This window comes from Carettochelys insculpta, chromosome 9 (genome assembly GCF_033958435.1).
Source record: "Carettochelys insculpta isolate YL-2023 chromosome 9, ASM3395843v1, whole genome shotgun sequence".
Classification (NCBI taxonomy): domain Eukaryota; kingdom Metazoa; phylum Chordata; order Testudines; family Carettochelyidae; genus Carettochelys; species Carettochelys insculpta.
In genome coordinates, this window is record NC_134145.1 from 20,311,952 (window position 1) to 20,377,413 (window position 65,462).

Genomic DNA, 65,462 nt, shown 5'->3' on the forward strand with positions numbered 1-65,462 from the left:
ACAGCCCAATGTGTCCGTGACTGGGCGGCTGACTTACAGGTAACCTGGACGTTTCACATACCATATACCCCCACCGCGAGTGGCTTAATTGAGCGGATGAACGAACTCCTGAAAGAGCAAATACGCAAACTGACACCCACGAACACTCTAAAAGGGTGGGGGGAGGTGGTGCACCGTGCTGTTTTCCTTCTTAACAACCAGGCTGTTGGACCCACTACTCCCTATGAGCACCTGCACCTTGCTCCTGAGCAAGGAGTTGTATTATGTGTCAGGCAGGCCCCACTCCCGGGCCAGGTGCAAGTGGAAGGACACCAGTTGGTGCTCCTTGCTGGAAGTCCAGAAACTGTAGCACCCCTACCCACTGCCAACCCCTGGGCGGGAGCGGACGTACTTAAGTGTACCCCCGAGATCCTCTTCGCTGTTTGTACCCGAGTTGAGTTGGGTCCCAACGTAGTGGTCAGTCCCTGGCCCACCACTGGCTGACCTACAGTGCTACAACCACGCTGACCAGCTGCTTGTCTGGGAAGTGGGGCAACCCCTAGTCGAGCTGGTCCCTGTGATGCCCACGACGGCACACATAGAATGTGCCCCCGTGCCAGTGACCAGTGCGCCTTTGATTAGCGCCTGGCACTGTGGTGCACCCTCAGGGGCAATACAAGCAGTTACTATCCTAGCAGAAGGCTCGGGCATGGCTGTGGTCCTCCCTGAAGGAGAGGACTATCCTTAATGTGTTTCTTCCTGCAGACTGATGCTTCGGACACTGTAACCATGGCCTGGCTGTGGCGCTGGTACCTCTGGACTGCTGTAGCAACGGCCCCAAAGAGGGGCCCCCGTATCAGTGACAACTCCAACGTATGGGTAACGTTGGCACAAACAGCCATCAACGCATCTGCCTTTTGTCTGCCCCACGGTATGGCCGTGGGACTGCTCACGAACACATGCTTTATAGGTGTCGTGCTACTCCTCCTCTCTTGCAAAACTATACCCTTTTGCGAAACTGTGCTTTCACTGCTCTCATATGCTGTTGTCAAGTCTGTTCCACAGGTGCATGCTGCGTTGCCAGAAGAGCATCAACCACCTCACTTGACTCCTACTAGCCTCGGAATTCACAAAGGGGTCGCGGGGAGGAGGGTAGGGTGTGAGAAGACATTGTAACGGTTGAGAGTGCAGTCCGATCCCTCTGTGAATCCTCAGGAGAATTCCAAACAGGCCAGTCTGTGCAAGGTGAAAAGCTGCAAAACAAAGCGTGCTTTCCAATACTTCAAGGCTACGCTGGCAGTAGGCCACAAGAGATAGTGAGAGTAATTGCATAGGCGATTTTAAGCAATCTTATGTAAATGAGTTTAAGCTTATTAGTTAGTGTTAGGAGGCCTGTTACAGCGCCTCTCCCCCGAGTGAAGCTCCAACGCATCGGGTTTTCCCCCACTGGTAACTGCGGGGTTTCCGGGGCTCTCATTGCGGGTGTCACGCTTTCAATAAACCAAATATAGCACTCGCCTTCTGGGTGCAGCCTCGTTTCTGGGGAACCTGAGCCTGGTTAGTTACACCATCCACGCCTGGTTGTCTTTTGGAACAGTAAATTAATAACAAATGTTTAGTAAGAGAATATAAACATTCCCTTAAACCAGCAGTTCCCAACCTTTTCCAGATGGGGACCCATTTTTACAATTCAGGAAGACTGGCTGACCCAAGGCAATTCAAAAACAGGAGCGAGAGTGGGGAGACCAGAGCCATAACTAACTAATTTTGCACCCGAGGCAAGAATATAAAATTGTCCCCCTCATGTTCATATATGCATAATAGTTATTTCATAGAAAAGGGGAAATATATTAATAAAACAATAACACTACCTTTACTATAGTTAAGCAGAGTTGTGGTGGTAGAAAGACACTCATCCCCAAACTGCTCCCCCCACAGCTTAAACACCACAATCAGAGGCTTGGGGAGTCATGCAGGGGCTGGAGGGGGTTAGGAAAGTCACACTCAGGCTGGAGGGGGCTAGGGGAGTTACATTCTGGGGCTAGGAATGTAGTCACACTCCAGGGCAGAAGGGGGCTAGAGGAAACACACTCGGGCTAGGAGAGTCATACTCAGGGGCTGCAGGGGGCTAGGGGAGTCACACTTGGGGGCTAAGGGAGTCACTCACAGGCTGAAGGGAGTTAAGGGAGGCATAGGGACTCTTGTGGCTAGAAGCCAGCTGGGGCACAGAGCCCTGGCCAGCAGCACCAGCTTTGTAGACCCCATTTCCTGCAGAGGCTGGAAGCCAGACAACTGATCAGCTCTACCCTCCTTCCCACCCAACCTCAGACTAAGGTCCCCACCTTACCTGAGCCGAGCTGGCACTGTTCCTCAGGTACACAGTTTTCTGCCCTGCACCTGAAATGGTTCTCAATGTAATTGATTGGCTTAACTGTCTGACAGCTGCTAATCCAATTAAGAAGTTGAGAACACTTCAGGAGTACGAATGGCTTCTTAATAGCTGCCTGTGGAGCTGCCCAGCCCAGCCAGCAACCCTTTTGACATGTAATTGCAACCCATGTTTGGGTCCAACCCATAGGTTGGGAAACCCTGCTTTAAACACTTCCTCTTTAGGGCTTTATCTTTCAAAATATAGTTATTTATCCTTTGGCTTTAATACATTGTGCTCAATTTTTAGCATGGTAACCAACCTAACATTAATTTAAGCATGTGGAAAAGTAATTAGAGCATTGGCCTTGTAAATCTAAGGTTGAATAGTCTGTTCTGGTAAGGCTATGATCTGAAGAAGTCATCACCTAGTAAATTATTTTGTTAGTCTTTAAAGTGATACTTGACTACTTTTTTGTTTTAAATCTAAGTTTCTGAGTTCAATTCTTCAGGGGGGGCCTATCAAGGTTCTGGGGCGGGTTAGAATAAAAAAATGTGGCAGGGATAGTGACAAGTCCTACTGTGAAGGCAGAAGATTGGACTGGATGACCTCACAAGGTCCCTTCCAGCTCTATGAGGTAAGTATGCATATAATCAATAATAATGGACTGTGTTCTCATTATGAATACGTACAAATACATGACAATACTAAAAAGTATAATACCCCAAAACTAAATCTCAGTAACCTCTACTCTCACACAGAACAATACATCAGTGAACACAAATGAAACATTAGAATTTTATGGATCGTGATAGCATGTCTTCCAGAAAGGAAGCCTGAGGCTTAAGTGTGTAGGATAAAAAATGATTTTTGCATGTGAACTATGATGCCATAGTCAGTACAGGCAACAGCAAAAATATATCAGGAACAACTGTAGCCTTACAGAACTTAAATCTATAGGGAATGTCTGTTGGCTAAGATTTTTTAAAAAGGGAACCTCATGTTTGGCTCCTAACTACTGTACAGTAAACCCCTGATATGCACGATTTTGACTTGCGCTTAACTTGCATTAACATGAGTTAAGCACACATCGAAATCCTGGGGTTCCCAGAGGATGGCAGGGGTGCAGCCCCTCCTCCAGCTCCCCCCTCTCCGCAGGGGGAAGCCAGGGAAAAGCCACTGTGCCACAGCTGTGTGCCTGCTCGGCTCACCTAGCTGGGGGAAGCTGGGTGGATAGACAGCTGCACTGCTGCGTCTGGGGAAGCCAAGTGGGCAGCTGTGGCAGCATGGCTTCTCCCAGCTGGTGGAACCGGCAGACAGCCAGCCCCAGCTGAAAGAAGCTGGGGAGAAGCGCCTAGCTTCCCATCGCTGATGGGAGCCTGGAAACTAACCAGCTCTGGTGCACTAGTCAGTTTGCCAGCTCCTGCAAGCCCAGGGGAGCTGGGAACCAGGCAGTGGCCTGGCTCCTGGCTCCCCTGGGCTTGCAGGAGCTGGGAAACTGACCAATGCACTAGTGCTGGTCACTATCCTCACTTCTGCCAGCAGACTTGCGAAAAACTTGAGTTACATGAGGGTGCACAGGAGCACAACCCTCATGTGACTCGGGGTCTGCTTTGCATATTCAGGTAACTAAATCAGAGGCCTCATTTTCAAAAGTGCTGAGCATCCAGGAACTACCACTGACTTCAAGGCAGTTTTGTATTTTAGCTTATTCAAATACATTTTGCCTAGTTACATTGAATTTTTGTCACTGCTCCTTCCCATCCATTATCTGTACAGTTTCACTGTGCAGAGAGCTAGGAGAGGTCAGACCAGGGGTTACGGAACGAGTTGTGTGGACAATGGAGTTGACTGCTATAGCAGTGTACTCTAATGTAAACTTAGAGATTTATGCCACAAGCTTTTCTTCTTCATCTCTTGGAGCAGCGTGCTGGTGACAGAAGCAAGATTTTACACTCTGTGTGGGCCAGCCAGTAGAGGGAGATACAGTCACATTTATTTAGATGAGGAATATAACTGGATCCTTCACATTGCCACCAGGAGAGAAAGATGATGTCTGTCTGGATCTCAGCAAGCTTTTTAATATCGTTGATGGTTAAAAACAGATTACACAAGAGATTTGTGAATTGGAATTCATATTCAAATTTGACACACTAAAACACGGTATGAACAGGGACATCAATTACCTCACACATTACAGGGACTGCTTTTCTTCCTTTGATGCTTGTAATTATCTCAGGCAGGACACTTAACATCCCTGCCTCTGCTTATCCCCCTCCTTCAGTCCTATGTGATTTGTCAGTTTTTATTGCAATTTTTTTGGTCCTCTTTACTTATAAATTTCAGTCTGTATTGGAAATGAAATTGATCTGCTGAACTGCGTCTGTCCCATGAAAGCTCATCACCGAATAAATCATTCTGTTAGTCTTTAAAGTACTACATTTCTGCTTTTTTGTTTTGTTGAAGTACAGACTAACACAGCTACCTCTCTGTTACTATTCAACATGCAAGGCACTACATTTAGCCGTTTGGAATGGAGATCCATCAACTATATGAAAAATCTCAAATGGATTGCCACCAGGGTGATTTCAAAAAGTTCAAGCAGTTATTCTCTTACATAATTAAAAACAATAGCAGAGACTACTGTATGCATTTCTAACGTAAAATAGAGTTTATAAAGCTATAATAATTTAAAATAAGAAATTTAAAAAATTGTTATTGCTAATAATTTTTAATAATATATAAATATTCTTTTACTCTACAATTTTTTCCTCTACCTATTCTGGGAATGTTATGTTCAGCAATGTATATTAGTCATTGCTTAATTATCCTTAAGAAGTCTCATTAATATGTATGTCTGAAGAGCTATCTGGCATGAAAGCATTTTAATGATGTCGCTGCAAGGCAACAAGCTGTAATTTCTAGATGAGTGTTATGTCATGACTAAACAATAGCAAACTCATTAAAGCAGACCAGAAATAGTGTGGTGAGTGAAAGTAAAAATTAAAATCCATTTCAATATTTTAATTACAAACTTAATTAGAAAATGTTTAGACATCTTGCCTGCATATTAGAGCATCAAATGATTTAGAAATACCCTTGCTGCTAAAAGTATTTAAAATGTCATCTACAGCTTCCAGTCCCATTATCTGCAGCCTATGCAAAACTCAAATATGAAAGGAACAGTTGGAAACTAAACATTTTGTAGCCCACTCATTAGTCTTCATCATACTTAGAATTCTTAAGTAATTAAAATATGAAGGCTACAATCATCCCAGAAAATAACTAGAGGCTCCAGTGCATAGGTTGTAATATTCCATAATAGCAGTCTATACTTTACAATCAAGGACATGATATATAGCAATGGTTTTCAACCTTTTTTCATTTATGAACCCCTAAAATTTTTTGAATGAAGATGTGCACCTCTTTGGAAATCTCATAGTTTGCAGACTCCCAGGCACCTGCACAGCATAAGGTTGAGAAGCACTAACAGGTCATGTAACTGCATCTGTTTTCTCAGGCACCAATGTGGGTGCTCTATCTTTCATGTATTTCTGTAATGGATACTGGCTTCTTTCTGCTAGGGTAAATCATAACAAAACCCTATCCAGTGCTTTCTGAACAACCCCATATTAAATCTAAGTGTCAACATGCCTAGAAACGCAAATAAGACAGGGCAAGAAGAAAACAGAACAGCAACAGAGCTAATGAAGGGGGAAAAGGTTGTGGGGAGAGAATGTGAAGGAAAGCAGAGACTGGAAAAAAGGAATAGCAAACCAGGAGAGCAGAAAGCAAGATCCTGGGATTCAGAGAGAGTATTTAAACTGTTAAGTTGTGACACTATGAATAGTGGAGGATATCACAGAAGCATGGATGAGAATTCAAGTGTATCGCTGAAACACTTCATGTCAGAGGAGGATGCATTAAGAACTGCCTTGGATTTGAATATAAAATGATGAGTTAACCTCCAAATAATTGCATCTTGGCTAATCTATATGTGCATTGGAAAGACGTGAAATGCAAACAGCAGAGAAGGGCAGAGAGTCAGAATTAAAGAGGGACAGGAGGGAAGAAGGAATTGATGTTGAGGGAACAGCGAGAAATCAGACCAGGATTTGAGAGGGGGGAGGGTTAGGGAATAGATCAGTGGTGTCCAACAGGCTTCCCCTTCGCCACATGTGAAGTGGACACAGAGACATAGCAAAATGAAGTGCACTCTACCCACCCCAATTGGTGGGACAAGTGTGTGGCAGCAGTGGCAGTGGTGGCTCCAGCCGTGGCCCAGAGTGGCTAGCACCACTCCAGCCACAGCACCAGCCACAGCACCTGGTGCATCTCCAGCCGCAGTGCGGCTCCAGAGTGGTGGCGGTGGCTCTGGCGAATCGCTGGCATTTGGGGTGGGGGGTGCCTGGCTGTGGGGGGGCGGGAGCTGTGGCAAGCCTGAAATTTCTGTTGGGCACCACTGGACTAGAGGACAAAATGCAACAGCCACAGGAAGACCAAAGGTGTGAGGAGAAGAAGAAAGGGGCTGTCACAGCTGCTGTGCGCTTTGCCGCGGTTTGTATGGAGCCGGGGCGGGGGGAGGGGTCACAGGTTAAGGCTGGGAAGCGGGACTGGGCACCTGCTCTTACGGATGGCGTCGGGCTGCCCCTCCCAGGCGCCCTGGCAGAGGCGCGAGCTCAGCTCCGGGCACAGGCCGCCGCAGCCAGTGCACAGCCTATGCTATCCCGCCGCGGGCAGGCACACGGGCGGGACCCGGACCGGGGGAGAGCTCGGCGGCGCAGTCGCTCTCTGGGCCGGCTGAGGTGGGAGGTCCGCGCGCGAGCTCCCGTAGGTGGCGGGGGAGGCGCGTCCCAGGCCAGTGAGGCCTCGCGCGCGAGGATCTGAGCGCCGTTGAGCGGCCGCGCGGGGAGGGGGCGGGGCGTTGCGCTGCGCTGCGCTGCGACTGTAGCTTTGAGCGAAGCTTTGCTGGGGGCGGGGGGGTTCGGGGTTGAAGGGCGCGGGGTGAAACTGGGCACGGGCGAGCCCTGTCCCGCCGCGGGGAAGGGGTGGAGCTGCTGCCTGGCTCCGTCCGGCCGGCTCCGTCACGCCTCAGAGCCCGGCTCCGAGCTCGCAGGACCGGGGGGCCCGTCGGCGGGTCTGCAAGCCGGCCGCGGTGCGCTTCTGGGCTGCCTTGGCACCGCGCCGCGGCGCCCTTCCCGGCTCCGAGTCCCTTCCCCCGGGGAAGGTTCCGTGCTGCTGGGGGAGGGTAGAGTAGGAGCCGCGGGGGCGGGGCCCGGCAGACCGGGAAAGGTGCCTCCCCGTTTTCTGAATTCAGCAGGCCCGGCTGCAAGTGCGGCCGATTTCCGGGTGCTGGGCACCCGGCTGAGCAGCTCGGGTGCGGGCGGGAGAAGGGGAGGTGAAGGCTGGCTCAGTTCCCTATATTGCTCAGACTTCCTGGGGAGGGGGGCAGCTCGGAGCTATACAATGGGCTGAGCCACTGCTCGCCTTCCTGGTAGGCTTATGAAGAGCTCAGCTGTATGCGGGTGGGAACAGGGGAGCTATATTTGTATGTCTGTCTGAAGTCAGACCAAAGGCCTACCTAACCCTTGCCATATCTTTTGTAGGGGCCACTGTCCGGTTCTCCAGAGGGAAGGAGAAGAATAGGCAAAAAGTATGTAGACAAGTTACAGAGGGCACCTGTGTTAGTCTGTATCTGTAAAAACAACAAGGAGTCCTGTGGCACCTTATCGACTAATATATTTATTGGAGCATAAGTTTTTGTGGGCAAAGACCCTCTTCGTCATATGCATGTCTGTATGAAGTACGTAGAGACCCCCAGAAAAGCAGGTCCCTCCTGTAGAATTAGACTAGCCAGCATCCAGGAGTCACTAGTGTATAAATAACATATCTCTTACTACACTTGACCTACAATGTTTCCTTTAACCTTTTCTGCCCATGAGTGGATTTTTTTAATCTATGTGTGGAATAAGTTTTTCTGGGTGCACCTAGGTATGCATAGATGTGCACCAGCAGTAGGAACAAAAACCTAGATATGCGTGCTCTGCTAATCAGCTGCATTTGAACTTCTCCTGAGCGTCTGTCCGCATAAGCACTCAGCTTTCAGGGAATACTGCTGACCTATCCTCTTCTTAACTGAATGCTTCTTGATAAATGGGATAAATGTTTGTTGTAACTTGGGGGGTTGCATGCTAACTCTGCCACTGATCATTAGCATAGGTCTTGGAGCCTGATTTTCAAAGACGTTCAATGATTACATTCCAACCTAGTCTTAGGGAGCTAGAGAGGCTCTGTAACTCTAAAAATAGTCTCTACTATTTAGTTTAGTCTACTGATAAGAAATATTAAATTGATGAAAGAATAACTTAAATTTAGGGTTTTAAAGGGTGAGCATGTGACACGTGTCATATAACGTGAAGATATGTGAATTTGTATTCGGGAAATAAAAAGCTATTTCTCCTTTTAATTCTTAGGGCCACCTTGGAAGAATATCGTGTCATGCTCACTGTGGAGACTCTCGTAACTTTGTATCTTCAGAAATCCAAATCTAAACTCTTGTAAGAGATTATCATAAAGACTTCTGCAAGAATATGCAGACAATGTGGACACTACAAAATAGTCTCTGTCAAATTATGAAAAAGACTGTCCACACACTTAAATGCAAAAAAGCAAGATATGGACAGTATACAAAAACCTACCCAGTTTTAGATGGAAGTATCCCTTCTGTATGTGAACATGTGTTTGAAGAAAACTTGAGGAATAGTGAGGCTTGTATTAAAAGGTAATTGACCATTATTGTAATCCTTTTGCAGTACAGGTTACACCTTCCTAGTCTGGTGCACTTGGAACATGATCAGTCCCAAACAAGGGAGTTTGTCAGACCAGGGGAGGTCAGTTTTCACCCACTGCTAATGTACTCTGGGCTCTCCTGGAGTCTGTCAGTGGATCAGGTTGGTTCTCCTCTGGGATCTTCATTCATGGCCCAGCCCTGCTTTAGGACCGGGCCATCAGCTAGGCTCTGCTGTCAGTCCCAGTCAGCTGCCCTGGTGGCTGGGCTCCTTGCCCTGACACTCTCTGCCCCCAGCTGAGCTCTGCTGCTGATACAGGTGTGGCCTTTGGGCCCTGCTGCCAGCCACCATGTCCCAGCTCCCAGGTTCTGCACCCCCAGCCACTAGCTCCTCCCGGTTGCTAACACCTTAGAGCTCTCTGGTCCAGGGTGTACACTAGTCCAGCAACATCCCTGTTCCTGCTGACCCATGGATGTTGCCGGACCAGAGCAGTTCAGGTGGCTTTAATTCAGTCTGTTAATTTGAGATATCTAGAAATTAAGGTTTTTAGCAGGTTTCTGCCATTTAAAAGATTGAAATGGTTCCCTTGCTGGTGCTTACCTGGACACAGCCTGTCCGGAAGATATTTGTTGATCTTTTTTCAATGTCAACTCACTTATGTAGGTGTCTGACTATCAACTGAAATGCCCAGTGTGGGGGACCCCAGTTTAAAACATTTAGCCATGGTTAGTAACATTTGTGAAACAATACGCAAGTAACTTCTTTAGAACTTCATAAACTTTACCCAGTGTTTAATTTTGAAAGCAAAGATGGTGTTGACTCATTTGTTTTAAAAACTCTGGTGAAATAGTTGATGACAGTTACCTCTATTAGTCATGATTCACTGATAAAAGGAGGAAAATGATTAATTGCTTTTCTGTATTTGTCCTTAAGGATCGTATGACAACAACTCAAAGGTCCTATATAGCAAAAAACAAAGCTGTGGAAAAGATATCGTGCCCCCCATGTGGTGATATTTATTTCTCATGAGGCATTTCAACTTTATATACTTACCATTCAGGAAGCCAGGGTAGGAATACTGACTAATGTACAGAATTGTTCATACATTATTTTATCAAACAGTGCTTATAGTTAAAAGTGACAGTTGAAAAAATATATTTAAAAATAAAGTTTTACTTAACTTTTAAACAGATAATTTCAATAAGCAAATTTAGTGTTTACCATTTCTGTTTCTTATTTGGACTGTACTGCTCAGACAATAAAATTAAGCTGATCATTTTTACTTTTGTGAAAATGCAGTGCTGTAGTGTTCACTAGCTTTAAAACATTCTTTCTGAAATGGAGTTGAACATTAGTTTTGTCTGTGCCAATGGTAAGCTGTTTTCAGCACACGAGGAGATCCAGGGAAGAAGCCAGTGAACAAGGTCCTTTTTCTAGAGTAGCTGAATCCTAAAAATAAGGCATGCCAGAATTGAATTAAGACTGGTAAACTTTGATGATCAATATTTGCTCTGCAGTGATAATTCTGATCACGTACTCAACAGCTCAGGATCTGATGTTTTAATTGTCACAATCAGTAACTGTTTAGTCACTCAGTACTCCAGAGATTGAGCTGTCAGTACAGATGGTAATTTGATTTTAGGTAGTTTAAACATTTAACATTGGATATTTTATGGGCAATATAAGGAAAAGAGTCTAGACCTAATGAGTTCCAGTAACTATGAAAAGCTGTAAACAGAATTTATTTTGACTGTTTTCTACACTGTCTTATTAGGCTTTAAATCTAACTTGCGAAGAATCAAACTGAAATGTCTCATTCTTATAAAATATCTGCTTTTCTTGTCTTACTTTTTTATTTTGATTACTGCGAACTAAACTACTATATTATAGTCAACTGAAAATTAACTTCTTTCCAGAAACATAACCCAAAAAATGATAGTTTAACCGTATTATCAAACATTGGTGTGACAACTGGGTAGTTTATTTAAGTACTATATTAACTTATTAAAAAGGCTATTTGGTGATAAGGTGTTTTTTCAGTAAATTAAGCTTGGTTTTCAAAATCAGATATTCAGAGTTGCTTTGCAAGGTCAGGAAAGGCGGTGGAGAGAATGCAATCTTGCGTCATACCCAAAGGAACAAAAAGTTGCTTGTTCGTGAACGCCTAAGGATGCTCCTTGATGATGAATCTTTTCTTGAGCTTTCCCCTTTTGCGGGTTTTGATTTGCCATATGGTGATGTCCCTGCTGCTGGATGCCTCACTGGTAAGATTTGTGGCCTCTACAGTTGATGTAATGGGTAAAATAATGAATGTATGCATAATAAATGATTTTGCTTTTTTGTTTGTTCATAACTCTAAATATAATTAGTATGGATTTTGGAACTGAATATATTCATTGCTCTCGAGTTCCTTTTTAGTAATCATAAAGACTGATTGAGGATTCTGTGCTTGTGTGAGGCATAACCCGGGGAAGAAGGGAATGGATGGTTTTAAAGCACCAAGATTCTGGATTGGTTTGAGGGCAATATGGCCCCTGGCATAAATGGGTGTAGTGTGGAGAGTGCTGCTGGACTGCTTAGAATCTCTGGAATGGAATGCGCTATGGAGATGCTCCATCTTTCCTACAGCTAGCACTCGCTTGGATGGGGCAGCATATGGCTGATTAAATCAGTCCTACAAAGTTTCTTTGTTAGCTTAGTTCTCCCTTAGTTACTTGTAGCAGCTTTACAATCTCTGGGCACTGCTACAGAAGCATATACAGTCCAGGTGACAGAATCTGTAAAGCCCTGAAATCTACAGATACCTGCTTTGTATCTGTGGCTCATTTTTGTGGATATCTAGAACCTGCAGGTTTGCAGATATACGTGAGTATTGTGCATTCAGATGACCATGGCTCATTTTTGCAGATGCAGATACCAGTTTTGTACCCATTCAGGGCTCTGAGAATCTGATCCTTTGTTTTTCTTAACTATCTCTGTTGCTTCTATTAGCATTAATTGAAGCGCCAGTATATTTTTAATGCATTCCCTCTGCCCCAATTGCCTGTCCTAGAAATTCATCTGGAGAGAAGAGTTCTTTGCTTATGTAAAGTCAGCAGCAAAGATGCTTCAGGTCACATTCCACTCTTGTTTTTTGTCTGTACAGTGCCACTAGCCTTCACTTTCCATTTTCAAACTGAGACCACATTGTAAGGCTAGAGTAGGATATGTCTCCTACAAACATATTTGTAATTTCACTGGCATAGGGGTAGATGCTACAGAAAACCGTACTGACATGCTACTGCTGAAAAGAATAACATGCACTTTGGCTTTCTTGTTTAGTGTATGGGACTACTGCAGAATGTCTGCATTTGGGTTGATAAATGTCTGTGGGTTCTGTTTCAGGAATTGGAAAGATCTGTGGAGTCTGGTGTGTCTTTGTGGCAAATGATGCAACAGTTAAAGGTGGGACCATTTATCCCATTTCAGTGAAGAAACAGCTAAGAGCTCAACAAATAGCAATTCAAAACAGACTTTTATTGGTATATCTAGTTGACAGCGGGGGAGCATTCCTACCACTACAGGTAATATTGGAAAGGGCACATTGTATGAAAATAGCCATTTTTTTATTTGTATCAGATTAATAGTTAGAAGCAAATCTTGTAGTTCTGTTTGTTTGGCTGGCTGACTTTAATTTTTGTCCAACTTACACTCTACTTGAACTCTGCACTCAAATCAGAGTATAGTGGATGTTGCTAGTATCCAGGAGAGTGAAAGTCCTTCTGACTGATCTTGCATGTAAGTGAAGCCAATCTTAACAGCTTTTAGAAACTTGAGTTTTCACATGAGAACAGATTGTGGACTTGGTAAACTCTAGGAGCTCAAGAGATGATCCCCTCTGTCTTCAGTGTTTTGTAGTATGAATATGCAAATACAGTAAACTCTTTCATATCCTGCAGCCCTGGGACAGGGAGGTTCCAGATATTAAAATATTCTGGGTAATAGAGAGGTAAGATGCCTCGCAATGCTAAAGAACACTAAAGAAAACCAAGAGTAGATATTAATAAGCAAACAAAAATGTATGCAGAGTATTGTACACTGTAAACGTATGCTATATTTATTTGTATTTACTTTCATTATATTGTACTTCTGGAAAACATAACTAAAACTTAACTTAATTATGGTGAAAATATTGATTATTGGAGAATTCTGGACGATAGAATGCTGGGTAAGACAGAGTTTACTGTACAAAGCATTTTAGTATAAAGTTTGTATTAATGCAGAGAAAATTGGTAATATATAAGCTCCTTAAAAATAAAGTGGAAACTTTCTCCTTGCTATAATACGAGGGTTAGGAGAGGTAATTTTCAAGTTTCTGCGAAGAATATGTGTATTCTCAGTTCACATGACTTCTAAAAAGCCATAGCTGCGCCATCTCAAGTAGAAACCAAAGCTTTGTAGGCAGTAACCATCATTGAGTGTGTTACTGAGTTAGCAGGAGCTCTGAATGATTAAAACAACTCCTAGTTTAATTCTGAATCCAGAAATTGCCTTGAAAACAAAGGACAAAAAAGAAACTGTGTTGAATTCATTTAAGAAATACAGAATGAATATGAGCTCTCCTATTCTCTGGTTTTCAGTCAGTGCCCATGTATTTAATGAGAAATGGCTTCTGTGCTCTAGCTGACCTTGACTTTAAAGAGATTGCCCTTTTACCGAGCCAAGATCTGTGACTTCTGTCTGCGTTTGTGCTGCACAGAAGGCCTTGGTTATTTTTGTTGAATTGAGCTTCAGGTGGGCAGTACGTATAATAGAGAATAAAACAGTACCTGAAAGTTGTACATTATGATTCCTAACCATGGCTCTCTGTGAATCAAATATGGTGTAGAACTTACTTGCTTTTGTGTTTGGCAAAACTAAAGGCAAAGTGTTAACTTTTTAAAATAACATTGAAACTCTTGGTAAAAACTGCTTTTTCTCTGCCTTGTCAGGCAGAGCTCTTTCCTGACCAGTCCCATGGTGGCCGAATATTCTACAATGAGGCAATAATGTCTGCTATGAAAATCCCTCAGGTACAATGTCATTTTGGAGCAATATAAAGATAGCATATGTGGTTAATGGATTTATGGAAGATATTTTTTTTTTAGTAATACAGCTTCTAGAACCAAATGGTATTCAAAAATACTAATGTTTAGGTCTGTGTGTGTTGAAGGGAAAAATCAAACAGAAAATCATATATTATAAATATCACATTTGAAGAATCCCAAAAGTGCTTTCTAAACTTTGCATAGCAACACTGAAATGCAGTTCTCTTTTGGAACGGGCAAAGGGGAATTTTGTCCAAGGATACCAGAGCAAATCCCTGCTCTTAGGAAAAATACCATTTGTTCCTTAACATACATTCAGAAAAGAAACGGAATGACCCACAGAGTGAACAGCATTGCAGTCAGTTATCTGTATTGGGAGATTGAGCTGCCAGTGGCTGACAATTATTAGATTTGTATCTCTAGTTCGAAAGAATCTAGTTGTTTTTAAGCTGAGAGTACACTATGAAGTTCTTGGGGGAAGTATTCATTAGTGGGGAAGGTCTAAGGTTGAAGGAGACCTAGGTCAACCAAAATGTGAGATCTCAAACCTGGGTGCTGACAGAAAGTTGAGTGTTGGGATTCTAACCACTGGGGCTACGTCTACAGTACAGCAATCTGTCAACAGAAGTTGCTGCCAGCAGAGATCTTCTAGCAAAACTTTTGTCAACAGATCATGTCCACAAACAAAAGGGCATCAAAAGAGCAACCCGCTCTTTTGACAGAGTGGCCAGATGGCTCAGCCACCCTCTCGACAGACCAGCCAACTGGAAGTTCAGCAAACATGGCTGCCCCGTGAACTGGAAGCCCAGTCTGTCAACAGAGGGCCCCCAGAGCGTCTACATGGCCTTTTTGTTGACAGGAAACTGTCGACAAAGGCATTCTTCCTCATTGCAGAGAGGCAGAAGGCTGTCAGCAGAATTGCCAAGTTTTGTTGACAGACTGTTGACAAACTGCATTTTGTTCGTAGACTCTCCATGGGATTTGTCGACAAAAGCCCAGTTTTGTCAATGAAATCCTCATGTAGATGTAGCCTAGGAGTATGTGAGATGAGCGTGCTTGTGGGGTGTGTGAAGAGTGGAGTGCTGGGAGGATTTGGCAGCCAGTAGGAAGCAGTAATGTCATTTCTGAACCAAGAATCCAGTTGGTGCCATGTTCTTAAAGGCAAGGTTCGAACGTTTTTCCAGTTAACTGTATGTGGAAGCATCAGACTCACAGTTTATTTTTAGGTGCCAGAAGACTTTAAAGAATGGTTGCCTGAAACTTAATTTTATTGTGGTACTAATAATATTTCTATAGCCTTTTCTGTCTGGAAGTTTTAAAGTACTGTGTAAACAATAAATTGCAATATGGTATTATCTGCATTTTATAGATGGAGAAACAGAGGAAAGAGAGGTTAAATCATAGTCACACAGAAGCTGGTAGAGTTAGCCCTTTCATAGTATGAATGAGTAAGAGAGTAACATGCTCAGAAACATAGGGGTTTCATTTTCATAAAGAGCTGAGATTGGCCATAATCCATCACTGTAGACCATGAAAATAATTTCCCAGGTAGTTTGTCATGATAACGATGCTAACACTCTTACAGAGCAGCTTAATAAAATCTTATTATTTTGTTGATTTTTATTTATCAAATGAAACTGATTAATGTTAATATGTTAGCATTAAATTGAAGAACATTATGATTTTGTTTGAACTATTAACTTCTTATTACTAATGCCTGTTGAAAGTTGCCAATACCAAATAGGAAAGTGACGAAGAAGAAAAAGACCATCCAAGATTCAGTATAATTTTAAATAGTTATGGAATGTATTTTACTTTGAGTCAATCTTTAGTTAATGCTTGTAAGGTTAGCAGAATTTGATTTCTATTTTGTCTAATCTTGATTATTAGTATTTTTATTTTCAAGGTATTTTCCTTGATTTTTTTAAACTAGTTTTATTTTAACAGTTGGTGGAAATCAAGGGGGATAGGTCGGGAGCAGGGTTAAGGCAGGGCTAGCAGAGGGGCTCTGGTGTTCACAGTGAGGTGATTGAGGGGTCCAAGGCACAAGGTGCGAAGGAGGCTGCAGACCAGGACTCGGAGAAGGAGGATGATCCTCCAGTTGTCGGGTGCTGCTGAACAGCTCCTGCCTAGACATGGCTTCCATGCTTTTTGGGGAGGAGTGAGTGAGGGGGCACCATGAGAATGGGGTTGTAGAAGTCTCCCTGCACAGCTGAAAGGTGGGTGGTGCCTGACCCCACAGGCAAGCTTAGTAGAGTTTGAGAGGTGTAGGAAAGGCTGCTTTCCTGATGGGACAGAACAGATCCCTCCAGTCAGGGCTGCGAAGAGAACAAGTTCTCAGCCCCAGGGAAGGTCACCCTGTTTACTAGCTCCTGTGCAGGGTGAGCTGTCCAGCAGCCTGGGACAGAGGTTTCTGCTCTGTCTTCCCATGTCAGCAGCATGCCTCACAGCTTAACCCTGCATGGGTTGGGTGTTACTGGCCCTGTGGCAGCACAGGGAACCCCCTGGAGCATGCTGTCATGGGCATGAAGGAGCAGGTCTGTAACAAGGAGGTTGTAGAGGTCTTCTCACAGAGCCACAGGCCAGTGATGCCTGATACCTGCAGGTGCAAGTGTGGGTGGGAAGGCTTTGTTGGAGATGAATAGTTTTTGCCTTAGTTTCATTGTGGCAATTGAAATAGAGGTTTGTTGACATTTGTCAGTTTAACTGACTCCTGATAAACCTACACGTAATATATCACTGTTTCTAAAACTGGACACCTATGGACTCCTGGGGGGTCGGTGAATGAATTCCAGGAGGTCCACAGGCCCCCACCGATCAACTCCTGTCTCTTCCTACCTCCCTCCTTCATTCCTCTCTCCTTCCTTCCTACAGCCTTCTGGTGCCTCTTGCTCAAGGCTAAGGCAGGCTCCCTACCTGTCCTGGGTCTGTGTGGCTGTCACAAGTGGCTGCTAAATTCCTGCAGCCCCTAGGGCAGCCAGGGAGGCAAAACATGCTGCTCCCACCTGAGTGCCAGCTGTGTAACTCACGCTAATGTGGGCAGAGTTTGGAGCTTCCTTGTCTGCCACTGCACCTAGGGGCCATAGGGTCTTGATAGCTGCTTCCAGGAACCACAGTAAGCTCTGCTGGGACCCCACATCCCAAACCTCTTCCTACACCACAACCCCTTGTCCCTGCCCGGAGTCTTTCTTGCACCCTCTCAGAACCTGCACCCCTATGCCTCAATCCACTCTTCTAGCCCCGAGCCCCCTTCTGCATGCCAATTCCCTCATTCCAAGCCACACCCAAGAGCCTGTACCCCCTGACTGACCCTCCCCTCCCAAAACCAAACTCCTTTGTGGAGCCTGCACCCTGAACACCCCATCAGCCTCCCCCAGCCTGAAGACCCCTCTTACATCCCAAATCTCTCATCCCTAACTCAACTCCAGAGCCCTCATGTTCCGCTAAAACCCTCATACCCCAAACCCCTGTACCAGCCCAGAGTCTTCTCCCACATCCCAAACACGTCATCCTTGGCCCTGTCCTAAAGCCTATACCCCCAGTTGAAGCCCTGACCTCTTTCCTGCACCCCAACCCCTTGCTTCAGCCCAGTGGAAATGAATGAAGGTGGGAGAGAAAAGGAAGGATAGAGTGAGTGGGGGGAGGGCATTGGAGAAGAATCAGGGTGGGGGTCCCAAAAGAATTTTAAATGAAAATGGGGGTTCTCTGGTTTCTAAAGTCTGAGAACCACTGATCTGTAAGATTCAGCAACATTACTACTGCAGAGCGTACAGTGTTAGACTCATTAGAACCTGTGTACGTTCTTCACCTGTTTCGCAGTGCACACACCTCACCTTCTACAGCTAAAAACAAGTCTACCACTGTGGAATACTGAATTAACATGTTCAGAATAAAAGATATACAAATTATTGGTGACTCGGGGCCTTGGATCAAGATACAGCTTCCTGAAGTTACTTGAGAAAAAGCTTTTGTGATTACTGATCAAATAATAACAAAGTTCTCCCTTTTAATAGTTATTTCCTTGTATTAACTGGCTGCTAATTTCTAATGTAATATAATTTTAAAATAAAAGACTTGTTTAAGAAGTTTTGGAGGCTTAGGTGCATAAGTATTATAAATCTCAAAAGTGCCTAAAATTGTTTACTACTGGAATTAAAATACTATTGCCCGAATATTCTCCTTACTCAGATATCTTGTTTGTCCCTTAGGTGGCGGTGGTGTGTGGTTCTTGTACAGCTGGGGGTGCCTACGTTCCTACCATGGCAGAGGAAACTGTAATTGTAGACAAAATTGGTTCTCTCTTTCTGGCTGGGCCCCCTTTGGTTAAAGCTGCCACAGGAGAAGATATCTCTCCTGAGGACCTAGGAGGAGCCAGGATGCACTCTAAGTAGGTACACGATATATGAAAAATAGGACTCAAATAAATATCAACAAAAGATATGCCTGATATCTATAGGGTCAGGATGCCACGTGGTCTTACAGCTAGGAAGTATGCCTTAAAAACATTAGAAATTATAAGTGAATGACTTCAGAGAGCCTTTTGGCTCATGGATGGGAGTGGCATAGTGCTAGAGAGACATTAATTTTAAAAAGGATTTACCAAACATACTATGTAATGTAAATGTATAAGAGCTACATGTGGTAATAATTCTTTTAATTTATTGTTTTTCTATTTGTACTTAAACAGTTGCTCCATTTCAAGGCCTGCTCCTCAGACCTTACGCTGGTATGGGGAACCCCCATAGCTTGCCTGGATCCAGCCCCTGAGGCTCAGGGCTCCCTTCTCCAGCATCTGGCCCATGGCGGGATGGGTGGGTGTGGAGCCTTGATCCTCTCAGGGTAGAATCAGGCAAGTTGGAGCCAGATGTGGCACATGGGCACTTCCTGGCAGGGGCAGAAAGCAGCTCTGGGCTTTGCGTGCTGCTGATGCTCCCTCCCTCCCGGGGGCGAGGGAATGGCAGTGCAGTGCTGCCTGGAAGAATGTTCTCCACTGTTCTGAATGGCCAGAATTCAGCCAGTCAGAGCAGCGGAATGTAGAGTCTTGGGGAACAGAACCATGTGCATCCCTAGGGTGCTGCACAGGTAGGTAAGTACCCCCTCATTGCCTAGACACTGTACCTCAAGCTGGTTCCTGAACCTTTTCCCACCTAGACCCCCTCACTACCACCCTGCCTCCTTCCTCCTGCCCAGACCCCCTCACCTCCACCGTGCCACTGCCCCTACCTCTCTCCCAGACCCCCTCACCATCTTCCTGCTCCTTAACTCTCCTTCCTGCATAGGACCCTCCACCCCAAACCCTCCTGCATTTTCCTCCCACCCAAACACCTCACCCCCCAGCCTACTCCTGCATCTCTTCCCAATCAGATCCCCCCACTGCTGTTCTGCACCCCCACTTCCAGTCAGAGTCTCATCCCCAGCCTGCTCTTGCACCCCCTTGCCCCTTTCTCTCTCTCAAATCCCCACCTGCAGCCCACTCCTTCACCCCACTCCAGCCCAGGCTCCCCACCCACCGCCTACTCCTGCACCCCATTCCTGCCCAGATCACCCACCGCAGCCCGCTGCTGCACCTTATCACCCTCCCAGCCCCCGCAGTCCCCAGCCGACTGCTGTATCCTCCCTCCTGCCCAACCCTACCACCCCAAGCCCACTTCCTGGCAACCCCCTCTCACACTGAACCCCTCATTTTTGGGACCACAAATGTACTAGCCCGTGTCTCTCTAGGCTCTGGGACTGGTGTGTGAGGGGAATGAGGAAAGTGTCGTCCTTTTTTTGTTTTTCAGTAGTGGGCTAGGTCAATGAGGGGTTTTCCTGACCCAGTGAAGGTTCCCCAACCCTGTCTTACATAGTTGACTTCATCAGGTGTTCAGTAGGGAATCCAGGATCAGGATTACACAGTATCTGAGGAGGAAGAAAGGTCTTTATGTACATCACCTAAGAGGAAGGATGGTCCAATGGGTATGGTGCTAAACTAGGACTAGGGAAACCAGAGTTCACTTGTCTGCTCTGCCACAGACTTCTTGAGCGATCTTATGCACATCAATTAATCTGTGACTCAGTTCTCCATCTTGCAGCAGTGTTGTGAGCATTTAAAATTTGCGAGGCTCTGAGAGGGCCAGATAAATACCAAATTTGAAGGTGCTAAAATATTTTATTGCAAGACAGAAGCTGGATGCTTGTTAAAACAGCTGGAAACTAGGAGCCAACTTTTGTGTGTCTACTAGTAATCTTTTCTGCCTGAGGGGACATGTGACCTTATCTTAAAAGGGACTAGCGCATCTAGCAGGCCAGTTTCAAGTATCAAAACACTGCCTTATTATTTTGCCATGCAAGAAATTGCTGTAGTAGCCAAAATAATGTTTTGCAGTTCCATACAGGAGGGCAGGTGGGTTCTTTCTTCACAGCGCTTTACCCTTCAGACATCTTCATTGCTTGCTGGGCTTAGCAGACTCAGAACTTCATTTCAGAGAGTGCTGAATTGGATGCTATTGCTGAGCAAAGGGTAATCTGATGGTTTTGGATATCCCAGTGCCATTCAGATAAATGGGACAGTGACGAATATGGAAAGTTGGTTCCTTTATTTCTAGTCTTGAAATAATGCTAGAGTAAAGAGGTTCCAAAAATTGTTTTTGTTTTCCTCATACAACATTTGAAATGATTAAATATATTGAAGATGACTACTATGAAAGTTTATTCCTTTTGATATAGCTGACCACCAAAGGAATAAAGGGAAGAATCCTCTCCTCTAGATTGTGTATCTTTTGTTGTTTAGACTGCAGTTGTTCTGAGGACAGAACTTCCTTTGACTTGCATAAAAGAGCTGTACCCGATGCAAAAGCAAAAATGCACGAAGTCCTCAATGCGTCTAGGAGATCCACAGTGCAGATAGAAGTGATTTTTTTCCCCTTTAAATGTGGGATTAGCATCAATCCTTAATTTTTCATTAATGAAGTTTGGTATCCTGAACTTTCATTTTATTGTGTATTTCTGTCTTTGTATTCCAGAGTCAGTGGCTGTGTTGACCATTTTGCATCTTCAGAAAAGGCAGCCTATGAATGTGTTAGAAATATTATCTTGACACTAAATTATGAACTTCCACCAGAGAAAACTTTGGAATATGATGATCCTCTGTACAGTGCTGAAGAGCTCCTGGGGCTTGCCCCACAAGGCTATAGATATACTCTTAATATAAAACTGGTAAGGTGGAGGAGTGCTCCAGAAGTTCACAATTTTGAGGTTTCTGTTTAATCCAGTCTCTGCATATTAAAAGAAAACATGCTCGCTTACTTTGGAGGCTTCATTTGGGAATCCTGCATTGTATGAAATATTCAATGTTTCGTGACTACTTCTTCAGCTACTCTTTCTGTCTTGAATATATTTGTAATGGCAAAGCTTCCTTTTGGCTGTGTTTAAAACAAAAAGAAGTTAAACACTTTGTAGAGAGGAGGGTAACTGTGCCAAATGATATTACAAGTATTACTGCTCCCACATGCCTGTGCTTGTGGAGGGCTTCTGGCTCAGTGTGCTTTGCACCTCTGTGGCTAATTTAAAGAACTGCAAATTTATAGAAAATGGTTTTGGAGCTGATTATCCATTTCCTAATAGACAAAGCTGCACATCACAGAAACTACTCCTAGACTACGTCCACACTAGCCAAAAACTTCAAAATGGCCATGCAATGGCCATTTTGAAGTTTACTAATGAAGCGCTGAAATACATATTCAGCGCCACATTAGAATGCGGGTGGCTACGGCACTTCGAAATTGATGTGGCTCGCCACCACGTGGCTCATCCAGACAGGGCTCCTTTTCGAAAGGACCCCGACTACTTCGAAGTCCCCTTATTCCAATCCCAGCTACTTTGAAGTCCCCTTATTCCTATGAGCACACAAACAGATAATTGCAAATGTGCATTTTTGTTCACATGAATGTGTATTTACTCAGACTTTTTAGAGGCCAAGTTAAAGTTTGTTTTCACAATCATTGCATATTTTTAGATTTAATAGATTTTTAAAGCTTGAAGTGCTATTATGATCTACTCAGCGCTTGTGAATAGCATAGACCATAATTTCTGGTTGGACAGACCATACATAAGTTTAGAAAGACATCCCAGTCTTGATTTGCATTTTTGTTGAAAACAAGTAATTTCCTTGTAGATTTTGAGCCGTTTGGTAGATGGAAGCAGATTCCAGGAATTCAAAGCTGAATATGGAACAACGTTAGTAACAGGATTTGCCCATGTGGAAGGGTAAGTTCAAGTGTTTGATAGTAAAATAGTTCTAGTTGTTGGCCTAATGTTTTATTTCTCTCTGGGTTCTGAATTCAGATTTGTCCAGGTCAGCAGTGACTGATAGGCCACAAAATACCCATCATCTTGTAATAGCTCTGCGAAATGAGTCAGAGATTCAGTCCATTGTGTAAGTGGATAGGTGTCCACATCCCAGATGGTACTTTGCTGGCAGTCTCAGTGGATTCACTAGGTAGTGACAATGCTTGGAAACCACCTCTCAAAGAGCTCCCTGTAGAGGTAGGCTGGGTCATGCAGTGTAAGTGAGCATTGCCTGTTCCTGTACTATGCCACATCAGTGGATAAGAAATTTTTTCATCCACTGTGGCTATTATTCTGGCATATTTTACCAGCACTGTATTCATTCTCAATCTTTAAACTTACAAAGTAAGTATTTTAGGTCCAGTTTGTGAGCGAGAGTAACCTGTAATGTCCTAACCTTTATTAAGGAGAAAGAGACTGTAAGTTCATCACTATATAGTTCTGGATGGTAAATCATTTTGCTAGAATTAATAAAGCATATCGCTTATCTTAACATCAGGTTAATTGATTCTCCCCTGAGACAAGATAATTTTTTGAAACATGCTTTCAATTATACTGAAAATACAAATTGTACAGCTGAGTATATTGGGCAGGCCTCTTTTGCTTGTTGCCATTAGCAGTTTGAGAGTTTGTCAAGCTGAGATAATACATAAGCAACCATCTTTAGAGTTACTAGTAGTTACTGGCCTTGTGTGTTCTTTTGAGTTTCTTATTCAGACTTCCTACTGTAAACAAACAGCTGTGATAAACTTCATCTTCATAATAAGCTAGACACATAGTTTAAGCTTAGACAACAGCTGCTGAGTGTGAAGCCTAGTATAGACTGTGCATTAGTACTACAGAAGGTACAGAGTGCATTAAAATGTGTTTGTTTTGATTTTTAGCTACACAGTTTATCCTTTGGAATCTAAATAGGATTTGCTCATGAATAACCTGGAAAGAAATAAGAATCACAGCCTGATCTTTTTCTCTGGCAACAGGCATTGAAACTTTGCCATTCAAACTGCCTTTCTTACCGTGTAGAGCCCCAGAGTCTTAACCCCATTAAGCAGCATTTTTGGACTAGCATTTGGGACATTTAACGAAGCAAGTCTTTGTTAAGTGAACAATATAAATTTGATGTGGGGAAGGAGAAAATGGAAGTAAAGGAATTTTCAAACTATTTTCAAGCGTTTTCAAGAGTGGCTTCTCTTTTATTTTAAACTCTTTGTGGTCTGTTGCTTAAATGGCCGGCATGTACTAAAACAGATCATGTTAAGTTATTGGACATATTCAGTGCATACTTAACTTGTGATTTTGTTTATGTGGCTGCACAAAATAAAATGGCAGTCCTCTGTAAAGTTAAACTGGGCATTAGAAATGTTGATTAAGATGTATCGTTTTAATGACATTTTATAGAAAAATATTTGACACACATTCTTTGTCAAACCTGACTTTGGTTTTATTAAATACACTGTTCAGAAATTAAAAAGCTTTTTAATTTTTTTGTTTCAAATGGAAATAGTGAACACTGAATGTTAACTGAGACTAAGTCTACACCAGGGAAATAAGTCAATTTCATATACGCAGTTCTAGCTGTGGCATCTGGTAGCTAGAATTGACATATCAGAATCAACTTATTTCCCTAGTATAGACCTAGCCCCTCTACTCTCCCTTACTCCACGCACTAGCTGACCCCAGAGAGATCGATTTTGTGCCTAGACCAGATGCGCAAAGTCAAACTCTGGATGATCAACCCTGAGATTGGATTGATCTTCTCAGAAATATAGACATACCCACAGTATGACATATGATGTGTCTCTAGTTATGAGGAAAGGACTTCTGGGCTACATTTATATTCACCCTCTAGCTCACTGTGAGCTTGAGCAAGTCACTTAGGCCATGTCTACACTATCCCAAAATTTTGAAATGGCCGTGCAAATGGCCATTTCGAAGTTTACTAATGAAGCGCTGAAATACATATTCAGTGCCTTATTGGAATGCCGGTGGCTGTGGCACTTCAAAATTGCCGCAGCTCGCCTCCGCGTGGCTCACCCAGACGGTGCTCCTTTTCGAAAGGACCCCAGTAAGTTCAAAATCCCCTTATGATAGGAATAAAGGGATCTTGAACTTGCTGGGGTCCTTTCGAAAAGGAGTCCTGTCTGGGCGAGCCACGGCAATTTTGAAATGCTGGGACTGCCAGCACTCTAATGAGGTGCTGAATATGTATTTCAGTGCTTCATTAGTAAACTTTGAAATGGCCATTTCGAAGTTTTGGGATAGGGTAGACGTAGCCTTAATGTTTTTGTACTTCCTCTGAGTGTATTTTTCTATTGAGAGTATGACACTACCCTACTCCACTGGGATGTTGTGAACCGCTGTATTAATAAAGCTCTGTGAATGAAATGCAGTGTACATGTGCAATATATATATTATTTTGAGTTTCTCTATATGACTAAAGGACCATATATATTAATAATATATAGCACATATGGACATTAGTTGATTTTTTTTTTTTGTTAGTTCACTACAAACAACATTTTTACCAAGCTCAAGTTATAAAAATGAAAGTGTTCCTCTGTGTTTTGTTAGACACCTAGTTGGGATAGTGGCTAACAATGGTGAGCTGACTCATGACGCTTCTCTAAAGGGCAGCCACTTCGTACAGCTGTGTAGTCAGCGAAGCATTCCCATCCTGTTTCTTCAGAATACTGCTCCACATGCAGCAGAGCCAACAAGTCTCTCTCAGGTATGGCACTGTAATTCAAGAATGAGAAGGTAGTTCTAGTTCTTGTCCCAACTCATTTTTCATACTGACTCAGTGTCACTGTTCATTTGTTTAAGAATTATAGTCTTTGTTTCAAACATTCATTTTGATGATTAGATTAAATAGTTTTTTTGATATTTTACTCTTAAATATACATTCTAGGGTCACCATTTTCCCTCTAGTGCTGTGCTTATACACGTTCTGCTGCTTTAGCAATACTGTCCATAACCTGGCATGGTAGGGTGTCCAGCCTTCAATGGTCATAGTTTAAACCTAGCATTCAGTGGTTTTCTTCTCAAAATATTAACTAGTCAGTTTTCACAATATACTTAGCAGGGTGGTGGCTAAGTATTTCCTCTGTTGTATGCATGGAGAAACTGACAGAGTTAAGTTACTTGCTGAAGGCAATGGAGGGCATAGGGGTAGGCTTAGCACTAGGTTTTGTGAGCAGAAAACTCCTCTCTCAATGCAGACATTTCTTCATTCACCCTATTTTATGTGTCCCTAGTATTTGAGTTCTGGCCTAGCACAGCAGCAATGCATCTGAGTGTTACTAGCCTAGAAAAAGCCAAAATTTCTCCAGGATCCCCAACTTATATAGCTCCACTGCCTACACAGGCAATAATTATTTCACTGATTGATAGTATTTGGCATATGCTATAATACACACATTTTTCTGCACTCTTCTAGAGTTATTTTTTCTGGAAGCAATCACTTACGTACAAAGAAATCCGCAGATGCTTTATAAGTTTGTTTGGGGTAAAGGGAATCTAGACAAAATATTTAAGAACTCCAATGACTTTGTATTTTAATTTCAGGCAGAGGCTCACACCAACAGATTAAAGGCACAGGCTTCCATGATGGTTGCAGTTGCTTGTGCAGCTGTGCCCAAGATAACCCTTATAATTGGTGGCTGTTATGGGAATGAAAGTTATGCCATGGTATGGTTAATATGTTGAGTAATATTTGACTTGTCACCAGTCTCCATCTGGTTCAGTTGTTATGCTTAAAAGGAGCACATGGGCTCTTTTTCATAATAGGCCATATATTATACATATATAAAAATAATATAAAATGATTGTCTTTTTATATGTGAATAGAAATAGATGTTTTAAAAATGCAATAGAAAAATTAAGCAAATAGAACATGCTAAAACTTGTCATTTTGGTTCATGCTTTTAAAGTCACATTGCTGCAGGGTGTGTGACTGAGTTTAATAAGTTGAAGTATTTTAAATGATTCTTGTAAAGATCATCTGTCACAGCAGAATATACATGCCTTAAAATTTAAATTTTGTTCTTCAGAGACCTGATAACATAATCCTTTGTGGATGGCTCTTTTTATCCTTAAAGTCCTTGAGATTAAATGGCATCTCTCTCCACTTTTTTTTTTTAAAGTGTGGGAGGTCATTTGATCCTAACTTCCTATTCCTGTGGCCAAATGCAAGAGTTGCCCTTATGGATGCAAGACATATGTCCATGTTCCAACATGCTGGGAATGATGACTGCACAGAGTTAAATCATTTAAAAGAAAAGTAAGTATTAAACATAATCTCAGTTTATGGTTATAAATATTATTTTCCACTTTTTAAAGTTCTTATCTTCTAGACCAATACATCTACAAAATATTTCACCAGCTAAAGCAGATCTACCAACAAAAAACCTGAAACAAAACAGTGCATTGCTTCATATATTTAGGAAAATCTATCTTAAATATCAATGTTTGTTATAAAACAGCTTATATTAAGTAGAAGCCTTGCATATTTCCTTTGCAGGTGGAATTACTGTCTTTTTCTGCAGGATGGCTGAAATGCAGATAATTTAGGGGTCAAATTCTGTCCTTCGATATGTCCTGAACGCCCACTGATTTCTATGGTAACTTCACAAAAGCATCCCAATGTAGAGTTTGTGTCTTAACTTATGCTTCTGTTTCTCTGCTTTGATTTGTCCCATGAATTTCATATTCTGAAGTTTTTAAGCTATTCTCTTATCTAGGTTAGATCAAGAAAGCAGTGCATTTTACTCCTCCGCTCGACTCTGGGATGATGGTATAATACTGCCACAGAACTCTAGGAAGGTAGGTTTTTTCCTTATAATTTTTTAACCTTTTCTGTCTGTCAGTCACAATGGTATTCTTACTGTACTCTTCCATTCTTGTGGCTTTTACCATGGACCTCCTTCTTTATTTCCTTAATTGGCCTCAATCTCCTTCAAGGCTCCTTTGAAGCTTCATATAATGTAAGCCTGGCCTACACCTCCACTTTTTGAAAAAAAAAATATTCATTTCTTAAATTCTTTCCAATCTTTTCTCCTTGTTGTGGGCTAATTGGCCTTTGTGTAGCAATATGCTCTATTATTGATGGGGTGTTCACCACTGAAGCAAGACCAAAACCCTTAATTTCAATAAATGAGAAAAATATGCAAATAACTATGGGAAAGAAGTCTTTCTATATCATGTCAAACATAACCTGAGTCCATGTAAATCAGTATATTTAGGAAAAAAAATTATTATAGAAATCATAACTCCCTTACTTGAAAATTTAACATATAAAAATATTTTACTTTTCAAGACAAAAACTGGAGACAGAGTCTTGATTGCATTGCCTTGGGATACCAAAAAGCATTTTCTAGAAGATTACGTCTTGAGAAAAGCAACAGGAAATCAGAGTTCTTGTGTGTGCAACTGGGGATACTAGTGATGCAGAGTTACAACATTTTGAATTGAATGATAAATCAGTCAATCCAGAGAAATGTATGTTACTCTAACAAAGAGGTGGGGCAAGATAGGTTAATCATTAGTTACAGCAATCCCTCCCCAACCAGGAGTTCCTCAAAATGTGAGTACACACAAGTCTCATTCAGCATACCTGCTCTACAAACATGAGGCCAATTGCCTTTATTATATACACGAGTCACCGTGAACCATCACAGTCCAAACATTTGTGCAGTTAGCTGCTACTGCCATGTTGTCTTGCAGATTCTCGTGAGAATGGTTGATGTGCCTGCATGTGAGAAGCTGCTTCTCTCTCTCTCCTTCACTTGGCTGCCCCAGCATTCAATTGTAGAAACTTATACTTCATCTTTGTGCATATTTTGTGTTTCATTCATGCCAATTGGTTATAATTAAGTGAATAATGAATGCAGTAATAAGTTGAATATTGAATTGAGTAAATTAAAAATTACCCAAAGCACCTGAGTGGGTGTGTGAGCAGTGAAAGTGCTTCCCATAGTGCCAAGAGGGCAAGCAGTGTGATGTCTTTGGAAAAGCTTGCCCAAGGTGAAAGTAATTATGCTGTTGTATGTTTCTTTGGTGTTAATGAATCTACAATTCATACAATAAAAGAAAGGTGAGGATGCTGTTAGGGCCAATTCTGTGAGTTGTACGGCAACTTTAAAAGTGTCTTGCATGTCACATGATCCACTTGTAGAAAAAGTGGAAAAGGTACTGAACATTTGGATGGAAGATCAGAACCTGAAAAAAATGCCTCTTAGTACACATGTCATTTGTAATAAAGCCAAATGAATTTGCAAGCCTCTTGTTGAAGGTACAAGGGAGGGAGATGTGGAAAAGTTTCAGGCCAGTAAGGGCTGGCTTATAAGTTTAAAAAGCATTATAACCTGCATAATGTGAAGTGGGTGGGGGAAGTGGCATCAGCTGATCATGAAGCAGTGGCTGAGTTTCCCAACTACATCAAGAAACTGATTGAGGAGAAGGGCTATTTGCCAGAACAAGTTTTCAACACAGATGAGACCGGCCTGTTTTGAAAGTATATGCCTGAATGCATATTTCATTCAACGGAAAAGGTATCAGCTGCAGGTTTAAAGGCAGCAAAGGACAGGCTAACGCTTGTTTTGTGCAGTGCTTCAGATGACTGCATAATGAAACCCATGCTGCTTTACTGAGCCCTTAATCCACATACTCTTAAGGGCAAATATAAAAACCATCTTCCTGTTTTCTGGTGAGCTAATAGCCTGGGTAATTGCTGCACTACTTTTAGACTGGTTTCACATTGGCTTTGGTCATGAAGTTGAAAAATTTTGCATTTAGAGTTGCTGATTTCTAGATAACGCACCTAGTTTACCAGATTCATTACTGTTAGCTCACCCTAATGTTGAGGTCATCTTCCAACACCACCTCACTCCTTCAACCCACGGATCAGGGTGCAATAAAAACATTTAAGAGGTATTATACCTGATGCGTGTTTGACCACATCGAAGAGATCATTGAAAAAAATCCAGTGCTTATGGTGAAAGATGAAAGAAAAGGGTACACCATTGCAGCTGCAAATTACCATAATAAAAGAATCCCTGGATAACACAAACAGTCTACCTTTAATGCAGTGTGGCAGAAACTCTGGAAGGAGGCAATGAACAATTTCACTGGTGTTCTTGCAGTTAAGGACAAAATTTAGAAAATTGTAACAACTGCAAAATGTTTGAGTGGTGAAGGCTTTGATGACATGGAGTCTCATGAAGCTGTCGACTTGCTTGACTCCCACTCTCAGGAGTTAACAGAGAAAGACCTTCAAGAACTCATAGTGACATCTAGTGATGACAACAGCGAAGAGCCAAGAGGATTTGGGATCAGAACTGCCGCTGACTAGCTAATCTTAATGATTTTTTTCTCCAAGCTACAAACCTGAGTGATCGCTTGTTGGAAATCAGTCCCTTCATGGAATGAAGCCTGACTGTCAGACGAGGCTTGAATGAATTGCTATGACCATACCAAGAGCTACAAAAGACCTTCATAAGAAGACAAGTCAGCCTAAGCTTCATGCTTTTGTCAACAAGGTAGAGAAAGGCACTCCACAAGAGCTCTACCCTCAACTGTCATGCAGTGGCCTTCAGAAAGTATCTCAAGTGGCTGCTAAATCAGCTCAAGCTTTGCCTAACAATGGCATGCATAATTTATGAAGGATGTCATCTCAGGATCAAAGGTACCTGTACAATATATAAAATTTGATTTTATTACTGTTCTTAGTATTTAAGATGTGTACAATGTCATTTACATTCACTTTTAGTGTGCTTTCCTCCTTGTTTGATTTTAGAGCATGTAAACATTTAAGGGCTTTCATCCATTCCCTCCTAATTATGGTTCCCGTAATGCTGTTTTTCCCATAGGGTTTTAAGTTCTCCAGTGCAAATTCCCTTACCAGAGGTATTTTGAAAAATGTAATGCTCGCTACTGGGGAGGGATTGGTGTACTTCATATTAATTTTGTTTCTTCACAGTTGTTTAGAGTGGAGTGACATCTGTTTGCTCCACAGTTTCTTGATGTCCTAAGGGCATTTCTTCCTCTTCTCTCTCCTTGTGTAATACTGCTCTGTTTCTTTTGCTTTGTGTATATTTTGACCATTCATTTTTTACCATCAGTTTACAAAAAAATTAAAAAGCATTGATGTTTCTAAAAATAATGAAAATTCTAGTATTCAGTTTCTGAAATTACTTTTGTTGTCTTTTTCATCAGGTGCTTGGACAGTGCTTATCAATTATGAAACAGCAGAAGTACCAGATTGTATCTCTGCAACACTACCCTGTTATCCGACTGTAATCAAACTGCCATTTGCAAATAATTGGGATTTTAAGAATGTCAATACACAGTTTTTTTAAATTGAAGTGATTTTCTAATATTTGGATGCTGTTAGTGGAACTTGAATTGGTTCTAAAAACTGTCAGTCTACAAAAAAGAAGCTCAGATTTCATGCTTATTTCGCTTAGGATTATTTTAATGCCTGTTTCACTAACACATTTGAAAACCATACTGTATGTAAGACAAAGGAAAATGCATTTAATGAACTTTGGGTCTTGACACTTGATCTGTGTAATCAGAAACTCTGTGTAAAAATGATTCTTGGCTTAATATTCACACTTTGTATACAAAATGTTAGAGCAAAGTGTAGTTTCTTGGTCTACCATAGAAAAACAATGAAAAGTAATAAGCACAGTGGAAGATGTTACTAAAAAAAAAAAAAAAACACCTTTACTCTTCTCTGGGATATTTTCTTTAAAATCTGTTACTATACCGTCAAACTTCTTTCAGCATTCAGTAATGTGAATAGGCCCTAGAAGGGATCTTTCTTACTTTTGAACTGTTTGTAGAATTGTCTTTAACCCCACACTATAAAGCTGCATGATGGTGCATCTCATCTAGTGCCCACTAGATGTAACAGGGATACTGAGAGGTAAAATGACTTGTCATGTAGAAAGGATTGTTGGAAACAGAACCAAGGATCCTGGCTCCCAGGCCAATACTGTATTCACTGGGAGTTTATGAGCAGTGTTCCCTGTAATCTGAGCAATTGGGCAGCCTACCGATTACATCCAGCAGCATGTTTCTTCTGGTGATGCACATCCACATATACCTTCTTGCACATAAAATTTATTCTGCCCATGGATGGAAGAAATTAGAGGGAACCCTGTTTATTGGATTCTAAAGGACACACGAGGTGAGTCAATTTACTGACTTCTGTTGTGCCCTTTAATTAACGGAACACCTACCACTGCCTAAATGTTACCCCTCGATATGCAGAGATTAGATCTTAGTAAAAGTCAGAGGAAAAACTTAAGTTTCCTCATCTGTATAGTCATGATAATTATGTACTCCTTTGTAAAGTGCCTTGAGATCTCTGGGTGTAAAAGTATTATATGGTATGACCTAAGTTGGGGTGAGCAAATTTTTTATGTTGAACCCCACTTTTCATCCCTACAGTTAGCGGGGCCCTCCCAACCTGTCTAATGTAATCCAAACTGACACTTTTTGGTTGCGTTCATATGAAAAAAAAATCCCTTTGGACTCATGTAAGAAAATAAGTATGTAGAATGTAAAAACTTCATTAATCAGTATATAAATGTGAACACACACATATAAATAAAGGGTGCCCATCTTTAAAAGAGGAAATAAAGACAATCCCGGAGACTATAGCCTGGTCAGCCTTACCTCAGTCCTGGGAAAAATCATGGAGGGCATCCCAAGGAATCCATTTGGAAGCACTTGGAAGAGGGGAAAGTGATCAAGAGTAGTCAGCCTGGATTCCCCAAGGGCAAGTCATGCCTGACCAAGCTGATTAATTTTCTGTGATGAGGCAGCTAGCTCTGTTCGCATGGAGAAGTAATGGATGTGATATAGCTAGACTTTAGCAAAGCTTTTGATACAGTCTTCCACAGTATGCTTGCCCATAAGTTAATGAAGTATGGATTGGGTAAATGGACTGTAAGGTGGATAGAAAGCTGGCTGGACAGTTGGTTCCAATGGGCAGTGATCAATGGCTCAGTGTCTGGTTGGTGGGTGGTTTCAAGTGGAATGCAACAAGGATGAGTTCTAGGGCCCATATTGTTCAACATCTTTATTAATGACCTGGATGACAGTGTAAATTGCACACGCAACAAGTTTGTGGATGTCACTAAACTAGGGGGATAGATAGATACATTGGAGGTTAGGGATAGGGTCCAGAGTGACCTAGATAAACTGGAGGATTGGGCCAAAAGTAATCTGATGAGGGTCAACAAAGACAAGTGCAGAGTCCTGCACTTGGCAGAGAAGAATCCCAAGCATTGTTACAGGCTCCAGACCAACTGGCTAAGTAGCAGTGCAACAGAAAAGGACCCAGGGATTATAGTGGATGAAAGGCTGGATATGAGTAAACAGTGTGCCCTTGTAGCCAAGAAGGCAAATTAAATATTGGGGTGCATTAGGAAGATCATTTCCAGGAGATCTAGAGAAGTTTTTATTCCCCTCTATTCAGCCCTGGTCAGGCCACATCTGGAATATTGCATCCAGTTTTGGGTTCCCCCCTGCAGAAAGGATGTAGATGTGTTGGAGTGGGTCCAGCAGAAGGCAGTGAAAATGAGCACATGACCTATGAAGAGAGGCTGAGGGATGTAGGCTTATTTAGTTTGCAGAAGAGAAGAGTGAGGGGCAATTTGATAGTCTTCAACTTTCTCAAGAAGAGCTCTAAAGATGGTGGAGAGATACTGTTCTCAGTAGTGACAGATGGCAGAACAAAGAGCAATGTTCACAAGTTTCAGAGGGGGCAGTGTAGGTTGGATATTAGGAATGACTATGTTACCAGGAGAGTGGTGGAGCACTGGAATGCATTACCTAGCAAGGTGGTGCAATCTCCATCCTTAGAAGTTAATAAGTCCCAGCTTGAAAAAGTCCTGGCTGGGATGATTTAGTTAGGGTTGATCCTGCTTTGGGCAGGGGGCTGGACTCAATGACCTCCTGAGGTCTCTTCCAGCCCTAGGAGTCTATGAAAAACAGTAACATTTCAACATTTTTAATGAGATGGATGAACTTGATCATTCTGTGCCCCCACCGCCCCAAAAGAAATTTCACACTCCCTGAGGGGTTCTGCCCCCACCCCACTTTGCACATCCCTGACATAAGTAATGTTATCAAATCTTCCTCCAGCCCAGGTTGCTGACAGCAAGTTGTTACAATCTGAATGCTGTTTGTTTCATGTGAAATGAATAAGAGAGACCTCAGAGAAACTAGTCCTGCAATTGGCAGTTTGTCTCCATTCAGTAAATGTCAAGGATCCCTTTGGCAGGTTATTTGAAAAGTCAAGATGCAGTCTACCCTCCAGCGATGTGAGGTATTTTAGCAGGGCAATATGGAGCAACTTAACTGCACGCTCTTCCCCTACCCTCCTGGCCTCCTAAGAATTGAATACTGGTGGTGTGACTTAAAATGTTATGCTAGTGGCTGTGTCTTGCAAGATTTTTGTAGCGTGTGTTATCAATAGAGAAAATGCTGTTTCTCTAAAACCACGGACTTGCAGCCTCATAAATGGATCCTGATTCCCAAAAGCAGCCAGATGAACAACAGTAGTTCATTTGGATGGATTTATGGTAGCCCCATCCAACCACACTGGGTTTTAGAAAGTGAATACAGTCAACTGGAACTTAGTCAAAGGAATATATTTGTATACAGGATAAAATAGCTTCCTCATAATACAGTCATTAGAAGACACTCTTGAGCTTATTCCACTGATGTTTATTGAAGGTAGAACATGCTGAATTTCATATAGTACTGGTTCACGTGTACATCTGCCCCAAATTTTAGCTCTGTAAAGAACCATTCTTTTAAGTTTTAAAATGCTCAGTGCTGTTCATTTTAAAAAGTCTTCTCAATAATTTGTAAGGCTGAAAAATCTGATGAGATAACACTTAATTGACCAGAAATGTGAGAAATGAGGTGGACTAGGTCCCATAAAAGAAACTACCTAGTCTACCTTGTCTCTGTCATGTCCTGGAACCAACACAGTCACAAACAATATTGCAAAGATCAAGAAAAAATGAAATTCTGAGTGAGGTTTACAAATCAAAGATATTGAAGAATCATATAATATTTGAGTTTTTGTAACTAGAAATGTACCTTTTCAAAGTCAAAAAAGCAAATTATGATAAGTGCACTGAAGAGAAGTCATGCTCTTTTGAACATTCCATGGAAGGTAACAGGAATATTCATCTCCACTTCAGCCCTGGCAACTTCACTCATATCCTTTGCATTCAGTATAAGTAGGTAGGCAGGCTTCTGTCCTGCACCAGGGTTGACAATCACACTCAGAACAACTCCTAGAAAGCAGCAGTAAACATGATTTATATCAATGAAAAGCACATGGCATTCAAGGTAACTCTCTAGGCACTGACTTGGACCCACTAACCTATAAGTAGCAAAATTATCAGTTACTTCCAGAATGCTGTCAAAGCACACCTGTTACTAAAAGCAGAGAGGCCATAAAACTTATTTAAAGGAAAAAGGCTTTGCTTCTGCAGAAGTCATTCTGGCTGTGTCTACATGGGCACAAATCTTCAAAATAGCTGTATTTTGAAGGTTATTAATGAGGCGCTGAACTGAATATTCAGTGCCTCATTAGCATTAGGACGCTTCTGCCCGCGGCTCTTTGAAAGCACCACTTTCAAAAGCATGTGGCTCGGCGCAGCTACACGGGGGTCCTTTTAGAAAGGACCCTCACCTTTCAAAATCCCCTTATTCCGATCAGTGATCAGGATAAAGGGATTTCGAAAGGTGCAGGGTCCTTTCGAAAAGGAGCCTGTGTAGCCGCACCAAGCCGCGCACTTTCAAAAGCGGCTTTTTCGCAGCGCTGCAGCCAGAAGCATCCTAATGCTAATGAGGCGCTGAATATTCAATTCAGCGCCTCATTAGTAATCTTCAAAATACAGCTATTTCGACGATTTGTGCCCGTGTAGACACAGCCTCTGGGTTTTTAGTCACTTTTCCATGGCAGCTCTAGTCCAATTGTATAAAGTATTTTAAAAGTAGAGTTTTATTCCAAAAAATTGATCATAAAAATGGGGGATTTCAAGGCCTTCCATTGTTCCTCAGTGGAGTTCAGATCACAATTAAAAGTAAAAAGGAAATTATTTGCCTTATAATTTTATCTGATCTACTCTTTGATCATATCTTGTAGGATTCTCATTTCTTGGCCAAAGTGTGAACTCCCTAATCTTTTCAAATTATTTTTTGACGAGCCAGTAGAAGTAGGGTAGAGCAGAGAGAGGGCCCTGTTCACTTCTGCCTATCACTTCGTTGAGTTCAACTAGCCCTCCAGTGATTTTTATTCTGCCTCCCTGCAAGTGGCAGGAACTGCTGATTGTGCCTTAAACACAGGCACTGGTACATTAAGACTACATGTCGCAACACAGTGTCATAGTAGTGCTGAAACATGACAAACAAGCACCTAAGTGCAAAGAAAAAAATAATGATGCCTGGAAAATAAAGTCGCTGAGATACTAAAAAATAATCATGGCACAGGCAGATGCTGCAGCATCAAAGAACAATGTTAAAACTCTTGGGACATAGATTTTGAAAATGTAAGCACTGAACCAGAGCTGAAGTTCACCTAGTTTAGGAAAGCATAAATAGTAGTTAAACATATGCATAAGTGCTTTTGTGCATTGAGCATCTAGTGGATGGAAGTTTAATTCCATTTAAGTCAACAGTAGGTTTTGCTGTTGACTTCAGTAGAGTAAGGATTTCACCCAATGTCTTTTAACCATATCTTGGAAGACAGGAGGATACTGGGAACCACTGGAACAGCTCCTTACCTTTATGACTGCAGCTGCTGCTGACACTCAACATTAGGGTGCAGAAGTATGGCTGCGCAATGCCAGTTTGCATTATGCCTTGGGAAAGCTGGTGCTCTGCATCCTATACCTACACAATTGCTACACTTTTCTCTCTCATTCTCTCCCCCCGCCCCCGCCCATCAGTAAAACTAAGGTGACATTTGTTCTTAGTCACAATATCCTGGAGCTCTTACTTCCCCAGTCTTGGCCTCTATTTTCAGAAAGTCCTCTGAGTTGTTCCACTTAACAGTAATGAGAACTCTGTTCCAAAAACGGGTGATATGATTGCCTGAGCATTGTTATGGCACTTTGCCAAGTCAAAGAGGAAACAGGCAGCAATCTATTGATAGTCCATTCTAAGGATTTGGCATTCAGGATAACTCTGGGAACGTAGCTCAATGGACAAACTTACTAAAAAAAATCTAATTAAGCAAAAGTAAATGTAACATAAGATACCATCATCCTCTTCCAGGGCATCTGGATGGGAAACAAAAATAGGTTCTGATGGGTACGAGTCTGGTTCCTGCCACACCCAAGTCTCTTTTGTTTTAACATTCATTTTACAAAGCTGCAAAATGGAGAAAAATAATCTCAGTATGGCTCCGTGTTAATTTTGTCTTAAACTAACATGTCTCAAGTCAAATGTGCTCATTAGAATTTTAATAGTTACCCTGTCTGGAATAAAGTGATTCAATCCAAGGCCATAAGCATATGTGTAGGGTTTTCCAGCGTATTTCTTATAATTGATCTGTGGAAACTCAAAGGCTAGAAAATGAACACAAACATTTGGCGAGATTAGTGGATTTTAGATTTAGTAAACTGCTTTTGCTGTTGCTGACTGAGATTCAGATTTCACATCTTACCTTGTCGAGCCCCAGAAAAAAGAATCTCAGGTTCCAGCCAGATTGTTTCATCACTGTGCAGGGTTGCAGTTGCTGTTGTATAGGGCAAAGTGACTAAATTCTTACCCGTGTCAACCTTGAACAAAGGGAAGCAACAGCTTCTGAGAAACAAGTGTACAAGTGCAATTTCATACTATTTATTTTCTGCACTTCTGTACCCTACAAAGCATGTTTATTTTCTTTGCATACCTACAGTGCAATTAGTGATATACAACAGAATCATGCTAAGCAGCAAAATTTATACTTCACCAACAAAAATGACTGTCTTCCTGTTTTTCAGTTAACACTTAACAGCAAGGTGCTTTGATGAAAGCTCATATCCTTAAGACTTCATTAGGTTTAGACAACATACAGCTGTATGATTCCCAGCATACGGTGAAGACTTGACATAAATGAAACGAAGGTATAGTTCCCAAAACAAATAAGCAAAGTATAACCTACAATGCAGTATCCTTGGACTTTTCAATCAGGATTTACTGGCTCATTTTTACAACTTGCAGATTTACTGTGGGTTCCATGTTTAATGTAAATTTATGAGACTCTGCTGCACTGTATCAGATCATGAGCAAAATCTACACTGTTTTCCTTAAAAGGATGGAAATCAAGAGAGAAACCTAGGCCCCAACTTTGGTGTGTTACTTCAGTGTGAATCAGTAATCAACCAAGTTACAGAGACTTAAGATATCAGGCAGCTGATCTTTAGGGGTGATTTTTAAAGGCACAAAGAGAAGTTAGGTAACCAATGATCACTGTAAGACAATGAAGCATGGGACTAATTCTTCTCGAGAACCTCCCCTAGAATTATGCTGAGGTAATAAAAAGTGCTAAGACATTAAATGAGATGAGGTACATGATAGATAGTATCACTGAAATTCACTGCTGTAAGGCCAATTTGCTGGAAGTGTCTGTCTGCTCCCAACTCAGTCAGGACTGAGAGCAAAGATTAGTTTTAAAATAATCTAGAACAATAAAGGTGAAATAAATGTAAGAACCCCTACTTTACAAAACATATGGGAGTAGGGGACAAAGGAAGAGCAGACGCGCAGAGGGCCTCACCACTGATAGTTAGCCAGGGAAATTAGTTCTGCCACTGCTCTGTGTACAGATGGCTTAAAAAGACAAAACTTGTCCAACAGGCAAGCTTGGTTTGTAAATTCAGAGGCCACAAACCTTGTGCTGATGCTGGTCATTTGTCAGAATCCCAACATCAGACAAGGGACTGGGAATGATTTTTATCCAGAAATGCACCCTGACTGTCTGCTCTCTGCAAATACTCTTGCAAACAAGACAAAATTATTCACCTAGTTCCAATCAATGTATACCTCCTGGAAGACTAGCACTTACACTTTATACTTCTCTAATTTGTAGAGCAACACATGGGAACTTTCATTGGGACTGACTGTTAGAAACGTTTGGGTAGTTTTCTATTGCCATGATATAGCAATTTAGATTTTCTAAAGGGATTTTTCCTTAGGGGGGAAAAAAATTAGATTGAGAACAGTCTGCAACAGGACCTATGCAGGCTGTTTTAACGTTTCAGGGAAATGCATGTAGTTAAAATGTCAAATGAAATGTCCAAATGTGCACAGTTTAATCAGACTGCTACCTTGTCAATGTTTAATGGAAGAACGTATCTGCGAGCTTCAGGCTGAGGAGCTTTTTCTGCATGTTTCTTCACTTCTTCCCAATTGGACCGCAGATTGGCTAAGTACAGGTAATTGTAAACAAACTCAAACCTGCACAAAGACAGAATCAGGAATAAGTGCAAAAAAGACCAATTTCATGTAATTTTAGAGAGAAGAGTTCAAAATGCAAGTGTGCAATCCCAAGGCCACAACAAGTGAACAGGAAGACCTATAAGGGCTCCTCCTGCATCATTTTTTGGAGGATGTCGTTTGCACAACACTTCCTCAACTGGATGACATCAAGAACTGTTCAGCTGTGTGTCATAGGCTCTGTACAGTTAGCTGCTTTTGGAGCAGGAAAATCCTATTTTTCCTCCATGGTATGCAGAATCACCGCTGGAAAGTAAAAGTCAGAGTTGACAGATTTATTTCTGTGTTTCGTTGAGTAGTGCCTGTCACCCTTACAAAATAAATCCAGACTTGTGTCCACGGGGCTACCAGTAGCAGAGGTATTTCAACAATTAACACCATTTACTAAAGCCAACAGTGAATTGAAAACTTTGGTAAATCAGTTATAAAATCTTCACAAAATCTTACACACATACGCATAAACACACACGTAACTGAATATCTGTGCAAACCAGAAGAGATCAGTATGAACATTCTGAAATTAAAAACAGCACAAGCTTGATAATCCAGCATCCCTGGGGAACGGGGGTTCCTGGATGATGAAATGTTCTGGTTAGTCCAGCTAGGGCTGCTGACCCCATTGTAGCCACCAGCCTCAGGCAGCCCTGCTCCTACTGCCCAGCCAGCCCCACAACTGCCAGCTGGTGCCCTTTAATGAAACTTGCCAGTTATCCCAGGGCTGGATAACATTGCTTTTAGCGTAGCTGAAAAGCAGGTCCTGCTTTAAGCCTTGGCCTTGCAAGCTGATTCCCCACAGACAGATCCCATGTCCATTTAGAGCCTCATGGAAGACATTGAGCCATCTACATGGTTTGCCCATGTGGGTCAGCCTTGAAGATCAGAGCCTTACTTCACTAATAATTCCTGAATTCCATGGCTGTGTTTTCCCTGCAGGAACTGGCACGAAAAAAAAAATTACATATTGTAATGAAACAGTCACATAGCCACAAAATTCTACCACTTTCAGGAAAATGTTACTTTGCATTTAAAAATTAGCATTTCCCTGGAAACCCAGTTATTTCTTAGTATGAACAAAACAATTGGAGTCTGACCAACATACTGCCCTTTACCAGATCACAGCATAGTATTACTTTATGAGAAATCACTTCAGCTTTCCACTTTAAAACTGATGAGAGTTAGTTTTTTCCAGGCCAAAGTGAACGAGGGCTCATCTACACTACACAGGCTGACATAAGACAGCTGGGGCTTCAGAGCTTGTTCCCGACTGGAAGGCAGGTAGCATGTCAGTTTAATGTCTAGGTGAGTTGTGAAATTGACAAGGCTGCCCAGATCCAGGTGGGGAGGGGGTAAGGGATATAGGGGGCTCAAGAAGCTAGGGCAGTTGGACTCTGCTCCCTATAGACAAGAAGCCTGCAGCAGCTTTCACCACAGAACAGGGAAGGAAGAAGCGCTGGGTTACTCATTCAACTCCTAGCAGGGAACGGTGAGCAGAGGGAAGAGTAGTTCTTCAGGAGCCCGGGAGCCTGTGGGGCAGCTAGGCACTGTGCAGGGACTCTTCAGCAGACTGGGCTCTCAGCTCCCCACACTGCACTTCCTAGACCAGTGGAAGTGTTCCTGGAAGGATGTGCACCACCAACCCCAGGAAGATAGTGTGGACTTGCACCACCACAGTAATTTCTGCAGTGGCTGTAAATCAATTTAATATAAGTCACTTTACATCTGTGGCATAGACATACCCTTTGTGTAGTGTTGTCTCTGGTTCCTGAGAAAAGAAACCTTGCTGCCAGACTATCCGGACAAGCCAGGTATTTTTTCAATAGAACAGATTTACCATTCAACCATTCCTGAAGTGCAACCCTGCTCTGATCACAGATAATAACAAAATCTCACTAATGTCAATCACAGTCAGACCCAGAATCAGTGCAAGCAGATAAAGGAAATACTGATTAGGTTGCCCATCCCATCCCCTTGGTGTGTCTGATTTCTCTCAGCACATCTCTAGATTATATGCACAAATAGCACTGTGGGCACTCACTTGAGTGCTTGTACATACCCCTTCCAGGTGCAGAGATCCACAATAAGAAATCCATTGTCTTCATAAGTGTTAATGTGATGGAAGAGGTTAAAGGCTGAGGTCCTGTATTTGATATTGAGATACTTTCCCTTTTTTTTATCTGCTATGTGAAGCCAGACCTGGAAAGCAAAGAAGCATTTTGCTTTTGGGCACATGAGAAATAGTGCAGGTATATTTAGCATGACAAACCTCACGTTTCGAAGGCCAGTATGTAAGAGTGCAATGCAATCTCACTTACCCCCATAGTTTCATTTGACTCAAAGCAATCCATGTAGTTGGCTCCCCACAGACTCCAAGAAGAAAGGAATTTGAGCAGGTTAATTTTCACTGGTGTTTCCACAAACACTATATAGTTTGGAGTCAGCCCAAAGCTGTTCAGAAATACATTTGGAGCTTGTGAGTTTGCCTGTGGTGACTTCTGTCAACAGCATGCTTATACACAGAACGGGAGCTTGTCAAATAGTGGCTGCTGCATTTAAAAGTCAGTTTAGTGTTACTGAAATGTAAGTGTCCTGATTTCTGCAAACTGCTAATGTTAGCTGTCATTTATTATATACTTAGTACTTCTACTTCCCATGTGTAAAACAGCAAGAGTATTTGAATAAACCATGTTTAAAAAAACCCCAGACGTCGTGTGATGTGTGTTCATATCACATGATAGTTGCACCTTTTGGATTATTTGCATAAATGACAGTGGGTTCAAATCTATGAATTACAGGTTTCATGGCAAGAAGGTCTCACTTTGCTGCATACAGAACTGGTTTATATATTTCACTGTGCTGCTTACAGGAAAGGCCTGCAATTTACCTGTGCACATAGGAGGGTTTAAATCTATCGCTGCAAGGAAACTGCACAACCACCTCAGACTTGTTTATTGGATCTTTCTTGTCTGAAAAAAAATAGCACTTAAAAATGATTATGGAGCAAGGCTCAGGAATTGCTCATTGAGACCAAGCTACAAAATGTTAACTAAGAAGGCTTTTGGCCTTTAACACAAGAAGTATTATTCTCTGAAAACTGTACATCCTGTCTTTTAAAAGAACATCTGTAAGCAGTTTTTTATAAAATTTATAGTTAAATAAGGAAAGGAGAGAAAAGGGAAAAAAATCAAATAAAAAATCATCTGAATACTAAAAAGTGATGTGACATACAAAGATGACAGATAAATTTGGGACCTGAAGGGTTTACTACAAACATGAATGTCTGAAGCGCACAGACACTACCTTTAAGCAATAGGTAAACTAACCTGCTTGCAGTGAAGGGATCCGTATAATGTTGTAGGCAATTGCAAAATTTTTTCCAAAGCAGTTGCCGATATTATAAACAGTCCCATCATTTTCAATATGGGGGTGAGCTGTTACACCATTGATGGAAACATATTTACAAAGGTCCACCTGAAGAATGAGAGAGAGGTGACAGGGACAATCATGCGCTTTATCTGGCTGAGATATTTACTTACCATTATGAATTGAATGAAATATTTGGCTTGCAAATCTGCTGCTTTAGGTAAGGAATGTTCTCATTTCACAGCTCTACTGGTAAATCATCTGCATATATTTAGAAAAATAGCAGCAACAGCATACACACAAAATTCCCAATATTGTCAACAGGAGTTCTGTATGGAGAACTGTGGGGTCCAAAGGAAAGAGTTCAACAATAAGACCTACTGATATCTCATGGACAAGCTGTTGAAGATGGCATTCAGGTTAGAAATCTCAGAGGGGCAGCTGTGTTAATCTGTAACTTCAAGATCAACAAGCAGTGGTGTTGCACTTTAGAGATTAGCAAAACCCACAAAAGATCATGACTCAATAAATTTGTTAGTTAGTCTCTAAGATGCCACAAAACAGGACTGCTTGTTGTTCAGATTAGAGGCACTTTAGAGGTTTTGGGAAGGGTTATGATTCCCCAAATGGAGGGATGCTAATCAAACAAACTGGATTAAATTCAAACTTGAAGTAGAAATGTGGTTTGAACCCTGCTATAATCCACTTATGAGCTACTGAAAAGCCCTCTTTGTTGGGGAATGTGCCAGAAGAGAGTGAAAATAGAGGTTTGCACATATGTCCATGCTGCATTGGTATAAATGAGTGTAAGAATATCTGATTTTAATGTCTAAGTTTAAAGCAGCTTACTTCACCTTAAATCTGGTGCTACTTTCCAGGAAGTCTGCAAAGCCTGCATCAGCTCATACTCAGATTTACAGATGGCTGCACAGAAATACTATTTTTGACAGTCATTAAAAAAAGATATCTTGGCAAAACAGACAGCAATAAGCACAATAATGGCTCCACAGGGGGTCCAAAAACTAGCAGCACAACTGTGTATGGTGTGAACAACATGACACCCTGTCATGAGCTCACTTGGACACTGTTAGCACATGGCTGTGTGGCAGTCACTGGTTCCTACTAAGGAATGCTCATTACAGATTGCACCTCCCTGATCTGGCACCCTTGGGACCTAAGCAGTCCTGGACGAGGGATTTTGCTGGACCAGGGGAGGTCAAAGCCCTCAGGGTTCTCCTCCTGGCCACCAGCCCAGGCCACTTTCCAGATTTCCCACTGGCTACCCTGCCGTCACAGCTCCCTGTCTGGCTCCCTGGCCCTGCTGTTCCTTGGCCACTCCTGGGCCCTGTGACTTTCCAGCCAGCTCCTCAGCAGCTCCCTTGCTTCCCAGTCCCACAGCTCCCCTGCCCCTCAGCTCCCTGGCCGCTCCCAGGCCCTGCGGCTCCCTGGCCCACGCTTCCCTGGCTGGCTCCCCGGCCCCATAACTTCCCAGCCCTGCTGCTCTCTGGCTAGCTTGCCAACTATGGGGACCCTACCACCCACCACTGGCTCTCCAGGCACCCAGGCCCACTGGCTTTTCCTCCACAACTTCATTCTTCCTTCTCCTGTGGAACTTGGAGTGGGGCTCCAGCAGTGGCTTTGCCTGCAGACCCACACTCTAGTGGCAGGACTTGCTACTCCTTTCCCCCCAGTGCTGCCATAGGGCTGACAGGGGCTCCAACTCTGGCCCCAGCCAGGCTGCCAGCTACTACTCTAGCTCCAGTCCCTGCCCTGCTGATACAAATCCAGAACAAGCCCTAGAACTCTCTGGTCTTACAACATCCATGGTCATGCCAGACAAGAGATGTTGCTAGACAAGAGAGTACCAGATTGAAGAGGCTGAACCTTTAGCTATATCTTTGTTGTGTTGCCATGCAACACCAATGAGATCCTACAGGAAGAATTGCCTTGGGATAATGGCACTGAACTGAGCATCTGGCACAGACTTCCTATGCAGACAAATAACTGAAGGAAGGACTGCATCCAATACCCAATTAATGTCACTGAATTTTGAACACTCAGGTGCTCAGCTCCAGCCTTAGTCTTTGAGTGCTTCAGTTTCCCATCTCCATAAACAGGATAATAGAACAGCCCCTCCCTCCTTTTTTTTTTTTTTAAAAAAAAACTCCACAAACATTTTTGACACAAGCAACCTCTCACCCAAAAATACCTACCTGCTTGATTGTTTCCAAATTCTCGGGGTTAACCTTAGTGATAAAGTTGGTCTCAGTGCAGGCATAGTAATCTTCTCCCACTGGGTACACATTAACCAGGGCATTATCAGTGACTTCCACCCCTCTGAAGTATGAAAAAAACCTGGGCAAACAAAATCAACAAATGATCAATGATGTTCTAGTAGCGGAACTTTCAAACCATGCCATTGCAAGCATGTCACGCCTATAACCCACAGCTTTTTCAATCACCTGGAAAATATATTCTTGCATGGATCAGGGTAAGCACAGGTGCCAAATTCAGTTATCACAATTCTTTTCTCAGTCATTGCTCTTACATAAGCATCACTTCGAATGAACCTAGAGAAGACCAAGAAATAGAAGAGATGATAAAAGTGGCTAGTCTTATGAAACAACAATTTCTCCCTAAAATATTTAAATGAAATTATGTGAAGTTTAAAGAGCTGAGTTTCAGAAATTAATTTCTGCTATCAAAAGGTTCATGCCACATCTCAAAACTACAGATTCACAAATATGCTTCTCTCTCTTCTCCTAAATGTTTAGACATGGGAAAAGAGAAGTTACTCACTTGTGTAGTAACAATGGTTCTTTGAGATGTGTCCCCGTGGGTGCTCCACAGTAGGTGTCGGGCTCGCCCCGGTGCCGCAGATCGGAAATTTTCAGCAGTCTCCATCGGGTCACACATGCGCCAATGTGCGTCGGTCCTTCGTGCACTTTTGGTCCCGTGCGCAATCCAGTCCCCGCCAGTTCCTTGACCAATCGCCCCGGATGCTTCCGAAAAACACGAAACAGAGCTCCGAAGTGGGGAGGAACGGGTGGGTAGTGGAGCACCCACAGGGACACATCTCGAAGAACCATCGTTACTACACAGGTGAGTAACTTCGCTTTCTTCTTCGAGTAGTCCCCGTGGGTGGTCCACAATAGGTGACTACCCAGCAGTGACCCCAAAAAAGGAGGTGGGTACCCGATTTATGTGCAGCTTGCCCTTGAAAGGACTGCTGTTGACAGGCGTGTATCCTCATCAAACACCCGGTGCATGGCATAATGCTTGGCAAAGGTGTCGTAAGATGACCAAGTCGCCGCTCTGCAGATGTCTCTTAGAGCGATTCCCTTGAAGAAGGTTGTCGATGCCACCATCGCTCTGGTGGAATGACCCCTGGGCGGAACTAGCAGAGGGGTCTTACGAAGCTCATAACACAGTCTTATGCAGGATACGACGTGATTTGAAATCCTTTGTGAGGATAGGCCTTCTCCTTTCGACCTGGGTGCGAGGGACACCAGGAGTCTGTCCGTTTTCTGGAAGGGCTTAGTTCTGTCTATGTAAAAGGCCAATGCCCGCCTCACATCTAGTAGGTGCAGCCACGCCTCCTTGGTGGAGTTGTGAGGCTTAGGATAAAATGAGGGCCATACTATTGGTTCGTTAATGTGGAACTATGAGGAAACCTTTGGAACGAAGGCTGGGTGTAATTGTAAGATCACCGCTTCCTTTGAGAATACTGTGCAGGGCAGCGTTGCCGTTATTGCTGCAAGTTCGCTCACCCTACGGGCTGACGTAAATCGCAAGAAGGAAGGTTGTCTTCATGGTAAGTAACCGGAGGGGGACTGTGGGCAATCATTCAAAAGGTGGTCCCAACAGCATGTGGAGGACCAAGTCCAAGCTCCATGACGGTGGTAGTGGTTTCCAAGGGGGGTACAGGTTTGCCAGCCCCTTTAGGAACCGAGTGACAAGAGGATGGGCGAATATGGTTGGCCCTTCCTGTTTGTGTTGAAACGCTGATATAGCTGCAAGATGGACCTTTAGTGAGATAGGGAGAGCCCATCTCGTTTTAGCTCCAGCAGGTATTCTAGAATTACAGTTATAGGGACGTCCAAAGGAGCTAACTGCTTAGAAGAACACCAGGATATAAATCATTTCCACTTCTGCGCGTAAGTCCTTCTATTGGAATTCCTTTGACTGAACTCCAAAACTTGTTTCACTCCCTCCGAATGTGTGCTCTCTAAGGCGCTGAGCCATGGATTAGCCATGCCTGTAGGCAGAGTCCTTGAGGATGTGGGTGCACTATGGACCCCTGAGCCTGCGTGAGAAGGCCCGGCACTAACGGTAGGGGGAGTGGCGGGCGGCATGACACATGCAGAAGCAGAGGGAACCATTGCTGTCGGTCCCAGGTTTGGACTGAGTATCATGTGTGCTCTCTCCCTTTTGGCTTTCTCTAAAACCTTGTGGATGAGTGTTGTGGCAGGGAACGCGTAGAGTAGAGAGCCCTTCCATTGCACCATGGAGGCGTCCCCCAAGGATCCCTGTCCTATGCCTGCTCTGGAGCAGTACTGAGGGCATTTCTTGTTGTTGTGAGTGGCAAACAAATCGATTTGGGGAAACCCCCATTTGTGAAACACTTGTCGGAGCAGATCAGAACAGATCTGCCACTCGTGCGTGAGCGCAAAGCGTCTGCTGAGTTGGTCCGCCTTCACGTTGTGGACACCCGGTAAGTATGAGGCTTTTAGGGTTATATTGTTGACAATGCACCAGTTCCACAACCGGACCACCTCTGAGCAGAGCGTGCGAGATCTAGCCCCTCCTTGTTGGTTGATATAAAACATGGTGGAGGTGTTGTCGGTATTTATCCTGACTACTTTGCCGTGCAGGTATTTTCAAAAACATCTGCACGCATTGAATATTGCTCTGAGCTCTAGTATGTTTATGTGCAGTGTCTTTTCCGTGGGGGACCATAGCCCTTGCGTTACTTTGCTGCTGATGTGCGCTCCCCATCCTATGTGGGATGCGTCTGTTGTAAGAAAAATTGTAATTTGTGGTTGGCGGAAGGGCACCCCCACTAGCAAGTTCTTGGGATCTGCCCACCATGCCAGTGACCTTCGTACCTCTGTTGTGGGCGATACTGCCCTGTGGATGGTATGGACTATTGGTTTGTAGATGCTCGTCAACCAATGCTGCAGGCCTCGCATATGCAGCCTGGCATTCTGTACCACAAACATGGTGGTTGCCATGTGTCCCAACAGCTGTAGACATGTTAGGATTGGCACTGTGGGGCTGTACGTCATTACTTGTACCAGGGATTTCATGGCGCGGAAACAGGCATCGGGCAGGTATACTCTTGATGTAATAGAGTCTATGCGTGTCTCTATAAACTCTATATTTTGCGTGGGCGTGGTCTTTGATTTCGAAAGATTGATAACTAGGCCCAACAAGGCGAATGTGTTTGTAGTGATGCGTATCATGCGTAGGACCTCTGCCTTCGAAGCCCTTTTCAGTAGGCAGTCGTCTAGGTATGGAAAAATGAAGACACCCTGCCTGTGTAGGTAAGCTGATACTACCGCCAGAGTTTTGGTAAAAACTCTGGGCGCTGAAGAGAGACCGAATGGAAGAACTCTGTATTGGAAATGCTCCCTGCCTACTGTGAATCGGAGGAAACGTCTGTGTGCCGGGTGAATTGTTATATGAAAATACACGTCCTGTAAGTCGAGGGCTGCAAACCAGTCTCCATCATCCAGTGCCGTGATTATGGAGGCAATTGTAGTCATCCTGAAACGCCGTTTGCGCAAATGCCAGTTGAGGGCCCATAAATCCAGGATTGGCCTCCAGCCTCCTGTCTTCTTCTCTGTTAGGAAGTACTGTGAGTAGAAGTCTTTCCCTTGGAATTGTTCTGGTACTCTCTCCACCGCCCCTATAAACATGAGATGGTCTACATCCTGTTTTAACCTTGTCTCGTGAGAGGGGTCCTTGAAAAAGGACCTGGTGGGAGGTTTCGGTGGTGGTAGTGATTGGAAGGGGATCGTGTATCCCGTGGCTATAATCTCCAGTAACCATTTGTCTGTAGTGATGTTTTGCCATTGAGAATAGAACGGTTTGAGCCAATGGTGAAACATGTGCTGAGATTGGCATCGAGAGATGGTCTTGATCTTGCAGTCCTCGACACACCCATCAAACTTGCTGTCTCAGGGCTTGCCCTGAGGGTGTATGACCCTGCTGGGGGTGACGTCTGGGGGCCCTATACTGCTGCTGCTGTTGGTGGCGCCCCGGTCATAACCCCATTGATATTGTGTGCACTGTGGTTGATAAGCGTAATGCCTTTGCTGTGGGTAAAACTTCTTCCTCCTGTACGGGGGCGTGTATATACCCAGGGTCCTAAGTGTGGCTCTCAAGTCCTTGCTGGAGTGTAGGACTGAGTCGGTTGAATCTGCAAATAACCTTTGCCTATCAAATGGAAGATCTACGATTTTTGTTTGCACATCTCTGGGAATACCGGACGTCTGGAGCCACGATTCCCTATGCATTACCACTGCTGTGGCTGTGGAACGTGCTGCCGTGTCCGCCACATCCAGGGCAACCTGAACTCCTGCTTGTGAGGCCGCGTAGCCCTCCTGGACGATCGCATTCAGAACCGGTTTCTTGTCCTCTGGAAGGAAATCCATGAGGGAGGTAAGTCTGGAATAATTGTCAAAGTTGTGGTTTGACAGGTGTGCGGCATAATTTGCCATTCGCAGCAGTAAGATAGAGGAGGAATAGACCTTCCTGCCGAAGAGGTCTAATTTCCTCGCATCTTTATCTGACCCTCCTGACTTATTTTGGGGTGTCTTGGCTCTATGCTGTGATGATTCGACCACCAGGGAATTCGGCTGGGGATGGCTAAACAGGAATTCCATGCCTTTGGCTGGAACAAAGTATTTCTTATCCGCCCTCTTATTCGTGGGTGGGATGGAGGCTGGAGTCTGCCATATGTTGGTGGCTGATTCCATAATCACTTCATCTAGTGGGATGGCGATCTTGCATGAAGCCGGGGGTCTCAAATTTTTCAGGAGTTTATGATGTTTTTCCTGCACCTCTGCTATTTGAATGTCCTGTGTTTGTGCTACCCTCTTGAACAGTTCTTGGAATTGCTTAAGGTCGTCTGAGGGAGAGATATCCCCGGGGACAACCACCTCATCTGGGGAGGATGAGGAGGCATCGCTATGATATACCTCCTCTAATTCCTCAGGTTCCTGACTCTGTTCGTATACTTGCTCTTTTGAGGGTTCAGGAGGGGGGTCCAGGGCCTTTGGACCAATTTCCAGCTGGGAAAGCTGTGATCTTCCCACAGAGTGAGACTGTGTGAAGGGGTGTTGGCGAGGTGTGGATGGGGATCTACCCCCAGATCTGGACCCCCTGTGCCGATGTTCAGTATGGTAAGGATGGCCATAACAACAGGGGCAAGGGCCCGGTGATGGAGATCTGGACCATGACCGGAATGTGTACATATGGTGCCTAGAAGGGTGTGACCTCCAAGATGATGTTGACAATGGCGGAGATGCTCTGTGATAGTATTCATAGGGATCCCTGCTGGAGGTTGGTGAAAGTTGTCTGAGCCAGGGGGATGGTGGTTGAAGGAACGGGGATGGAGGTCTGAAGCAGGCTGCTGGAGTTGCTGCTCGGTGTATCTCGGGCGGGAGCGGGGGAGGTAGGCGATAATGGCAACGCGATGACGTCCAGAGATGGGCTGCGGTGCCGGGTTTTGGCCTTTGCTTTTCCCTGTTCCTGAGTAGCAGGTGCTGCCCCCTCCGGAGCCGGGGACCTTGGCACCGTAGTCGGTGCCACGCTCAGTGCCGCTGTGCACGGTGCCACGCGGGTAGTTTCCTCCGGCACCGTTGGGCCCCGTGCTGGGTACCCTCGTTCCGGTGCTGTCGGTGCCGCGATGCTCAGTGCCACGGGAGCCAGTGCCGCTAATTCCAGCTCCTGCGGGGCCCTCGGTGCCAACTGCCTAATGGTCGGACGCCCTTGCGCAGCTGCATGCACTGCGGTCTTCCCGCTATGAGCAGCCAACAGGTCAGGGCCCTGTGCTTCTCTCGTCCAGATCACGGATGTCACTGGCAGGGATCGAGCTGGGGACAGCTTCTTCTTCTTTTGCACAGAGGAGGTTAGGTAAGCCGCCTTCCTCTTGTGCAACCCTGAGGGCCCCTCTTTGTGGGGCTTCTCTGATGGTCCAGGTTGGAGGGCCTTATCAAATAGAATCATCTTCAGCCTCATTTCCCTGTCCTTTTGGGCTCTAGCTGTAAGCTTAGAGCAATGAGGACACTTTTGTGGAACATGGGTCTCCCTGAGACAACAAATACACTTGCTATGCCCATCTGAGGCAGGCATGGCCTCAGGCATGACACATTTCTTAAACCCCGGCGAAGACATTAAGTCTTTGAATGTTAATAGAGCACTTAACAGCTAATCAGTCCTGGAACAGATAACGTTCAAGGCCTTAAGATAGCAGACCGCCTGAGGCAGCCCCCTTCGTTCTTCCCTCTTTTTTTTTTTTTTTTTTTTTTTTAACTATATACACCTCTAACACAAACAACTTCAACGGTAATAACTAAACCATCAACTAATAACTATTAACGGTAAGAACACACAGGTTTTATCTTTCTCAGGCGTTGGAGCCAGAGTGGATATCGTCTGCAGGCATTGGCGGTTGAGAAGGATCTGGCGGGGACTGGATCGCGCACGTGACTGAAAGTGCGCGAAGGACCGATGCATATTGGCGCATGCACGACCTGACGGAGACTGCTGGAAATTTCCGATCTGCAGTGCCGGGGCAAGACTGACACCTACTGTGGAGCACCCACAGGGACCACTCAAAGAAGAACACCTCTTAGGTTTTGACTTCATTGGGACATTCACCTGCCTGCAGTTTCATTTGAGACTTATGTTCTTGTTATGGCATCATTTGTGTCATCCTTGCAAGCTCAGATGTTCTGTTGAGAACTGGATACATTTTTCCCCCTGGAAATTCTCAACTTTTCATTAAAATACTGAAAACATCCAAACTGACTTTTTAAACTGAAAATCAAATATTTTTCCATTTAAAAAAAATCTTTTGGCATATTTTGCCAGACCAAACCTCACCAAATCTTCAGTCTTTGGCTTTCTCTCTCACACATATGCTCACACTTCACACATAAGGAAAATAGGACACTCTCCAATAAAAAATGGAAAAGGTTTCAATAGAGAATTTTGACCAGCCCAAGTAATCTGGTCTCCTCGACTGATAATTTTAGATGCCAATCCAATCCTTGGACCTTCAATATCAAATTAAGGTAGATCCTGCCAAATTAAAGCAGACACTGATACATTGTGTTGACTATAAAGTGGTAGTAAATTTTGGGTCCAAACATGGAACCCCCAATTAGGAACTAGAACAGTGTTCTACAGTAATGATCCAAAATTCTGCATTAAGAAGCAGCTAAGCCATAAGGTTTTGATCATTGCTGTAGGACACTGGTTAAATAAAGCCATTTAAGAAAATTGGTGCAAAGGATCACAGAGTCATCTAGGATTGAGAATCACAATCCTATCTCTCTCATTGACTCAATATGCAAATTTAAAGAAGTCCCTTAATCTCTTTCTGTACATATTCTCATCTGTAAAATCACCCAGTTGCAAAATACAAGATGGAAAGTGTTGTGTTGGTGCTAAACATAAATGTTATCACTATTAACAAATTATAATAATCCCAGATTTAGACCCTTTACAATCAGCTAACTAGTTTGAAGTCAAAGTGAGTCCTGCAGGCTGCACAGGGCAGAATATGGCCCTAAACTTTTTCTATTTGATCTTTTGAGATTTGCTTACCTTCGATGGTATGAGACATGCCCCTCCTTAAAATCAAATTTATGAAGAAGTGCTTGGCCATCAAACAAATGATAAAATGGTTCCGAACCAACTTCAAATAAGCCAGGCCCACATCTAAGCAGACTGCCTCTAAGCCATATAGGAATCCTGCCTATAGGAAAGGCAAGCAAGAGGTAATTTTGTGAGCATTAGTTCCAAGACGATACAGGTTTTTCTTAAGGATGAATGAGAAGAATAAATATGCCAAGTGCAAATGAGTTGTTAAATATGCAAATTTATACCTAATTTACATTTTCAATTTACCTCATTTCCATATCTCTTTCAAAAGAGGAATGCAAGTGTAGACGCACCCCTTGGCTGGGTCTGCACGTGCCCCTTCTTTTCGAAAGGAGCATGTTAATGAGCAGGTTTGAAAGATGCTAATGAGGCACTGCAATGAATATTAGCATAACGGCAGCCACAGCGATTCGAAAGTGCGGCTTTTTGAATCATGTGCCGCCTGTGGAGACGGGACCTTCTGAAAGGACTCCCTCCCAGTTTTTAAAAGCTCTTCTTCCTATCGTTTCACAAAGGAAACTAGATTCTCACAAGCTCTGAATTCAGTTTTATTTCTTAGTCTACAGATGCAATATCTTGACTAAACCCAAATATGGAACTAAATAAATCAGCTAATTTTTATTATACAGATAAGCAGGGGTTTTAAGTTAGAAGATTTTTACTTCTATTGAATTTCAATCTTTTCTCCACTTTCCCTTCAAGGTTTAAAAATGACTTTAGTAGAAGAGTGAGAGCTGGATTTAAATTCTCAGTTAGAACTATAACAGTCTTTCATTATAGGATCCCAAGTCATGCTACACACTTAACTGGTTTGATGTACAACTTTATATAGCACCTTAAAGACTAACAATATTAGCATGTGGCACACTCTCTCACGTTAACCAGTGTAGTACATTGACTGTAATGGGTTTTTCACTTTCAGTGCATTGGGTATGATGTCCATCTTTTTGCACTTGAAGGGGAAAGTGTCTGTCTGGATCTATGCGAGTTTGTCCTTGTAGCTGATTGATTTCCACTCCAAACAGCTAAACGTAGTACCTTGCACAGTGAATAGTCTCAGAGAGGAAGCCATGTTAGTTTGTCTCCTTGCAAAACAAAGCAAGCAGTCTTGTAGCACCCTAAAGGGCTTGTCTACACTAGCCCCCTTCTTCGAAGCGGGTATGGTAGTGACCCCAAACGGGGAATAGCAATGAGGTGCTGCAATGCATATGCAGCACTTTATTAGGCTAATTCTTGCCACAGGAACTTCCAAGTTAGCAACTTCAAAGCACCGTCAAGCTGTGTAGCCGCTGGCACTTCCAAGTACCCGCGCAACTTCAAAGTGCCCTTACTCCCAAAAAGTTTCAGGAGTAAGGGCGCTTTGAAGTTGCACAGATACTTTGAAGTGCCCGTGGCTACATGGCTTTCCAGTGCTTCAAAGTTGCTAACTTCCAAGTTCCTGCAGCAAGAAAAATTAGCCTAATGAGGTGCTGCATATGTTTTGCAGCACCTCATTGCTATTATCTGCTCGGGCTGATTACCATGCCCCCTTCAAAGAAGCGGGCTAGTGCCAAGACTAACTCTTAAATGCTAACTAACACAGTTACCACTCTGAAAATTTATATAGGGATTACTTTATCCAACACTGAAGTGCAGCCTCCTCTGAGATGAAACACAGCAACTACTTAAGATCAAACAGTAATACCACACAATGGTTTTGGACAAGAGGTGAAGAATACTGCACACATGTTAAGCTGCAAGAGGAATTTACAGGCAGAATGCCATTTTTAGGAAGAACACTGCTCTTAAAGGTGGAGTTTGATCACGGCAGTTACCCTCTCTATTCTTACAAAAATGTCATGGGATTTTTAATGACCACAAGAGATCAGGCTCTGTCTCCAAATGATAGTACCTACAGCAGTCCAGTGCTTCCTACCAGCAAACTGGGTCATGTATTATTTTAGTATTAACTCAGAGAAAAAAAGTGAGACCTACAGAACTGTCAGTACTACTTTTTCAGCAGTTAGGTGTTCCTGTAGGTCTGTCCCAGTAATGACTCAGCCTGATGAAGAGATCAAGTGGAATCACAACTTCCTGTCCCTGGTACACATTTTACACGTTTAACCCATTTATCTCAGCCCAGCACACTAGGCTCAGGCAAGTAGCATGTGGTGATCCTGTGGAGAAGTGTTGGATTCCCACGAAGCGTGAAAGGAAAGCAATGGAAATGCACAAACCTGTGACATGAGCAGTTACTGGGGAAGACAGTTCCTCCACAGTCTCAAAAAGCTTTCTGTATCCAGCTGCTGGGTGCTCAATTCTGAAATGTTTTAAGAGAGCTTAGGTCAGAGCTCTGGACATGTGTCAGAGTTACAGTGCTTTGTTTCTAGATGCACCAAGTCAGAAATTATCCCAACTCTTGACAAAATTGCACCCTATCTTGGAGAGAAGCAGCGGCCCTGAGACGAACAAAGGGGTGAATGGAAGTGAGGGGAAGCTGATGAGCTACGGATTAAAAATAAGAGACTGAAAAATGAGCACAAGTGTCCTTCACTGCTGGATATCAGATTTGAACTTGTGTTTGTGATTGCCTGAGCCCCTGGGTGGCTGCTCTGCAACAGGGCAAAGTCCTAATACTATTGGCAAGGAATGGAGAAACTCATGACAGAAGTGGGCTGCAATTTTAGAGCTAAGAGTCAGAAGTTCAATTTTCCAGGCAATGTTCCCCCTAGTCTTTTCCATCTATGTGCAGAATAAATTTTAATATGCACTGAGGCATATGCAAATGTGCACCACTAATAGAAACACAAGATCTACCTGTGGGATGCTCTGCTACCAGCTGGGCTGCATTTGCAATTCTCCTTTGTGGCTGCCCAAGTGCACATCTTACAGGGAACACTGTTCCCAGGCCTCAGTTAAACAGTTTGCTGCCAACTGGAATGTGTGTGTATGACTAAGAATCATACACTTGATTCTCTTCCTACCAAGTACAGGCTAAAATATCCAAAGCACACTAAATATGTGCTATTCCCCTTGCTGCACTGCCCTCGCTTCTCATCCAGAGGTACAGACCATCATCCTGCATTGCACCCCCACCACAGACTGCACTCTTCTGAACAGTCTGAAGACCTACCCCAATTCAAATATACTATACTGCAACCCTAACCACAGGCTGAAATCCCTCTCCCACTCTGGGGCAGCCAGCTCTCGAGAAGCAGGTCACCTTCTCTCAGTGCTACTATAATGTTCCCTCTCCATGCCTGATCCACAAAGGATGCAAGTATGTTACAGCCAACTGCAGAGTGTGACTTTTGAGCACATGTTGTAGAGACTTATGCTTTCAGCTTTGGAGGTCCCCTGTCCATCCCTGCTGTTGGCCTTAATGACAACTATCACATTGCTCCTTAGAGAGCAGAGTGCTGCATTATTCCCATGTACTGCAACTTCTGTAGTGGTTTTACATTTCTGAGAACATAACAACCTGCAATAAGATGCTATGTGCCATGATCACGATAGGTAGATTCAGGTATCTAGTAAATCCAGCAGTTCCAGCTATGGCATGCAGGAAGCAGAGTCAGTGTAACTCTGCCCTCACCTCCCTCAATACTCCTTGGAGGAGGTGGTAGCTGATAGAGCTTCATATATGACTCCCAAATCATGTGAATTTGGGAAAGAAAATCTTGGAGGAGCCTGCCAGTAGGAGCAGAGTAGAGGTAAGCAGCTGCAGCAGCAGGCACCTGCAGAAGTTGGTGGAATCATCAGCACTCAATGGATTTCACTGTGCAGATGTGCTGACTGGCTGTTTGCACCCCATTTCCTCAGAGTCTCTTCTCTTCTCTTAGCTCTGTGTCCCTTAGTCCCATCTCCCTTCCTTTGCCTGGTTAGCTAATTCACTCCCAGTAAAACCTCAACAAATAAGTTAAATAAGAACAACCATGGCACTGACTTCATAATTGCATCTCATTATACTGATCAGTCTGGTCACGTGCTTTATCTCCCTTGCTTCCTCTCCCCGACCTGTCCTCTATTGACAGAGTAAGCTCTTCAGGGCAGGGGGCCTGGCACTCCGTACAGTGCCTAGCATAAAATGAGCCATTGTTCTTGGGCAGAGGCCCTGGGTGCTGTTGTAATACAGTTACTACATTAATAATAAGCACCAAGTCTCTAGTCCAGAGAAAAGTCTGTAGGAATACTCACTGGCTGGACATTTTCTTCCTGATCAAAGAATTGAGCTTTCCAGAGTCAGCTGCGGAGTGTGGTGGTCAGAGCTGCATGCTGGGTATTTATATGAGTGGTTAAGTCCCACTGAAGGGAGTAAAAGCTTCAGGAAAACAGCTCAACCAATCAGCTTGGTATCAGGGAACAGAAGTTGCTTTCACTACTGAAATCCTCCTGACCCTTCATTTATTATTTGTAGTGCTGGTCACACAACAAAGTCTTTGAATGTTTTCCAGAGACCTAATTCTTTCCCAAGTAGAAATGGATTACAAAGAAACAAGAAGGGAAACAGAATGCATTTGAGTCACACATTCTGCAATGTGCTCTGCCCTTCACCACCAACTCCATCAAGAAACATTGTGCGTGGCACTGCTGAGTGTAGAAAAACTTTTAATAAAAAGGGGAGGGAAGGAATTTGACATGAATTTGGGAAAACATCCAAAAGTCATAAACAAAACCATGAATAAAAGTCCGACACTAAGCAGGTTGGGCAATGTCCTCTTCCTCCTGGGTTCGTTAGCCCAGCAACCCAAATGTCCCCTTCACATGCCCAACCTTCCCCTGCACCCCTCTCACAGTTGCTGACCTTGGTCAGAGCAGATGCAGAGTTCAGGGTTGCATTTTCAGGGTTCACCTCCTGTTCTGAGTAGGGGAAGGTAAAGCAACATCTCACTCATTCGCCACCCTCCTGCTTACTGCTCTCCACCACTGCCCTGCTGGCTGCTTGTTGCACCACTACCGCAGTGCTGTTCCCACCAGCCATATTGCTGCTCCTGCTGGCCATGCTGCTGTTCCCACTGGGCAACTGCTCACAACTCCCATCAGTCTGTGGTGGATTTAGCTCTGGGAAAAGCTCAGTGATGTCAGCTCTTGGCCCAAAGCACAGTCACAAGAAGACTCCAGCACCCATTGGAGGACATTTAAAATAATAAAAGAGATACCTCATGAAGCCTGGTTTTAGCTGTCATTAAATGGGAAAAAAATAGAATGAACAAAGTCTACAGCTCATCCCTGGAGGGCATATATCCTGCTAGCTCAGAGTCCTGTCCTGTCCTGTCCAACTTCGGTGTCACAGGGTCCCTTATCCCTCCAAGGTTATTTAAACTGACAGTTGTTTCTCTCCCTTTGAAATGAGTTAAACATAGCCTGTCTTTTCTGAATTCCCACAATAATTGCAAGCATGTGTGATCGCAGTTCCCATTTTCTCTTTAACACTATCAGAGTTTGTGGCCCCACAACAACCAAATTGATTTAAAATATGCAAAACACCACTGTATCATTTCAATGTCAGATCTAAGCATACAGGAGTAAACCGTATTGACATACACATGCTCAGGGTTTCTCTCCCATTCCAGCAAGCTGTAATGGAAGCATTCCTTCATATTCTGCTTACATCTGTATCTGTGAGCCAGTCCATAAAAGGAGGATAACGTTACTTACTTTTCTTTGTGAATGTATTTACCATCTACAGATAATAAGTGCAATATCCACATTTAGATAATAATCATATGCAGCTATTCCTAATGTGTCTGCCACTTTGATGGGCAGTGGATCAACAGCACATTCTGATTTAGCAGTGACCACATCCCACATCTACCTGCTACTAATTCCATGCACCCCCACCCGCCAAGCTCCCACCTTTATGCAATGGATGACTTCTCTTCCTAGCCCCACACCACCTACTCACTACCATCTGCTTCCACCCCACGTTGGACCTGCTGCTAACTGTTCTGAGTCTGTGATTAGCTTTAAAACCTTGCTACACTGCCACAGATAATACCTTAGGCAAATCATATTACGTCAAATTATGCAGTATTTCCTATAGTAAGAATAAGATAGTTCAGATGCTGTGGGGTAGGGACAGTCTGTATGTTTTACGGCAAAAATCCATGCACAATAATACTGAAGTAACTGTAAGGGGACAAAGACTTGTACACAGCAAATTTTAAACTTGACCAATGTTGGCCCTCAGTAGCCATCAGTCCCTGCCATACAGAGATCCACATCACTGCAAAAACCCTGGGACTCTCCTTGTATAAGGCCAGTCTAATATGGGAGGAGCTTTTATTGCAAACATATCTCAGTTTTCACTTGACCAGAAGCTGAGATTCAAGAGGTTTCCAGTTCATTGAAATTGAAAACGTAGTATTTTCACAATTAAAAAAATTATAAGGCCTGATCCTCAGGTAGTGTAAATCAGCACGTCTCCATTGACTTCAAAGCAGCTACCTCAGTTCACATCAAGTGAAGATCTGGTCCTCAGCATATCATATGAACCATGACAAGTAGCTGCTAGCTTTCTTGTGATTTTTCACTGCTTGACATGAAGTCTGCTTTACATGAAATGACCTCTGGAAAAATAAAGCAACCCTCTCTTGCCCGGTACTAAATGTAATATGAAAATAAGATTGTAGCAGAGAGTTGATTCAAGGCATCGGAACCCATACCAGCTGAAATGGGCAAACTGTATCAGACATCATTCTTTAAATTAAAATTAAAAACTTAATAATCCCTTTTCAAAGCAATACAAAGTTACTAGTTAATTAATAAATAATAAATAATTAATAACCCTCAAAACCCCGATGCATATTTAAGTTCTCTGACCTGTAAAGTGAGAGCATTGAGACAAATGTTGTGAAGAAATGGAGTCAACTGTAATAAATCACTCAGACCATAATAAGAGTTCTACACAAACTTAACGTCAGTTAAAACCCTGTTAGTTAAACCAGTGCAAGTTTGTGTGTAGACCAGGCCTTCTGAGATTAGTCTATTGCCCAATCCCTACTGCAGCATGTAGCATTCAAAGAGAGAGAGAACTGGATCCTATCTGGCTCATATCTCATAATAATAATTAATAATAAATAAACAACAACCAGGAACTGTGGAATGCCATTTAAAGTGAGAGGCCCATGTTTGTTTGCCTCCCTTCTCCCCTTTCAGGCACCTCTACTACCTCACTATCCTAGACCCCACTCTATAAGCCGTTGTGCCCTTTGCAGCTGGCCAAAATTTGAGTTGAGAGTGGCACTGCCACTTGACACAAAGGGTTTGCAGTGCCACTCAGGTGTGGTCTTGTTAAAAATAGTCAAGTTGTGGCCTGGGTGCTCATACTCACTTGTCACAGGTCCCTGTGCTACAACAATAATTATTAACTAAATCCCCAGTGCAGAATCTTTACTGCTGGTGATGTGGGAAAAAAAAATGGTTTTAACTTTTAAACCCCAGACTGAGTTTGCAGAGTTGGTGTTAAACACCATCTTTTCATGTGTGAAATGAAATTTAACTTTGGTCACTGAGAGACAATAAACATGGAACCCCATGTTTTACAGTGCCGGTTTTCAGAACAGAAATACACTTTAAGAACAGACAACTCTATTATTATATATCGTACAGAACTCTGATAGGCTACAGGAAGCTGAGTGAACTCAACTGATAGATTAATTGTTTCCTCATGGCTAATTTTAACTTTGCAGCATAGTAGTTCCATTGCATACTGCCCAGCTTCTTAAACTTCTTAAAATGAGTTAGAAAGAAAACTGACAGCTCCATGTTCGTTTATTTTAAAATGAAACAAAGAATGACCATTTTTATAACGTCTCACCCGTTTTAAGGTGTTAACTGTGACACTGTCATATATGTTATTTAATTAACTGTTACTTTAGTTTATGTCAGGACTTTGGACTATAGATTAAACAACATGGATGAGGAACACTGAATAACTGGGACATCCCTCTGAAAGCTAAATCCTAAGAAATGTCAGCCTCTCTCCTAATAAGTTGTTTATCTGCAACCAGTAAGTAAGTAAAGAATTAACACAGAACAGAACAGTATGGAAGTTTTTACAACCAGTAAGGGGTAGGTACTGGGGTTTGCAAGCCTTTATAAATCCTGTTGGCTCAGACTGTGTATAGGTGACATACACCTTACTAGTAACTGCATCAATGCAAAACACAAAAGTTTCTGCTGGCAAGAGACATAGAGGTAGCCATGTTAGTCTGTAGCTTTGAGAACAAGAAGTAGTCTTGTGGCACCTTATAGACTAACAGATAAGACCTTGTCAGCTCTGGCCCTCCCTTTTACTGGGACCCCACTCTTTAAATACCCCTCTGAAACTACCCCCTACTCATGCATCTGATGAAGCAGGTCTTTGCCCATGAAAGCTTATGCTCCAAAATATCTGTTAGTCTGTAAGGTGCCACAAGACTCCTTGTTGTTCTGCAGGCAAGTGAGGCATTGGATTACATTACTAATAGCAGCCAGTTTACACTCCAGGTTAGTTTATCCTGAATCCTCCTTCTCCTGTCAAAGAAACAGCTCACTACTCTAAATGCTAGCCTATGGTGTCCAACAGACTAGAACGCACTAGCCGCATGTGGCTATTTGGCTGATTATTATTCAAGCCAACTAGGCACACTCAAATATATTTTCAGAAAAATGAGGCTAGTTCACTATAGCAGTTGCTACTATAGTGCTATAGGCACTGTGTCAGAACTGGTTGGATGCCACGGTACTATAGTATGGCAGGAAAGCACACATCAATGCTCCAAGACAAATACTGGCTAGAAAATAACCTTCTGCGCCAAAGAAAGAAGATACAAGCTCATACTACAGCCAGTGAGCATTCTTCTGTCTCCCTACATCACAGATGGGGCCTTTTGTGATTTCCACAAGCAGAGGCAAATACAATTGCTTTACCTGTAAAAGTAAGTAAACTAGTGAGAGCAGAGCTCCAAGACAAGACTGTTCCCCTCCTAGATCCCTACTTGGAGGGCCCCTCTTTGCATAGCTTTTCCATATGGACAGGCTCAGCTGCCTTTGTGGTACTTCCCCTGACCCCACTATTCATCCCTCCAGATTTTACTGATGCCTCCCCATGTGGCTCAGCTAGTTCATACTGGGTCAGGATATGGTGGGTGGGTGAGAAGAGAGCATGGCTGTGGGCCCCAAAATTCCCTCATGCCCCCTGTCCTGCATAGAACTCCTGAATAAAAAGAGTCTATATTACGTTTCCAAGGAGGCAGACCTGATTGAGGAAGAGCTTGGAGCCAAGGTGACAGGGAGGGAAGGGTGAGTAACAACTGAGTGCACAAGTCTGTATGCAGATGGCCTTGACTTTACGAGATCCTTCAGTTATGCTGACAGCAAACTCCATCTCCTTGTGGGAATAAAGAGGGGACATCTATAGAAGGTCCTTTGGCAGATTTCCTCATTTTGCCATCCGTGTCTGAAGGATTTTTTAAAACACTTTAGGATGAGAGTGTGTTGCTGCTATATACACAGAAATCTCACTACAGCCAAAGGGAGCACAGTGGGACTCAAGAATCAAGAAAACCAAAATTCCAGATGGCCCACTGCAAATGGTTGAGGATTATTAGACACAAGTGAAAGATGCATTAGTTAGTTTTCTAAAGGGAAAAACAGCAGTTATTTATTTTACTAAGTATTTCGTAGTTGACAAAGATTTGTATCAGTCTCTGTTAGTAGTTGAGTATTGCTCTTGAAATGCCAGGCAGCCAGGTTGTTACAAAAGAGCTATTTCATGCTTTAACATAGACTAAATGATAAAAATAGAAATTACTGTACCATCCTCAGGCAAACTCCATGCGAGTTATGTTAGCAAAACCATATTTTTCATAAGGGGAGGGGAAATTTAGGGAGAGAGGAGAAAGAATAGCACCGGGCTCTGTATGAAGAAGGAACATAAGATAGACATACTTCCTAAAAACAGGGCAACTTGCCACATACCCCCACATCTCCCCATTTGGCTCTGTAGCATACCACCAGGAACAGTGAGGTGCAGCCTAAGCTTGGGGGAACTGTAGCATAAAATGAAAGAAGTACATGTGAGTTTGTACAGCATCTGCCCCTATTATTGCATGCAATCAAATTATAATAGGGCCTCCGTTCCACACGCACCCGCAGAATAACACAGAACAAACAGATAGACAGTTTCAGAATTCATCAAGGACCAACACTGTAATTAAAAAGACAAATATGTAAAACAGACATTCAACTTCATGGGTCACCCTGCCTTTAAATCATATGCCAATTTCAGCTTCTTTTTTATGCAGAAATGATGTCATTTAGTGAACTCGTGACACTACATTTAATTAAACTTTCAAGGACTAGAAGAAATGAGACAGCAAGAGAAGAATTCTGTAGTAGAGTACATCTGAATACCAACTGAGATTACAGTTTGTTTTTTGTTTAAATGTGGACTTGAATATAGGTGTTCTGTCAAGTCGTATCACCTTAGGCAAAACAACATGCAAACTGTCAAGATTCAGATCAGGATACCTACGTATATCAAGTAAATAGCTGAAAAGAAACTAAGAACATGATTAAATCTGTTGTGATCAAATATTACAATAGTTAAAAACCTTATTGTAATCCATAATATTATATAAAATGGCTGTTTTTACAGAATATTTGAGTAAGTGGAGGGATGGTAGCTGTAACTGAGGGTGTTTACAGAACTAAGTGGTTATTTACCCAATAGGAACTGTAGTTCTTCAAGTGCTTGCACATGTCCATTCCAATGTATGCACGTGTGTACCCCAAGCACAGTCACTGAACAATCTTCCATCAGCGGTACCCTCAAGGTGGTTCTGGCAGTCTTCAAATTTGGCAGTGGTTCCTGATGTGAGCCTCTCCCAAGCATTTCAAGCAACTAGAGTGTGGTCACTCAGGCACATCACCTTATTACACAAGACACTGGGCTTGAAGCCCAGTGGCTGAGGCATGCCCTGGTACCAGTTATGGAGAAAACTCCAGTAACTAACACTTAATAAACTGTTACAACTATGTACAACAATAAGAAAGAAGGTCTGGTCTGAAGTTTGTTGTACCAAGAAGAACAGTTCCAGTAACCATCACGTAGGAACTGGGGGGTGCAGGATCTGCTGAGCCCTTTATACTAGCAGTATGAGGATGTGGCACCAGAGGTCCTGTACCAAGAAGGACTGGGAAAGTTGACATTTCTCCTCCTGGAGACAGCAATCAAAGCTGAGCTGATTGGACTCAGCACCAAACCCCTCAGTGTTGGTGAGAAGTACTTCTCCAATGGTGCAGGAATCCCTGGTGCTGAGGAAGAGGTACAGGGGATATCTAGCCACTAATAGATGTTCTTCAGTTCCAAAAAGTCCAGACACAGGGATGCATAAAAAGTGGGGGCATTTATTAGTCCAAGCAGCAGGGTACACATCGGTGAACCAACTACAGTGGTCCACCAGGGCCTACAGGATGACTGAGTGGTCCCCTTTGCGACTGACGTCCTGTGCTGTGATGTGGTCTGGGGTGTGGATCTGTATGTGGGTCCCATCTACTGCTCAAACAATCGGGAATCCTAGGGTGTTGAAGCTGGCCACAACTGAGTCTAGGTCAAAGAGTTGGATGAGCATCCTGAGCAGGATCCTGTTGATGGCCCTCACCACCTAGATGAGGAGGAGACCAAACACAAGTGAGGAACTGTGGGAGGCAGCCCCTGGTGCCCTGGTAGGCTCTCCTGCCCCTTGGCTCTCTGAAGGCCCCCCCTGAGCAGCCATCCCTGTGCAGCAGGTCTGTGTGAGGGTGGGACGGCACAGCTCCCAAAGGATGGGGCTTCCCCAACTCCCCTGCCCCTTGTTCCTCTGCCCCCCGACCTCCCGAGGATACCCCTTGGCCAGGAACCCATCTTCCCCCCACCGAGACTACAGTCCAAGAGCGGCTTACCCGCATGAGGACAACCCTGATGGTGGACTTCTCCACTCCGAACTGGTTCCCCACAGAGCAGTAACTGTCCAGGGTGGCAAATTTCCAAAGTGCAATGGCCACCCACACTGTCCTGTTGCCGTAATGTGAGGGTGAGCCAGGTATAGAGCTCCTGGAAGGTGTCCTTTCTCATCCTGAAGTTCTAGACCCACTGGTGATCATCCCACTCCCCCATTACTAGCCAGTCCCACCAGTCTGCACTGGTGTTGTATGTCCACACCAACCTTAGCACCCAGGGGCTGGGATGATGGCATGTGGGGCACTGGGGCAGCAGGGGTGTCCTCACCTTCCTCGGGGTCTGGCAGATCCTCCCAGATGTGTGGGACAAGGGCCAGTACTATGGTGAGCAGTGCCTGGAGCAGCTGCTGGGCAGTGAGGGGCCAGCCCAGGGGCTGCTTGTGGACCATTCCTCCTCTGAACTGTTTAATCCCTGAAGGGGAGCGTACAAGCTTTGTACCAGCCTGTTTGTGCCTCACAGGGGTCCACAAGGCTCAGCGTAGGCAGACACTGGCCCTGTGTGCGTGTGTGTGTGGGCTTTAAGGGCACACCTGGCCAGGGCTCCCGGGAAGGCTTGCTGGCCATGTGACCCTGTTTGACTGGCATCTGGGGCCCCATTCTGTCGAGAAAGTGGCCAGGGTGTCTAGCCACTTTTTGTCAACAGAGTGAATCACTCTTTTGATCCACTTTTGTGTGTGGATGCACTCTGTTAACAGACATTTTGTTGGAAAAACTCTTCTGACAGACATCTGTTGCCAGATGGTTCTAGTATAACCATAGCCAAGTTGTTTAGACTCTAAAACCGTATAATCTTGCAAATCTGTGAGGTATGGCAGGCAGAGAGGAGAGAGTTTATGTCTGTCATTATTTAAAAAATTCATTGGTTGCAAATAATCATGCTTGATGAAAGGGTCCTGCAGGAAGCAGTGTCCCAGCCAGCCTTACTTCCCGCAGCTCCCACTAGCCAGGAATGACTGAACAGGTTGGGGGGCCCATGCTAATTGCAGGGATGAAAAGTGAGGCTCAACATAAAAAGCTTGCTCACCCCTGGGTTAGGCTATTCCTCAGCATTACAGTCAGCACTATTGAATTTGGCTTTATGTGGGTACCACTGAGTCGGGTATTGGACAAACCATTGACACCAGGGGAACAGTGCAACAGCATTACCAAAGTGGTGCTATCAACACTGGAAGCACTTGGTGCTGCCAGAGACCTGCTGGCACT

The 65,462-nt window shown here is 43.4% G+C and overlaps 2 protein-coding genes across 10 annotated transcripts; one reads left to right on the forward strand and one right to left on the reverse strand.

The window, feature by feature from the left end:
• Window positions 1-7,133: 7,133 nt before the first annotated feature.
• LOC142017814 (methylcrotonoyl-CoA carboxylase beta chain, mitochondrial-like) lies at window positions 7,134-32,172 on the forward strand. Of its 9 annotated transcripts, none has more exons than XM_075003100.1 (14): window positions 7,134-7,152; window positions 7,954-8,000; window positions 8,821-9,128; window positions 11,203-11,399; window positions 12,520-12,698; window positions 14,106-14,186; window positions 18,410-18,588; window positions 21,203-21,395; window positions 22,354-22,445; window positions 25,098-25,254; window positions 26,091-26,213; window positions 26,669-26,805; window positions 27,266-27,347; window positions 30,738-32,172. In XM_075003100.1, the coding sequence occupies exons 3-14, from the start codon at window positions 8,938-8,940 to the stop codon at window positions 30,819-30,821; spliced, it is 1,695 nt and encodes a 564-aa protein (XP_074859201.1). In that variant the 5' UTR covers window positions 7,134-7,152; window positions 7,954-8,000; window positions 8,821-8,937; the 3' UTR covers window positions 30,822-32,172. The 9 variants fall into 9 exon arrangements, 8 of the variants coding, with proteins under 8 accessions (XP_074859201.1, XP_074859200.1, XP_074859198.1 ...); XM_075003099.1 differs by lacking the exon at window positions 7,134-7,152 and adding an exon at window positions 7,159-7,177; XR_012646596.1 differs by lacking the exon at window positions 7,134-7,152 and adding an exon at window positions 29,902-30,207 and having other exon boundaries at window positions 7,364-8,000; window positions 30,738-30,799.
• Window positions 32,173-34,296: 2,124 nt separating this feature from the next.
• Window positions 34,297-56,507, reverse strand: RPE65 (retinoid isomerohydrolase RPE65). The gene is made up of 14 exons (XM_075002778.1): window positions 56,472-56,507; window positions 54,512-54,594; window positions 52,239-52,389; window positions 44,861-44,968; window positions 44,612-44,753; window positions 42,359-42,506; window positions 41,920-42,001; window positions 41,351-41,483; window positions 41,092-41,231; window positions 38,870-38,999; window positions 37,225-37,339; window positions 37,032-37,126; window positions 36,818-36,929; window positions 34,297-34,846 (listed from the first exon to the last, which is right to left on the reverse strand). Exons 1-14 carry the CDS (start codon window positions 56,480-56,482, stop codon window positions 34,695-34,697), a joined length of 1,602 nt encoding a protein of 533 aa, XP_074858879.1. The 5' UTR covers window positions 56,483-56,507; the 3' UTR covers window positions 34,297-34,694.
• Window positions 56,508-65,462: the final 8,955 nt, after the last annotated feature.

What these genes read in the sequence shown, in the direction of transcription:
- LOC142017814 (XM_075003100.1), top strand. Translation starts at nt 8,938, where the DNA reads ATGCAGACAATGTGGACACTACAAAATAGTCTCTGTCAAATTATGAAA. An exon ending in AGTGAGGCTTGTATTAAAAG is followed by an intron (nt 9,129 to 11,202) that starts GTAATTGACCAT and finishes TTTCAAAATCAG; the next exon opens with ATATTCAGAGTTGCTTTGCA. An exon ending in GGAATGAAAGTTATGCCATG is followed by an intron (nt 26,214 to 26,668) that starts GTATGGTTAATA and finishes TTTTTTTTAAAG; the next exon opens with TGTGGGAGGTCATTTGATCC.
- RPE65 (XM_075002778.1), bottom strand. An exon ending in AGTAACTGCTCATGTCACAG is followed by an intron (nt 52,390 to 54,511) that starts GTTTGTGCATTT and finishes CCTTTCCTATAG; the next exon opens with GCAGGATTCCTATATGGCTT. An exon ending in CATGTCTCATACCATCGAAG is followed by an intron (nt 44,969 to 52,238) that starts GTAAGCAAATCT and finishes GGTCTTCTCTAG; the next exon opens with GTTCATTCGAAGTGATGCTT.